Consider the following 72,089-nt stretch of genomic DNA (forward strand, 5'->3'; position numbering starts at 1 on the left):
ATTTTTCTTTTCAATTTTGCAGATTTTTTTATTTAATTCAAGTACATGCCTAGGATACGAAGTTCCAAGGAAAAGCTTGAAACATTTATTCCAGAGATTGAAAATTTTTATGAACAGAAACAAAAAACAAAAAATTTGAAAGACAAGATGGGAAATCTACCCGAGCAAAGACTTATGGATTATGCCATTCCAGCAATGAATGGGGCGCAGCAAGGAGTGGTTCGTCCACCGGTTAATGCAAATCAATTTGAAATAAAACCAGCTTTGCTTCAAATGATGCAAAATTGTATCCAATTTTATGGTTTGCCAAATGAAAATCCAAACTCTCATTTAGCAAATTTTTTGGAGATTTGTGATACATTTAAAATTAATAATGTTCCTACCGAAGCAATTAAGCTTCGGCTTTTTCCATTTACTTTGAAGGATAAAGCCAAAGCGTGGTTAAATTCATTACCACCATGATCCATTACAACTTGGGATCAATTGGCACAATCATTTTTATCCAAGTATTTTCCTTTGGAAAAGACAGCCAAGTTGATAAAGGAAATTACTACATTTACACAATTTGATTCTGAATCATTATATGAAGCATGTGAACGTTTTAAGGATTTGCAGCGGAGTTGCCCCCATCATAACCTTCCAAGAGAGTTACTTATGCAGACTTTCTACAATGGAGTTAATTCATCCACTAGAGGTACTATTGATTCAACATCCGGAGGTTCACTTATGAGGAAAACTACTACTGATGCCTATGATTTATTGGAAGAAATGGCTACTAACAATTGCATGTGGCCAAGTGAGAGAGCAAAGGAATCATCTTCTCAGCCTATGAAAGGAATTATTACTACTGACCCAATGACTGTTTTGCAGGCACAAATCTCAGGATTAACTAATAAGATTGAGAAAATGAGTATGGGTAATCAACCAACTTGTACAATGTGTAGACAAATTGGACATTATGAACTTGAATGTCCATTGGGACAACCAAGTACAGAGGAGCAAGTTAATTATGTCCAAGGACAAGCACAGGTAAATCCATATCCTAATAATTACAATTCTGGTTGGAGGCCTAATCAAAATTCCTCATGGTCAAATAATCCAAACCGTGGGCAAAATATCCAACAACCACAAGATCGGTTCGGATTACTTGAAATGAAGATAGATAAATTCTTGGAGGGAATTAATAAAAAAATAAATTCCTAAGATGAGATCACTAAAAGCCTTGAATCCAAGTTTGATCAAATTACAAAGAACCATTCATCATCTATTCATAATCTCGAGGTCCAACTTGGGCAACTAGCCAATGCAATGCCATCTCGAAACCAAGGAAATCTCCCAAGCAACACTGAAGGAAATCCAAGGGACTTGAAAGCTGTTACGTTAAGATCCGGTAATCAATATACATTTCACAATAATTCAAATGATATCTTGTCGGATGATTCAAATGAGAAAACAGAAATTCAGTCACCAAGTTCTAGTGAAGATACAGGGAATTCTGAAATTCCCAAAGTGACTACTGAAAAAGGGGCTGAAACTGTTATGTCATCACCACCATCAATTCATCAACCTCATCCACCTTTTCCTCAAAGGCTCAACAAGAAGAATATGGATAAGCAATTTCTAACTTTTCTTGATAAATTGAAAAATTTGAATATTAATTTATCTTTTATTGAGGCTATCACACAAATTCCAAACTACACCAAGTTTTTAAAAGACTTGATTTCAAAGAAGCGTAATTGGGAAGATGTATCTACTATCTCCCTGGCGGAAGATTGTAGTTCCATTATCACAAGTGTTATGCCAACAAAACTTAAAGATTCTGGGAGTTTCACTATCCCGTGCAAATTAGGGAATATAGAATTCCCTAGATGCTTATGTGATCTAGGGGCAAGTATCAACCTGATGCCCCTTTCTATTTTTAAGAAACTTGGTTTGGAAGATGTTAAACCAACTTTTATGGTTCTTTAACTAGCGGACCAGTCAATTAAGAAACCTTATGGCATAGTTGAAGATGTACTTGTGAAAGTGGACAAGTTTATTTTTCCTGCATATTTTGTGATTCTGGATTTTTTTGATGCTAATTGTCCACTGATTTTGGGTAGACCATTTATGAACACTGGAAGAGCATTAATTGATGTCTCTAAAGGAAAATTGATTTTGAGGATTGGTGAGGATACTGTGGAATTTCATATAAACAAAGCTCTAAAATATCCCATGGATGAAAATGTGTGTATGAAAGTAGATGTGGTTGACAACTGTGTGAAAGAGGTATTTGAAATCAGCACACAAGAAAATGTTCCTAATGAAAGTGAAGGCATTGAAGAAGATGGTGAAGTTAGTCTAAAGCCAGAAGTTCTACACCGGAATGAAGCCCCAATTCCACCATCCATTGTAAGTCCACCTGTTGTTGAATTAAAACCATTACCATCCCATCTGAGGTATGCATTTCTTGGTCCTAACGATACTCTTCCTATCATCATTTCTAACAAACTTAGTAAAGATCAAGAGTTGAAACTTTTAAAAGTTGTTAAAAAACGAATAAAGAGTATCGGTTGGCAGATTTCAGATTTAAGAGGAATAAGTCCTAATGTAGTAATGCATAGGATTCATATGGAAGAAAAACACCAACATAAAGTGGATAGGTAAAGAAGACTAAATCCAAACATGAAGGAAGTAGTTAAGAAAGAAATAATTAAACTACTTGATGCTGGCATAATATATCCCATATCAGATAGTGAATGGGTTAGTCCAGTGCAGTGTGTACCAAAAAAGGGTGGGATAACAGTTGTAAAAAATGATAAAGGAGAGTTGATAACTACACGAACCACGATTGGATGGAGGGTTTGTATAGATTATAGAAAATTAAACTCAGCAACTAGGAAAGACCATTTTCCCTTACCATTTATTGACCAAATGCTAGAAAGAATTGCTGGTCATTCATTTTATTGTTTCTTAGATGGATTTTCTGGATACTTCCAAATCTTTATATATCCAACTGACCAAGAAAAAACAACCTTTACATGTCCCTATGGTACCTTTGCCTATAAGAGAATGCTGTTTGGATTATGTAATGCACCAGCAACTTTTCAAAGGTGTATGACTTCAATATTTGGGGACATGATAGAGGAGATTATGGAGGTGTTCATGGATGATTTTCCAATCTATTGTGATTCATTTGACTCATGTTTGTCTAATTTAGATAAAGTATTGGCTAGGTGTGAAGAATCTAATTTGGTCCTTAATTGGGAAAAATGCCATTTTATGGTTGAAGAAGGGATTGTGTTGGGACATAAAATATCAACAAAAGGCATAGAAGTTGATAGGGCTAAAACAGAGATGATAGAAAGATTACCCCCACCTAATTCGGTAAAAGGTATCAGATCATTCCTAGGACATGCCAGATTTTATAGGAGATTCCTTAAAAACTTCTCTTTAATAGCAAACCCATTAACAAATCTCTTGGTGAAAGATGCTAAATTTGATTTTGGAGATGATTGTTTGAAGGCCTTTGAGACTTTAAAAAATGCCTTAGTGAGTGCACCTATAATCACAACCCCGGATTGGAGTTTACCTTTTGAGATAATGTGTGATGCTAGTGATCTAGCCATAGGGTGTGTTTTAGGCCAAAGAAGAGAGAACAGATTGCATGTCATTTCTTATGCAAGTCATACTTTAACAGGTGCTCAATTGAACTACACAACTACACAACTACAAAAAAAGAAATGCTTACTGTAGTATATGCGTGTGAAAAGTTTAGGTCATATTTATTGGGTTCTAAAGTGATAATATTTATTGACCATGCGGCACTTCGTTATTTATTTGCAAAAAAGGATGCAAAACCACGCCTCATTCGGTGCGTTTTGTTATTACAAGAATTTGATATAGTAATTAAAGGACTAAATTGAAAGTATAATTAATTTAAAGGTTAATTTTATTAACTAAAATATTACATAAACCGTTTATGTAATCAACCAATTAAATATATTTAATTGAGTCTTTGCATGTTTGGTGTTATGGACATATTTAGACCCCTCTATAATTGTTATTTGGTCTTTTGGTATTTTTGGAAAATAGGGCATGCGAGTCCTGCCTTATCTACTCTCTATTGTATTTCTCTTCTCACCTATATCCCTTCAAATTAGTTGAAGTATTCTAAAGTATTATCGAAATTAAATATTGTTGTAAATCAAGGCGCCAAGGAAAAGATGGAGGACCTGAAGGATAAATATGTAATAATTAGAATTTACCCTAGGGTGACCTTTATTCCGTTTATGGCTCAACGGAATAATTTAGATGATATGTCCATAACTACCAATGTGAATTGTATGTGTCTGATGTATGCTAAAGCAAATCAAGACTAGGTTAGATTATGAGACTTAATATATATAAAAAAATCCCTCACTAATTAAAAGTTAAGTAAATAAGCAAGTTATTAAAATCGGTTGCCCCTCCCTAATATTATAATTCAGCCGGAAATATCTGGGGACTTTGGGTTGTTCAGCAAACTCAAGCTCGGGTCTTATGGGTAACACCTGAATTATTGAAAATTGTTTTCACGAATATGGGGTAATACTTAAATTAGATTATATTAATTGGATGAGCATGTTATTATAAACTAATGGGCAATATGGTTGAGATTAATATAAATGTATATTAGTTACTAATGTGGTTAGTAACCCAATAACCTAGAAATCACATGGTTGATGTGATTGATTACATGAATCTACCTAACAAGTGAGACTAGCTTGTTGAGCAAACTCAAGGTGAAATTCCAGGAGTTAGGATCCTAGCTCTCACTAAAGGATTTGTGAAATTCTTCGAATTAATATTGAGGGCTATTAATTTGGCAAAATAGTGGGAGCAATTTAAGATAAAATATAAAGTCATACATTTTAAATTGATATACTTTAAAGCAAATGAATAACATACACTACTCTATCTCACTCACAAGTTAAAGTAAATACTCTGACTCATCATATCTAAAATGGATCTAAATAATATTTTAACCGATAACAAATTGAATAGTTCAAAATTCACCAACTATCTTGGCAAACTCAAAATTGTTTTGAAGTTCGAAATGATTGGGTATGTATTAAGATACACTGATACCCATCGTCAAAATTGTTTTGAAGTTTGAAAAGATTGGGTATGTATTAAGATACGCTGATACTCAATGTCCTTATTGATGATGCTCTTGTCAAGAAGATTGATGTTTACCGGAACCACCAATCAGATGACGAACGTACAAGATGTATCACACTTGCAGCTATGGCACTTTGTGTCAAGACGATTGACTACATCACCAAAGTTTTATAGTATTAGATTTGTAATGGATAATGAATTAAGTGTCGACTTAGTTCTACGATCCCTCCTGGAGATTTATTCGTAAGTTCATCATGAACTATCAGATGAATAACTCAGAGACCTCTATAGAAGAGCTCTTGAATATACTCAAGTCAGTTGAGCCCAAGTCTTAAGAAAGTGATGTCAGTATTTGTTATTGAGGAATCTCACGAGAGAAAAGGAAGTTTCCCAATCCTAAAGATTCCAAGAAGAACAAATGCATTAAATCCAAGTTAATAAAAGCAAGTAGGGAATGTCACCAATATAGTAAAGAAGGGAATTGGAAGAGGAATTGTAAGAAGTACTTAGACTCTCTCTAGAAGAAGGGTCAGGATGGTGCTTACATGTATCAGACACTTTAGAACTAGTACATTCAGATGTATGTAGTCATATGTCAACACAAGCAAGAGAAAGGTTTAATCACTTAATTAGCTTCATAATATGATCATCCCAGATATTGATTCATCTGCTTGATGAAGCATAAGTCAGAAGCTTTTGAGAAAGTTCAAATGATTCAAGAATGAAATAGTAAATCAAACAAGAAAGACTATTAAACTACTTCGATTAGATCAAGGCAGAGAATATCTTTCAAATGATTTCCTGAATTATCTAAATGAATATGGATTCACTCACAATGGACTCCTCCGTATACACCACGATGTATCTGAAAGGAGAAATTGTACTCTCTTCCAAAGATGTTCTAGGGTTATACCCTAGAAACTGCCTTATTTACCTTGAACCGAGTATCCACAAAACCGCCAAGTTCTATTCCATTTGAATTATTCATTGGAAAAGAAACCCAGTTTCTCTTTCATGAGAATTTAGGAGTGTTCAACATATGTTAAATACATAGCATCAGATTAAGTTAGACCCTAAATCTGATAAATACTTCTTCATTGGATATCCAGTAGGATATTACTTCTATCATCCGGATGATCAAAAGTAACAGTATCCAAAGACGCTATACTTCTAGAGAAAGAGTTTCTTCTAGAAACAAAAGTAGAAAGCGTGATTGAACTTGATGAAGTTCAAACGGAAGGATTAGTTGAAATTGCAAAAGCGATGGTGGAACCCGAATCTGTCTCACAATATGAGACACTGGTGACATTACTAACTCATAGGTCTGGTCGAGTTCATCAAAATCCCTAAGAGATTTGGATTTCTAATGGGAGCCGATGAAATCCCAAAGAGATTTGGATTTCTAGTGGGAGACAACAAAGAGGTTCACGTATTAGACGATGAACCTACAACTTATGAGGGGGCTCTTATAAACCTATACATGTAAGCTAGTGGGAGCTCGTATCTTTCAGTTGTAACCAAACTCTTGTAGATTCCTCATATCTTTCAGTTGTAACCAAACTCTTGTTAGCAATTTGAATTAGTCAATATTTTGTAGATTCCTCATATCTTTCAGTTGTAACCAAACTCTTGTAAACTCTATTTAAGTGATCATTATCAATACAGAGAAACAATTCATCCCCCAATTGTTTCATGGTATCAAGAGCCACAAAGGATTAAAACTCCAATTCTTTTTTTTTTACGATCCTTTCTCTGCCTTCCTAATGGCCTCCGCTGGAGCTAACTCTTTCGCCTCCATCACCTTAAATCTCTCAGTCCAAATCACTCAAAAACTCACCGCTTCGAATTTCTTATTATGGGAAACTTAGCTTATGCCTTTGCTGAGAGGACAAGGGTTAGCCGAGCATATTGATGCTACCCATGAACCCCAATCGAAAGAGTTGCCCACCGGAGCTATCAATCTGGCACACAAACTATGGGAACAAATCGACCAACAGGTCCTGAGTTTATTGATTTCTTCGCTTGATGCAAGCGTGTTGCCATAAGTGGTCGGCGCTAAGACGGCGGTTGCCGCCTACTCCAAACTAGTGAAAGCTTATGCAACTGGGTCTAAAACTCAGATTAAGGAGTTGAAACAACGAATTCATTCTCTTCAGCAAAATAATGATTCGATTTCAACCTACCTTACCTCAGCCAAACTTTTGTATGATTAGTTGATATCTCTGTAGAGCCCTATGTCGGAGGAGGATTTTGTCATTGCCATCCTCGATGGACTCAGTCTAGCTTTTCGCCCATTCTCTCGGGTTCTTGAAGCTCAGATGAAGGACGTTGCCTTTGAAGACCTGACCGGTCTTTTACTGTCTGAGGAGCGACAGTTAGCCCGCGAGGTCCCTCATCAACACTTTATCCCGTCTGTTCATTATATCGGCAGGACTAATGGCCGTGGCAGATGATGTGGTTGAGGTAATCGGTCCACCTCTTAACGCCCGTAATACACAGTCTCTGCCCCTTTGGATGCAACTTCAATTACCTGCTATAATTACCGAGGAACTGGGCATATTTCTAAGCAATGCCCGTCCCCTAAACTGTCACATAACACTAACAACAGATAGAATTTCTGGCCTTCCTCTAATGTTGCAACAGTGTCTCACTCTACCCCAACTGATTGGCTTGTTGATTCGGGCACGACTCATCATCTCACTGCTGACCTAGGAAACCTTGTTGTTCATTCCGAGTATGACGGACCTGAAGAAGTTACGGTTGACAATGGTAATACAATCCCTATTTCTCATGTTGGTCATTCCAATTTTCAACTTTTCGATTCTTCTGATGTGTGGGATCCTGCACCCGTAATTTCTCATGATAAATGTCGATTCGATGTTTTGTTCTATGACCATTACAGTAAATTCTCCTGGTTATTTTTTGTGAAATACAAATATGAAGTTATGAGTGTTTTTATCCAGTTTAGAACACTTGTCGAAAAACATTTTCAAAGACCCATTAAAACATTTCAATCAGATTGGGGAGGAGAATTTCAGGCTTTAACTACATATTTATCATCCAATGACATTAGTCATAGGGTTTCTTGCCCATACACACCCGAACAAAATGGGTGTGTAGAACGCAAACACAGACACGTGGTAGAAACTAGTCTTGCCTTATCAAATCAAGCAAAAATTCCTAACTCTTTCTGGACTTATGCTTTTGAATGTGCTATGTACATTATTAATAGATTACCTATTTCTTCTCTTGATAATTGTACTCCATTTTAGAAATTATTTGGTGTTGCCCCTGATTATAATCTGTTTCGACCATTTGGTTGTCTCTGTTATCCTTGGTTAAAACCATACACTCATCATAAACTTGAATCTCGTTCCCGTAAATGTGTTTTTCTTGGCTATAGCAGAGTTCACAAAGGATATACGTGTTACGATTTGTTAACTAATAGAATTTACATCCCACGTCATGTTGTATTCAATGAACAGGTGTTTCCTTTTTCACAGTTAGATCTTGAGCTTCGCTCCTCATCAACAAGCCAAGGAATTGATACACCAGTTCATGTGACATTTCCCTCCGTTGAGCACCCGTTTTCTGTAACTCCGCCACAAGAAACTATTACTACGGCTTCCCCGGTTTCAGCAGCTCCCAATTTGACCTCTCCTCCAACTTTACCAACCCAAACAGCCTAAAATCGTGCCCTTATACCCTATGTTGCACCTCCACAGTTATTGCAGCATTCCTCTCAAACCCCACTAGCCCCTACGCCTATTGATTCCACAATTCCCCCTATCATGGACCTCATTACTTACCCAAATATTACTCACCTAGCCACCTCCAACACGCCCAGCCCAATTACAACACAAACAACCCCTATAACCAACCCACACACCACTTCTAATCCCAACAACACATACAATATGATAACCCGTACTCAAATAGGCACCTTACGTCCTAAATCTTACTTAGCCGTTGCTGAAATCACCACCCCCACTTGTTTTACTCAAGCTGTTAGAAGACCAGAATGGCATGAAGCTATGGCAGCCGAATATAATGCTTTGATTGATAACGGTACATGGGAACTTGTACCAAAAATTGCCGGAATGAATGAAATTGGATGTCTTTGGGTGTTTTATACCAAACTTAATCCAGATGGTACCATGGATCGTCACAAGGCTCGCTTGGTAGCCAAAGGATACCATCAAAGGCCGAGCTTGGAATTTGAACAAACTTTCAGTCCAGTTATTAAGCCCACTACAATTCGGGTGATTTTAACTATTGCTGTCACTAAACGTTGGAACATTCGTCAGTTAGATGTCTCCAATGCGTTTTTGCATGGTTCTCTAGACGAGGTAGTCTTTATACAACAACCTCCCGGATTTGTTAATCCCCACTTTTTTGACCATGTTTGCAGGTTGAAAAAGAGCTTGTACGGCTTAAAACAGGCTCCTCGAATGTGGCATAAGTGTCTTACTAATGCTTTGATTGCTCTTGGTTTTGTGTTCTCTAAAGCAGATTCTTCACTTTACTATAATGACACTCAATTGTTGTGTCTTCTATATGTTGATGATATATTAATCACGGGCTCTAGTGATGATGCTATTATGAAATTGATCAAACAATTGCAGTCTCGGTTTGCAATCCATGACCTTGGGCAACTGAGCTATTTTCTTGGACTAGAAGCAACCTGGGCTGATTCCACTCTCCATTTAAATCAACATAAGTACATCACTGATCTAATCAAGCGTTCTCAAATGAGTGATGCGAATTCAATTTCCACTCCTGATTGTACCTCGACAAAGCTTACCATTGGTGGTGGAGAGCCTTTTGACAATCCCGGTTTGTATCGTAGCATTGTCGGTGGACTTCAGTATGCTACATCACACGCCCGGATATTAGCTTTGCTGTAAACAAAGTTAGCCAATTTATGCATTGCCCTACGTCAGAACATTGGCAAGCCATCAAGCGTGTTCTGCGTTATCTTCATGCTACACCGACTCATGGCATTTTAATTCAGCCAGGCCGTTCCCTTAACCTTGTTGGTTTCACCGACGCAGATTGGGGTGGAGACTTAGACGATCGAAAATCCACTTCTGGCTTCACCGTCTTCCTTGGTCCGAACTTTATGTCCTGGCGCTCTCGGAAACAGCAGACTGTTTTATGGTCATCCACCGAAGCTGAGTACCGAGCCCTTGCCTCCCTAGCTTCTGAAATACTTTGGTTAAAAATGCTGCTAAAAGAAATCAGTTTTGCTTCCTCTCAAGTTCCTATGATGTGGTGTGATAATCTGGGAGCGACTTATTTAACGGCCAATCCAATATTTCATGACCGGTCCAAGCATCTTGAAATAGATTTTCATTTTGTTCGTGACAAAGTAGCGAAAAAGGAGCTTCGTGTTGGATACATCTCAACCTTGGACCAAACGGCTGACATTTTCACCAAACCCCTCTCCAAGAGTCGATTTTCTCAACTAAGGGACAATTTGAAGGTTTACAGCCCTTCCAATTGAGGGGGAGTGATGGAGGACGGTTTTGTAATCTCCTATATTGTGCATATTATCTGTATGATAATTAGGATATTGTTAGCAATTTGAATTAGTCAATATTCTGTAGATTCCTCATATCTTTCAGTTGTAACCAAACTCTTGTAAACTCTATTTAAGTGATCATTATCAATACAGAGAAACCATTCATCCCACAATTGTTTCAATGAGAATGTTTTTAGAAACAATTGGCTTTAGTCCAAGTGGGAGTATGTTGGGGTTTAGTGTCCTATAGTCAATTGTTCTAGGATATAAACCAGCTGTAAATGAATTGTTCTTTTATATCATTTGTTTTAATAAGATATGGTTTTCAACTGTATAAAAGCAATTACTTTTAAGAACTAAATAAATCTAATAAAAGGAAATCCTTAAGTTTATTTAAAGTGATTATAAAGTGTTCATACAAGCATGAAGTGAGACAAAACATTATAATAAACTAATAAACTTAAAACCACCCCAAGTCAAGTAATATATTTTGAATAGGGATTGACATAATACTGTAAAGACTTGCATGTAACAATGTTAAATGTCGAGATAGAAAGCTGATCTCACAAGCTTCAGATATATGGATATCTGGACAGTTACATGGATCCAGTGAAGGAGTTCATTAGGACTGGGGACCCGACTTGAGATAACAGGATAGATGGATTTATCCTATGTCACCTGTTCATCACATTGGTATTAATAGGTATAAGTAATCCCCAGACTCAAAGGAATGTTAATTAGTGATTCTGGATTATGGAATGGGATACTTTGACTCTGTTCAAACACGATCCATAACAGAGATGACTCTGGGGTGTGTGTGGGCAGGCGTTGGGTATCACATGAAGTAATTGCAGGATATAGTTAACATTGGATTGAGCATTTGTCACTCCTGATAAATGGGAGATATGTCCAAGGATCGCTTGTGGAAGACTTGACTCTAAATCCTTGCAAGGTGATAGCTTAAGAATTGAAATAAGAGATTTCACTTAACCTATCTATTCGGAGTTAACTAGGCCTATACAAGTAAAACGAATGTCTCGCTATATGTGACTTGACATAATCCATAGTTATAAGATTCAGTTCAAGGATGTAGTTGACAAAGGATCGAATTATACTGTAACTAATACGGAAAGGTCAACGACGGAATCAACTTGTCTTCTTATAGCTCTGGGGGAATGTTTACGGTTCTGCTATTCACAGTCCACACACTCATTCCATTATACAAAGATTTAATGTAATTTTGGAAAATTAATTTAATGGTTGTATACAACTAGTAGCAATAAGAACCTAATGGGTCACACATAAGACTTAGAACTCAAAAGAGGAATGGATAGTAATTAATAGATGGAAGCCCAATATAGTCCATTAAGTCCCAAATAATGAAGGGGGCGAAATACATGTATTATATACATGTGGGAATTAATTTATTTTAGACAATTATGATTAGATTATAATTGTGGTTACATTAATTATGGGATAATTAAGTTAGAAGGTTTAAAGTGGTTAAATTGCTTCTAAATATTATTCTATCAAACAACTTAATGTTATCTTTATATTTAGATATAATTGTAGATAATATTTATGAAATATTTATTTAGAATAAAACTCTAAAGAAGTTATCTAATAACTATAGATAATATTTATTAATTCTATCTAACTAGGGTTTAGATACAAGAGGCTATTTATATCCCCCTTATAGGTGAATTTTGTGGCTAACCCCTAATAGAGAGAGAGAGAATTCCGACCAGTCTACTGTCGAGGAAGAAATTGCTCCGCTTGCTTCCATTCGTTTAATTCTATCTTTTCCCTTTTATCTTTGATCTTGTGTTGATTTATTAGTGGCAATCTTTATTGATTGCTATCCTTTTGGTTGAGATCCTAATCGTTTGATTGTTTGTTTTGTTTGTGTTCGTGGAACTCGAGACTAAGAGTTGTGGGAACTTCGTTTGCAACTGTAGATAGATTGTCAATAAAGGTATTTCGTTCTATCCCTCTTTATATGAAATAACGATTAACGGATCTTGGTTTAAGGAAATAGGTGAAATCTTTTTATATTTTCGCTGCGTCTGTGTTTGCCTATTTTCCTTCATGCCTTACCCCAAAAGGTTCATGATCGTCATGCGAACGCTTATGTGAATGTTTTTAGAAACAAATTGGCTTTAGTCCAAGTGGGAGTATGTTGGGGTTTAATGTCTTATAGTCAATTGTTGTAGGATATAAACCAGCTATAAATGAATTGTTCTTTTATATCATTTGTTTTAATAAGATATAGTTTTCAACTATATGAAGGTAAACACTTTTAAGAACTAAATAAGTCAAATAAAAGAAAATCCTTAAGTTTATTTAAAGTGATTATAAAGTGTTCATACAAGCATGAAGTGAGACAAAACATATAATAATCTAATAAACTTAAAACCACCTCAAGTCAAGTAATATGTTTGAATAGGGATTGACATAATACTGTTGAGACTTGCATGTAATAATGTCTTCTGTTGTGAATAGAGAGCTGATCTCACAAGCTTCAGATATGTGGATATCTGGGCAGTTACATGGATCTGGTGAAGGAGTTCATTAGGACTGGGGACCCGACTTGAGATAACAGGATGGATGGATTTATCCTATGTCACTTGTTCATCACATTGGTATTAATAGGTATAAGTAATCCTCAGACTCAAAGGAATATTAATTAGTGATTCTGGATTATGGAATGTGATACTTTGACTCTGTTCAAACACGATCCATAATAGGGATGACCCTGGGGTGTGTGCGGGCAGACATTGGGAATCACAGGAAGTAATTGCAGAATAGTTAATATTGGATTGAGCATTTATCACTCCTTATAAATGGGAGATATGTCCAGGGATCACTTATGGAAGCATTGTGTCTAAATCCTTGCAATGTGATGGATTAAGGGCTGAAATAAAGATTTCACTTAATCTATCTATTCAGAGTTAACTCGGCCTGTACATATAAAATGAACGTCTCGCTATATGTGACTTGACATAATCCATAGTCATAAGATTCAATCCAAGGATGTAGTTGATGAATGATCGAATTATACTAGACCTAACATGGAAAGGTCAACGACGGAATCAACATGTCTTCTTATAGCTTTGGGGGAATGTTTACGGTTCTGCTATTCATAGTCCGAACACTCATTCCGTTATACAAAAGATTGAATATAATTTTGGGAAATTAATTCAATGGTTGTATACGGCTAGTAGCAATAAGAACCTAATGAGTCACACATAAGACTTGGAACCAAAAGAGGACATAATAGTAATTAATGAATGGAAGATTAAAATTGTTTTAATTATATATATATATATATATATATATGAGGTCGAAATTATATATATATATTAATTAATTTATTTAGACAATTATAATTAGATTATAGTTGTGGTTAAATTAATTATAGGATAAATAAGTCAGGAGATTTAATGTGATTATATATCTCTAATTATTATCCTAACAAATAAATAAACATTATCTATTATATTTAGATATAATTATAAATAATAATAATAATAGAGTATTATTTAGAATAAAACTCTAATTAAGTAACCTAATTCTATCTAACTAGGGTTTAGATACAAGAGGCTATTTATACCCCTTATATGTAAATTTCGGCTAACCCTAATATTCCTACAGTAGGAATTTCGGCCAACACAAAAAAGAGGAAGAAAAGCTCATCCCATCTCCATTCGATTAATTTCTATCTCTGTTTCTCTTTCCTTGATCTTGTGTTGATTTATTAGAGGTCATCTTTATTGGTTGCTATTCTTTGGTTGAGATTCTAATCGTTTGATTGTTTGTTTTGTTTATGTTCGTGGAACCCAAGATTAAGAGTTGTGGGCACTTCGTTTGCAACTGTAGATAGATCGTCAATAAATGTATTTCATTCTATCCCTCTTTATATGAAATAATGTTTAACGAATATTGGTTTAAGGAAATAGGTAAAAATTTTTTTTATGTCCGATGCCCTATGTTTTGCCTATTTTCCTTCACATCCATGATTAAATTAACCGAGATCAAGGCAGTTACAAAGAACCCGAGGTTAAAGATACAGTTATGGGTAGATCAAAGGGAAGTTCATCCACGAAGCGCAATCCGAGTGCATTGGAGTATAGTCAGAGTGGACGTGGTCGTGCTCGGTCTTCTACTTCGAGGAGTAGTCATAGTCGAGACCGAAGCTCATCGCCCTCTGTATATAACAATGAGATGCTGGGTATTTATTATTTTTGTAATAAATAAGTTAATGTTAAAGTAAATATATTATCACTGACAAAATTCATATATTCATATTTGCAGCCAAATTTAATGCGGATATCAGTGGATACTATCATTTACATAGTGTCCAGGGACTCATCGTACCATTTATTATTGGATATCTAGATGTTGTATCAAATGGTAACTGTGGATTTCGTGTTTTAGCCGACGCTATAACAAATAATCAAGAGGAGTGGAAGCTAATAAGAACACTTATAGAAAATGAGGTGCAGACCCACCGTGATTTGTATGAGGCAGTGTTTTAGAACCGAGTAGATGTTGCACTAACGCGTATCAGATGGGCAGGAGCGGGGTGTGGTGAGTCCCACTAGATGGCGAGTCCGGATGACTTATATGCTGCTGTATCTGTTTTGAATGCGGCGATATTCCTTTTTTACTGAGCCACGGTTATGATGTTGTACTATACTGCCGATGCGTTCAGATGATGGAAGACCACCGGAGCGAGAGATTGTCAATTGTCATTTGAGGAGTTATCAACACTATATACGTCTTTATTTAAGTCCTAGTTTTCCAGTTCCACCCATTCCCGTCCATTGGTATAGATACTGTGATCCGAGTGTTCAACACTTGGGCAATATTTATGCTGACAGGAGAGTGGCTTGGAATAGATTACATTGATGTGTATGAATCTTTCTAGAGTAGTTAATTTATTTATCAACTTATATTATTGTTACGTGTTTTAATTTAAATTATACTGTTAAAAAAAATACGAGGGGCGTGAGGCTATTACGCCTCACCACAAGGTGAGGCGTATGTAAATTACGCTTCACCTTGTGGTGAGGCGTATGGCTATTACGCCTCACCACAAAGTGAAGCGTAATTTACGTGAGGCGTAATAGCTTCACGTCCACGTGTCGGGAGAGAAAAAAATAACATCTTTTCCCACCCCAACACCTGAAAGGGTATTTTCGTCATTTCAGATGGCTAATGGTGGAAAAATGGGGCTATGTTAAAAAAAACACCTAACTCTCGAGCAACAAAGGTTAAGAGTCTGTTTGGCTACCTGCTTTTTGGTGTTCCTGTTTGTTCGTTGCTACTCTTTCAAAAAAGCCGAGATTCTCTGCTTTTGTTAAAAGCTGCTCTTCAACAGTAAAAGCAAACAGAAAGAGTCTAACCAAACACCTAAAATTTTCCATTTCAAAGTGAAAAGACAAACGCGAGTTGAAAAAGTAGGTAAACAAACATATCTCAATCATTTTCAGTACGGCCACTGTCTAGACATTAACCACGAACTCTGTTTTGGCGCCGAATTCTCATATACATGATCGCCATCATATCAATCCACAATGCTTCCTCTATTACTGTAATCAGCTCTTCAAAATCACCTAATTTTTAAACAGAATCATCTCTCAATCCTCCATGAAACCGCCCCAAACCCTAGACTCTCTCCATCTTTACCGCACCTCCCTCGCTTCCCTTTCCCTTCCTATCCCTGCAGACAACCGCCCTTTGTCCCCTCATCTTCCTTCCTGTCTACCTCCCTCGAAGCTCATTCCTAACACCCGCTTTCTCATCGACGCTTTTCGCTTTTCTACCGCTTCTTCCTTCACTTACTTCCTCACTCATTTCCACTCTGATCATTATACTGGCCTTTCCCCCGACTGGTCTCAAGGAATCATCTTCTGTTCCCCTATCACCGCCAATTTCCTAATCCAAGTCCTCAAGGTTGCCTCGCAGTTCGTCTTCGCATTGCCTCTGCGGGAATCTGCGATTATTGATGGGTCTGAAGTTACACTTGTTGATGCCAATCACTGCCCTGGGGCTGTCCAGTTTTTGTTTAAGGTTCCTGGTAAGAATCCATCGACCATCAGAATGTATGTTCATACTGGTGATTTTAGATACTGCCGTTCGATGAAAGAGGATGCGATTTTGAGCCAATTTGTTGGTTGTGATGCTGTGTTTTTGGACACTACTTATTGTAATCCAAAATTCGTTTTTCCATGTCAAGATGAATCCATTGATTACATTGTTGGGGTCATAGAGAGAATTGGAGGGGATTTTTTGGGTCAAGCAAAGAGTGTCTTGTTTCTTGTTGCGACTTATGTAGTGGGGAAAGAGAGAATTTTGCTAGAGATTGCGCGGAGGTGTAGAAGAAAGATACACGTGGATGGGAGGAAAATGGAGGTTTTGCGAGTTTTGGGGCATGGCGATTGTGGGGTGTTTACAGAGAATGGGAGTGAGAGTGATGTTCATGTCGTTGGATGGAATGTGTTGGGGGAGACTTGGCCTTACTTTCGGCCAAACTTTGTTAAAATGAAAGAGCTTATGACAGAAAGAGGGTATTCTCGGGTTGTGGGGTTTGTGCCAACTGGGTGGACTTATGAAGTGAAGCATAATAAGTTTTCAGTAAGGTCAAAGGAATCATTTGAGATTCATCTCGTGCCATATAGTGAGCATTCAAATTATGATGAACTTAGGGAGTATGTGAAGTTCTTAAGACCTAAGCGAGTTATTCCTACAGTTGGTGTAGATACGGACAAACTTGATAATAAACATGTCATTAAAATGCAGAAACATTTTGCTGGTTTAGTTGATGAAATGGCTAACAGAAAAGATTTTTTAGTGGGTTTTTGTCGTGTATCCCCTGAGAAGTTTGAAAAGGTTGAATTGGAAGCTGCCTCTGGATCGAATAAGGACCTAGACCAGGAGAAAGATGTGAAGCCATCTGAAGTGAAAACCCTTGAATTGTATGGTTCACAAAATTCAACCATACTAAATGATGGGGGAACAGAGAAAATCATACAAGAACTTACTGAATCTTTGCCCCCATGGGTTACTCGAGACCTGATGTTAAATTTGATTAGCAGTTCAGGAAATAATTTTGTTGACGCAGTTTCTTATTTTTATGATAATGAAACAGAATTTCATCAACAAATAGTTGCTTCAGAGGCACCTGTTCCTTCTCCTCTGACTGCTTCGTTCAGTGAATCAGAATCACTTATAAAACCACATACTGCTATAAGCAGTCAAGAGAGTTTGGGCACTCCTTTAAGTCAAAACTATAGGTCATTAAGCACAAAGCTTGCCATCAAGAGTGGTATTACTCCTGCAAAAAAGAAGAGGAATGCTGTCAATAAGCCTGGAAAAAAACTAAAAACAAATCGAAAACTGGAATCTGATGGAGCCAAGCAGTCCACCATCACAAGATTTTTCGGTAAAGTTGTGCCTGAAGTTTCTAAGGTTAATGAGAAACCTGTAGACGAAAATTCAATTTTAAGCAATGATACAAAGGCATACCGAGAAGAGTTAAATCAATTTATTCAGGTAATTGATGGCAATGAATCATCAAGAGTCTATGCTGCTGCCATTTTGGAGAGGACCAAGGGAGATATTAATAAAGCACTAGATATGCATTATGGTAATCCTGAGGGCAACTTTGGTGAGAGTATAGAAAGATTAGTAGCATCAGGTGATTTGGTTCCACCCCAGTACCCTACTAATGAGTGCTCTTCTGCCCAGGATAAAACTTTGTCAGAGGAGAAAGAATATACAGTTGATCTGTCTCTGCAAGAATCATTGACAGTGCCAACTGCCGTGGCATTACCAACAGACGAATACAAGCCTATACAACATGGTTTGTCTTTTGCTTTTTGAAGTTAACAAACTTATATTTGTACTTGCACTGTATATGGTGCTTAGCTTTGAAGTTAACCTCTGCGTTGCTTTTGCAGCATGCTGGAGGATTGGTGAGCATGCTCCATATATCCATCTTGCACGGACTTTTGACCTGGTTGAGGCTGAAAAAGGAAAGATCAAAGCCACTTCTATGCTATGTAACATGTTTAGAAGGTCTGTTGCTGAGGCTTGCCCACTTTATCTGATCCCTTCGCCGAAGTTGTTTTCAAAGAAGGAACTTGAGTGCTTAACTAATAATTGACGAAGATATCGTACCTGCCTTGTTTTGCATTGTGCAGTTTACTAGCCTTGTCTCCTGAGGATGTTCTACCTGCTGTGTATCTCTGCACGAATAAGATTGCTGCTGATCATCAAAATATAGTCAGTGATTTTGTTTTCGCTAACTATTTTCTTTTGTTTGGTATATTGTGTGGCTGTGTGCTGTGGCGGAGCCAGGAGTTAAGTTTTTGGGGGGTAACCTTGACTGTGACCGGTGGCGGAGACAGCCCTAAGAGGCTGAGGGGCAAGTTTTTAAGGCGCAACCAGCCGATCCTTCGAGATTGGGGGCAAGTTTCTAAGGCCCAGCCCTTACGGGCTGACCAAATTTTAGAATTTTTTTAGAAAAAGAAACGGCCTACCAAGAAAAAGTTGTAAAGAGGAAAAAGTAAAAAAGAATATATAGGTTGTAATAATAAATATTTTAATAAATGGAGTTTTATTTATTTTTTAGGGTAATTAATTTATTAGTCCCTATATTTTGACAAAACACACTGTTTAGTCCCTGTATTTTTAAAAACACACGGTAAAGTCCCTAACGTTTTTCTCGGTGAGCTGTTTAGTCCCTAACGTTTTTCTTGGTGAACTGTTTAGTCCCTGCCGTTAGACTCTCATGAAGATTTTGTTGGTCAATTTGGATTTGCATTCTTCTTTTCCTTTATTTTCCTTTCCTTTAAACTCTAATGCATTTGAAATCAACTTTGAGCGTTCTTTTTCTTAATTTTCTTCTTAATCGTTCAAATTCGTAAGCATTGTGTCTGTTCTTTTTCTTGTTTTCCATACAAATAGCTTCTTCTTCTAAATTGGATTTCCTCTTCTGAAGTTTGAAGGTAAATTGTAAAGGGTAACTAACAAATAGACGGAAGGACTAAACAGTTCACTGAGAAAAAGGTTAGAGACCTTACCATGTGTTTTTGAAAATACAGGGACTAAACAGTGTGTTTTGTCAAAATATAGGGACTAATAAATTAATTACCCTATTTTTTATAACCTTGGGACTGGGTAGACCTGCCCTTACCTAAACTTTTTACCAAAAAGAATTCTAGGGTATCTAATAAGCTTAGATCTAACGTTGCCTGACATTTGGTCAGTCAGGGTCCATGTGAACACTATTGAGCTACCAACTCACACGCTAACCAACACCTTAGGGGTGGGGGGGTGGGGGGGAGGGGGTGGTGTGTGTGTGTGTCTACCAGGGGGAAGCACCACCCCTCCTTAGGGATGGTGCCACCCCCTGGCCCTATGTGGCGCCCCTGGCTGTGTGGACATTTGTTGTAATCCTCTGACCTTCAAAGTCTTCTAATGGAAACTATACTGTGATAGTTGTAATAATATTCAATTATCTTCTGAGGCATATTCATTTGGTTATTGGGTATATGCTATATATTTCCCGTGTTAAATATTGAAAGCATGGGCATGTATTATATGTCAATATGATGATATATTAAGCTGACTTGGCTCGAATTCGCATATTTCTAAAGAAAAATCTTATTTACATGCTGTGATGACTTCAACATTAAGGAGTTAAAGTTACGCTTTAGAACAGATGAAAGTAATATGTACCAGTTCTTCCTTGATGATACAGGAGCTAAATATTGGTGGAAGCTGGGGGTGGTGTGTGTGTGTGTCTACCAGGGGGAAGCACCACCCCTCCTTAGGGATGGTGCCACCCCCTGGCCCTATGTGGCACCCCTGGCCGTGTGGACATTTGTTGTAATCCTCTGACCTTCAAAGTCTTCTAATGGAAACTATACTGTGATAGTTGTAATAATATTCAATTATCTTCTGAGGCATATTCATTTGGTTATTGGGTATATGCTATATATTTCCCATGTTAAATATTGAAAGCATGGGCATGTATTATATGTCAATATGATGATATATTAAGCTGACTTGGCTCGAATTCGCATATTTCTAAAGAAAAATCTTATTTACATGCTGTGATGACTTCAACATTAAGGAGTTAAAGTTACGCTTTAGAACAGATGAAAGTAATATGTACCAGTTCTTCCTTGATGATACAGGAGCTAAATATTGGTGGAAGCTTGTTCACCTCAGCGCTGGAAGAGGCTTGCGGGACAAAGCGGTCCAAAATAAGGGATATGTACAATAGCTTAGGGGATCTTGGTAGTCACTGTTGATTTTTTTTTTTTTTTTTTTTTTTTTGGTTTACCCTGCTTGCCAGGTACTTGCTGAATAAGTGTATATGTTTATGGTTTATGGTTGAAAGGTGATGTTGCTCAAGTATGCCGGCAAACACAGACCTTACTTGCCCCTCCTCCTCCTCTTCTTATCAAAGATGTTTTTTCTGTGCTTCGGAAAATAAGGTATAACTACTCAAAATTGATTTATTCTTGACTTGATAAATCTAATGGAATTGTAGTTTCTATGACTTTGGTCACCAAGTGCTTAAGGAACACTGATGTAATTATAGTTCTAGAGCAAATTTCAGGCTTAGGCAGTCACAATTCAGGCCTAGCTTCTTAGCATTTTTTAAGGAGGCCTGCCTTTGTTTTTTGATGTTGGGTTTAGCACTGAAATATATTTGGGGGTTGCCTATTTATGTGTGATATACCTTTTCTGTTTTCCCTTTCCTTTTTGCACTGATGCTAATGTAGTGCAATCATTGAACTATCTTATTATGGTTATAAAGTTGTATTCTCTGGTGACCTATGTTGTGCGGAAACTGAAACAGAAACGATACTGGGAAGCGTAATTTCTAATAAACATAGGAAATGGAAACGTGGGGGACACGTGTAAATATTGCAAATATAGGAGCATAATTATAAATATTAAAAATTATAATAATGCATTAAATAAAAACAAGATTGAAGAACAAGATGAAGAAAGTCAAAGCTCAATTAAGATTCAAGAGACAAGGATTATAGGAGAAAGAAATATGGATAAGATCTTTAAATTGAAGGATACAATGAAGTAATTATCTCAAATAAAAAGTTTCAATTTTACTAATCTTAGATTGAACAAGAACTGCAAAATAAAAAGTTTGAATTTCCAAAATTCTAACCGAAATAGGTAGGGAAAACCGTTTAAAAACTGAGAGACGCGTTTCATATTTTTGGTAATTACGGAAACGTGCCCGGAAACGTTTCGTATCAGTTTCCGAGAGTTTCCGTTTCCCACATCTGCCGGAAACGGGGAAACGCTTGTCATGAAGAGTTTCCGTGCATTATAGCTGGTGACTGTTGCAATCTGCCAAGTCCAGCTTAACAATTAAATTTGTGTGTGCACATCTGATGGTGCTAGGTAAATAATTTATTTCGACATGATGTCATATTCTAAACCATGCTTAGATTTTTTTTTTTAATATAATATGCTGTGTTTTATGACTTCTTTGGCTTAAAGCCTAGAACTGATGGTTGCTTGGCTGTGTAGTAGTTGATCATTTGGAAATAATGCTTGAATTTTGGTCAAATGCACAGATAGTCATCAAATTTATAGAAATATTCACTGCTTCGTGCAGAATGTCAGTTCTTTTATTGCAAGAATTCACCATGGTATATCTGACGATCCATGCATGATATAATGAAAAATGAATACAATTTTTTTTTGACCCTGTCATCATAAACTTCACATTCTTATTTGTCACTATTAAAGAGACCATACAATTCAAAAAAATTGGAGAGTAACTTTTTGGGTTTGGTTTTAGGGATTCTGTTGCAGTAGATAGAACCCGTTTTTATCCTAGAAATGCAATTTGACATGGCTTATTTATAGACATGGTATTCTTGTTAATTTGACATGACTAGTGTGAGAGACAATTTATAAACCCAACCTATCGGCTTTTTATTGTCTGAAATATAAAGCTTATGACTTTAATGACACAGCTGTCAAAGAATTGTGACTTTTCTGCCACAAATGAATCTTTTGTGACCATAGTGAAAAAAACTTCAATAGCTGTATGTATGTGCATTTAAACCCTAGAATTTTCTATAATATGCCTTAAAATGCTAAGAATAATTTTTTGGTATTCTCCATATCATGCATATTATTAACCACATTTTCATTTTGTAATATAATATTCATCAGTGTTCAGACAGGTTCAGGAAGCACTACTCGAAAGAAAAGCCTCATTTTAAATCTCATGCGTTCATGTAGAGAGAAGGAGATGAAGTTTATAGTGAGAACTTTGGTGAGATTTTTTTGTAGTAATTATATTATTTTTATTAACATTTAGATGTTCGGGAATCTGAAAGATAATGATTAAAAAAGGAATTTGTCAAACCTAGTTCACATTGGCATAAAACAAATGTGCAGGAAACCAAGAAATGAATTAATGTTTACCTATTCAAGAGATTGTGGTTTGTTGTTTTTCAATGTGCAACTTGCTACATGTTTTTATATTTTCAACTTCTTTATTTTCTGCAATTCCAACTCGATTTCTGTCATCAAGTTTATCTTTATCAGTTCAATGAAAAAAATATTCAACTTCATTTTTAGTTATAGACAAGGGGAAGATGATAGAAAACTTGTAGGGAATGGTGAAACCATTGCTGATGTGGGGAATAAGGGATTTTATTAGTTCAGTTGTCTTCTTCAGGCTCACCTCTGTTTCTCGTCCCAGATAGTGTTGCCCCCTTCTTCCCTATTGCTAACGCCACATATTGTGCCAGATGCATCACTCTCATGGACCAGATACTCTTCTGGTCCAAGAAACAGAGGTGAGCATGAAGAAGACATCTGGTCTAATAAAATCCTTCTTATTCCCCACATCAGCAATGCTTTCACCATTCTTTACAAGTTTCTATCGTACGATCAAATTGGCTTGGATAGTGGTTATTAAAAATGACTTGCAATTGCTATATGTGTCAAATGGATCACATACTTTAACATGACTGATTGGAAAAGAAGAATTCATAAAGCTGACACCAACTGGTTGAAATTAAGGTTTGGTGGCTGTTGTTGCTGTACTGTACCGATTATTTAACTGAGTCCTACTTAAATTTTGCACCAAATCCTTTCTAGTAAATGAATACCACACCTGTCCTAATTAATTTTCGGCTTCTTGAGATTACATGGAAAATAAATTTTTTAAGTAATTCTCAGCTGCCAGGTCTCTGTTTTTAGATTCCATATATTTTTTTTCTAAATGAATGTCTGTGTAGGTGAGGAATTTGCGGATTGGAGCAATGATGAGAACTGTTCTACCTGCATTAGCCCAAGCTGTTGCTTGGAATTCATTGGTTTCAACTGATGAACGAGAAGTTCAAATTTTGAAGGACAAACTTCAGGTTTGATTTTTATTCTAGCAACTGGTCATGGTTTCCGATTGTCTCAGTTTGTGCATCAAGGGAAATGGCTGTTTCCTGTCAAAGCAATTTCATATTGCTACCAAATAATTGTTTTATGAATTAAAAAAGCTGAGGCTATATCAAACAGCGGCTCTTTTCACTCTGCTAAAAAATTTGTCAACCTGCATGCATTGATTCTTTGTCCAGAATTTTCTCATATCTATGTTAGTGATCCGGTTTTGCTGTTACTCAGTACCTTTCTACAACTACTGTTGAAGCTTATAACATACTACCAGATTTGGTAAGTTCTGTGGATTTGCTCTTTTCATGTTTTTTGTTTTCCAAGGTGGTTCAGAAGTTTTATCTTTGCTATGCCATATTCTTACAGGATTTGGTTGTACCTACACTCATAAGTAAAGGCATAGAATTTTCGTCATCAGCTTTGTCAATGGTGCCTGGTGTACCTATAAAACCCATGCTTGCAAAGTATATACTTATCACTTGTAAACTGCTATTATGCATAATTGATACTTTGGCTTACTATAGATGTTTTTCTATGGTAGAATTACAAATGGAATTCTTCAAGCATTAAAACTCTTCCAGGATAAAGCTTTTGCATGTGAATACAAGTAAGCCTCTATTTTTCTAAGCTTATTCCAACTTTAAAATGCTTTTTGAAGACTCGCTAAATAGCTACTTTAGTTTTATGATAATACATATACAATTGGAGTGCATCAAGGTTCCGCACTAAGCCCATTTCTTTTTGCCCTCGTTATGGATGAACTAACAAGTTCACTTCAAGATGGTATACCATGGTGCATGCTGTTTGTAGATGATATCGTGTTGGTTGAGGAGACGAAAGAAGGAGTGGAGATGAAGTTGGAACTATGGAGGCAAACTCTAGAATCTAGAGGCTTTAAGTTGAGTCGAAGTAAGACAAAATATTTGGAGTGTAAGTTTAGCGGCCGTAGGAGTAGGGAGGCAGGGACAATCATCCTAGATGGGAGAGTTGTTCAGGCCTCGGATTGCTTCCGGTATTTAGGATCTATTATCCAAACGGATGGAGAAGTAGATGGAGATGTTGCTCATAGGATTAAAGCTGGTTGGTCGAAGTGGAAGAGTGCTACGGGTTTCCTTTGTGATCCCGGCATGCCTAATAGATTGAAGGGAAAATTCTACCGGACGGCAATTAGACCAGCATTGTTATATGGTACGGAGTGTTGGGCAGTGAAACACTGCCACATCCATAAGATGTCGGTGGCAGAGATGCGTATGTTGAGATGGATGTGTGGTCACACGAGAAAGGACCGGGTGCGTAATGAAATAATTAGGACAAAAGTAGGGGTCACATCTATTGAGAATAAAATGAGAGAAAACCGACTAAGGTGGTTTGGCCATGTGAGACGTAGAGCGCTTGATGCGCCGGTTAGGAGAACCGAAGAGTGGCAAAGGGATGTAGTGGTGAGGGGTAGGGGAAGACCTAAGCAAACTTGGAGGAGGGTGATCGAGAGTGATATGAGTTTATTGGGAATTGAGGAAAATATGGTAGTGGATAGGACGGAGTGGAGGGAGCGAATCTGTGTCGCTGACACGACTTGATTTTCACGGTTTTATATGATGGTTCATGTTAGCCGACCCCGAATCATTTCGGGACTAAGGCTTTGTTGTTGTTGTTGTTGTTGTTGTGAGATCCCTCTCAAAGTATTTGTAATAAACTATGAGAACATAGAGAAATCCATGAGATACCATGTAGAATAAGAGACTACATGAATATATTTTACTTAGAGCAATACACACACATATATATATATATATATATATATATATACAAGTAGCTCCTGGTATTACTCCTACAATTATGGAGACATATTGACCCTACCAGCAGCCTAAGAAGCCCTTCAGCAGCCTTAGGCATGCTATTCATTAATTACATCGACTTATTATGTAACACTCACACAAGAGGCTGCCAGCAATGTCAATGCACAAAAGGAGATCCACCGGAAAACTAACCGGACAGATAGGTCGGAAACAGAGAGGCGATGGCGGCAGAAGAAGAACTGAGACTTGGAACCCTAGGTCCAAACAATCTGAAGGGCAGAAATTGAAGCCAAACTAGGCTAACCAGAGAACTGCTCTTTCTCGGAAGAAAACAAATTCTGAAATGCCAACCCATAAACCCAAAACAAGGCTCTGATACCATGTATTAGACCATGGAAATAGAGAGAACTCCATGGGATACCATGTAGATTAAGAGCCTACATGAATATATTTTATTTAAGAGCAATAACATATGTATACAAGGTTCTCCTTCAATCAAGGAGACATTGTAGGCTCACAGCAGCCTACAACAGTCCTACAGCAGTCTAAAGCATGCTCTAGTTGATTTAGGCATGCTTACATTTATTACATTGAATTGTTATGTAACAATATTATAGAGCTAGGTAGCATTGCATGATTCAGTACTCTAATTAATAATTCTTGGACATTATTATGTTGTGTATCCTTAAAGAAACATATACAACATCAAAGGTTTGGAAATGTCCTGGTCATGGATGACTATATTGATTTAGGTACAAGATCTTGTGAGTAAAATGTTGTGGCCATGTCATAAGCAAATGTAGAATTTTATTGTTATGCTTATAAATAAGCAATAAGAGATCCATCTCATGTCCAAGAGCGAATCAAGATTTTTTAGACTTGATTTTGTTATAAATATTTGTATTTATTGCATGAGAACATGCCCTAAACTCTTTGTCACACACTTCATTTTGCTATTAGTTATGAAAAGCAACCTTTGGCTGTTTGCTTTTATTTGTCGAACATGGTTAATATATTTCTAGCGAAGCATTGCATAGATTTTTGGTCTTTTGGCATATTGGATTGACCGAAAAATTCATATGCAATTCTTCCTGAATTTGTTTGTTCTTACTACTTTTCTCTTGGATTGCTTAGTTCCGAAGGTTTATGTAATGTGATTACAGATATGATGGTCAGCGTGCTCAAATTCACAAATCATCAAATGGAAATGTGCGTGTCTTTTCACGAAATGGGGATGAAACTACATCAAGATTTCCAGATTTGATCAATATCATTGAGGAATCTTGTAAACATGCAGCTATTTCCTTCATAGTGGATGCAGAGGTTAGATTTTCTTGCAGATGAATATTTCCTTTAGCTGACTACTGTTGGTATTAGTATGTTCAGGCTGCCTGGTCATTGAAATTGTGAATTGTGCATGTTATTTATTTCTATTGTAATTTTGGTTTCAGGTTGTCGCAGTTGATAGAAAAAATGGCTGTAAGCTCATGTCCTTTCAAGAACTATCGTCAAGAGAGAGGGGGAGCAAAGATTCATCAGTTATGGTCAATAATATCAAGGTATTGTTTGATGGAAATTATATTATTGTATTCTTGAGATTGAGTGCATGCTGATGTAATCGTCAGATTGGATGTCAATTGAATATGTGATTACGGATTTAAGATTTCACAAGTGTAGGACAAAGTTCATTGTTCTCTATGGTAAGAGCTAATTTAAGTTCAATACCAAAACATGTAATACTTGCATGCATAGATCAGATGCTGAAATCGGTATAGCGGTAGTGAAGGTGTTTTTATCTTGTGCCAAACCGATGCATATGCAGCAGTGTTCCTGTCACATGGGCACTTCTAGATTTATAATTATCGTTAGGAGAGTTGTATTTATTGTAACTTTGTGGAGAAGAGGGCATGTAAGCTTCTCTTGACAATCTTAGTAAAGGCAACTTTATTGCCCTCATCCCACAAAACTAAATAGATTGTTCTACATGTAAACTTCAGTTAATGTAGACTGTAGAGTGTTTTCTGTTAGCAATGGGTCTAATGTCATGGACCAACCAGCTCAGAAGCCTAGGGGTTGGAGAGTGTACGAGAGGAAGAAGTAGTGAGTCACAGGGTAGTTTGTTTTTTGGGCTGTTGTGTGACTGCATGACTGACCCGACCCATTGAGTTTCCTCCTTTTGCTTTCGATCCCCAACTAACGCTCCTGGAATAAGCGCCGTTTTTTCCAAACGCATGGCGTGCAGGTGAGTTACGATGGGATTATGCATTCTCACCTTCTCGAATATCTCCTCCTTCAAACCTTGAAGGAGATAGCCAACATATTGCAGTTCCGGCTGCCGTGGGATCAATGAACCTACGTGTTCAAACTTGTCGATGTATTCCGCCACCTTTCCCCACTGATGTAACGGTGCCATCTCTTCATATGGGTTTGGGATATCCAGGTTGCCAAAGCGTTGTAATAACTCTTCCTTAAAAATCTCCAAGTGAGCTCGGTTTTTTTATTCCTGAAGGATTGTGAACCAATTGATTGTGGGTCCGTCCATACAGATTTCTGCCATTGGTACTCACTTCCGGTGGTGTTTGATTGATGCGGAAATATTTATCCTCCTTAGTTGTCCAGCCTAACTCCGCCTGTGAGGGTCACTTGGTGACATTTACAGCCGGTCCCAAGCCCGGACAAAGGAGGAGGGTTGCGGTAGGTTTGTGGCGGCCAGCGTAAAACTTAGCCACATCTTATGACATGAACCAAAATATATGGTTCATGTTAGCCGACCCCGAATCATTTCGGGACTAAGGTTTTGTTGTTGTTGTTGTTGTTAGTTGTCCAGCCTTTCGGGTCTGTTCTGTCGAACAGAGGTAACTTCACTCTTCTTCCCGCCATGTGGGAATCATCGGAGAGATTAGTATTGCCACCATGTGGGGTAACATTACCCAGTTCACATTGTCGCCTTGGACCAGGAGTGGTGTTCTGGCCATTCATGGCTGCATTCCTAGTGCTTCCTTCCTTCCTAGTTCACATAGGTTGCTTCTCCAGTTTCTTCAGCAAGGTAGAAAACTGAACCTTGAGTTCTTCCATTGAAATCTGCATACTTCTCATGTTTTGGGACAGCATATTATCTTGTTTGTCCACTCCGATGATCTGCTTCTCCACCCTCACTATCTTCGCATCTGTTGAGTCGAACTTGCTTTGAACCCGAGGATCCTTGTCACTGGCGGTGTTTGCATCCGGCAGGTCGGACCAAATTAGTAGGAAACACAACAATACTAACATAGTAGATATAAAGGTCCAAGCTTGATATCCATTAGAATATGGAAATAAAGATATTATTATAGTACTAATCCAAGAACACATTGGCAGACTATTGTAAGAATCTGCCTATGCTTCTAATGGAATACTACCCAGGGACATGCCCCTCCAGTCTATGTTACATGGACTCGGGAACTCATATCCGATACTGGTACAGATCCGAGTATCCAGTACGGCAAGCTTGAAAATTTTGGAGACGGGGATACCGTCCTAAATTTGGACACGGTAAGGGAATACTGGATTTTTGATTATTGGTGAAGATTTTATACTATAGGAGCAATTAGGTTTTAGGAGGGAAGAGGAAGAGTTAGAGAATTAAATTGACTTACCGTTTGTTTTTGATTCCCAAGATACAAGACACTTCAAATTCTTCAAAGTTACAGGACGCTTCAAATTCTTTAAAGAGAATAACTGCTCTCAAAAAAGAACAACTGCTCTAAAAAAACAACAACCTTATCCTATCTTCTTCAACCATGTCTGACACGGATTTCATACCATTGTCCGTGTCCTGTCGACACTGTTATGGCAGCCAAAATGAAGAGTCTGAGTATCATAGCCTCTTGTCCATCAGCTACAGCTGGAGATACCCAAACCAAACTAATATATATTCCTACTTACCTACAAAACACCCACACCCAACCTTTATTAATTCATCCCCGCACTACTGGACAAACCACCCTTGTGACTCACTTCTTCCTCTCGTACACTCTCCAAACCCTGGGCTTCTGAGCTGGTTGGTCCATGACATTAGGTCCATTGCTAACATTTTCAAAGGGTTGTTTTAATTAATGGTTATTAGTTTTCAATAGTAGATTAGGTAATACATGTTCTTGTTCTATTTTCACCTGGCATGGAATCTGAAGTTTAAAGAATGTCACATTGAGCTTATTTTCTTGTATATTTCCTGAATTGAGGTATGCAGAGTTCGTGAGGACTCGCTAAGTTTTATTTTTGGTTACTTTTAGACAATCATGAGATGCAGTGTTGGAGGACATATGAATATCTTTATTTAGAACTTCATGAAACGAAAATCAGTCCCTATAGGGTGTATAGTTTATGCAAATTTGGAGAAAATTTAGAATAAGAATATTTTACCATATGATTACAAAAAGATTGACAAATTAGTTCTCTTTCCATTAAAAAATGTGTGACAATAATGGATACTTAACTAGGTATATCACTTAGACTTGGCAATTGTTGATTACTTCACTTTTAAAGTCTGATTTATTATGATATATGATGTCAATTAGTTCTTGTGATAATAGTCATTTTGATTCTTTGTGTTTTCTTGGGTCTTTCCCAATGTGCAGGTTGAGATCTGCGTGTTTGTTTTCGATATCATGTTTGCTAATGGAGAACAGTAATTACCTCAAACCTTCTCTTGAAATCTTTTAAGTCTTATTGACATATAAGTACCATACAGAATCTATGGATAGGATAGCTGAAGCAATTAAGTTTCAGAGAGATGGCTTTGATATTATTGATTGTATTTATGTTAACTGGGCTAATCCAATTTTGCTTGGAGCTAATCAATATAACCTTCTATGTTTTCTTTTGGCTCAGTGTTAAACTCAATGTTGTGGCCCTAGATTAACCTTTATTAACAGAAAATGTAAACAGATATTAAACATGTTTTTATTAAATCAGGGCTACTTTGATTAGGTTTTTATGCTGAGGGTAAAATTGCTTAAACAAAATTGTTAGATGTTAACAAGCCTATCCCTAATTACATCGTTCTGGGATAAGGTATGATGTTGCCACTAATGTTTTCAGGTGAAGTAATTTAGCATTTAATGTTGGGAGAGTAGCCAAATGTTGCCCTGAAAGTGTAGACCTTAGAGCGATTGCCCTTATTTATGATGGCCACTTTCATTTTGCAGGCTGTTGGAACTTCCTCTCCGCCAACGGCGGAAATGTATACCCTCACTTCCCTTGTAGTGGCAAATTCTTTTCATTTTTGGCAGGATAAGGACTTGTTTCCTCATCAGTGTTGGAATTTTTATATCTTTTATACTTCTAATTCTCTACATCTGCAACATCACAGACCTGCAAGATTTATTTTGTGATGAGAGGGTAGGCTATTTTGAATATGCCAAGGAACTAACGGTAAATGCTCTAAATTAACTGGTTTGCATGACTGGTTGACTCTTTTCATTAACATCCTTTTGTTCTCTAGGTTGAAGCACATCACGCCTGCTTAACCAATGAAGTAACAAAGACTACAGTAAATTCTTTCCTTGAAGATGCAATAAATTCTTCGTGTGAAGGGATTATGTTTAAACTATTGGATGTAGATGCTGAATATTCTCCATCAAAACGTACAGACGCATGGCTAAAGGTTTTTCATATGACAATAATGTTTGTATGCTACTGAAGTAAGACAATGAAGATAAATAAGTCATACATGGATTAAAATTATGTATTCTTTTGCAGGTAAAGCGAGATTATGTTGAAGAATTGAATGATTCACTTGATCTAGTCCCTATTGGTGCTTGGCATGGGAATGGGAGAAAAGCAGGATGGTAATAAACTGATAACCTGTAACTTTTACCATTTTTGGGGTTGACTGCAAAATGTTCATCTTATAGTGGAATTTACTTTTGTTGCCATTTTCCTTTTTTTTCTTATGAGGCACAATTCTCAACTAAGGTTAGTCCATTTACTGTTATGAAAGTTAACAAAATCTTTCAGTATAATATATGTTAGCTTATGAATGGAATTGGAAAAATGAAGTGAAGCCTTCTACCTTTCAGGGGCAAATGCCAGTACTGAATTTTTTTTTTTTCAAAAAATAATAAAAATAGAAAGTATGGAAGACATTTTGAGTTCATACAGTTTGTAATAGTGACTTATTCAAGTTTTTGAAATTGAATAGAATTGACTTCTACCATACTGCAGGTATAGTCCATTCCTTATGGCATGTTATAATCCTGAGACTGAGGAATTTCAAAGTGTATGCCGTGTCATGTCTGGATTCTCAGATGCATTTTACACCGAGGTAGCTCTCTTTTATAATCTAGAAACTACATGCATGACTGCTTATGGTTGATCTAAATTCTTAAAACCACCATTTTAGGAATTAGAGATGTTGACTCTGGGCCCCTATTAGCAGCATATTTGGTATGTCATATATATATATATATATATGTGTGTGTGTGGGGTAACCTGAGCTTATTTCTTCTGTTATAAGATTGGGTATCCTTCCTGGACAATGTCTTTAAAACAGTGGTTCTTTTCTCAACCATAGAAATGGATTAGTAGTGTGGTTCTGGTTTCCTATTTTCTGGCTCTTGTTGAATCCTATAACTGAAATAAAAAACTGAGTTGCAGATGAAAGATTTCTTTTCTGGAGATAGGATCTTGTCAAAAAAGCCTCCATATTACAGAACTGCAGAGGTTCCAGATATGTGGTTTCGTCCGGAAGTAGTATGGGAAATACGGGGTGCAGACTTTACGGTTTCGCCAGTTCACCAAGCTGCTGTGGGTTTAGTACATCCATCGCGTGGCATCTCAATCAGATTTCCAAGATTCATCCACACTGTTTCAGATAGAAATTCGGAGGATTGTAGCACAGCTGCAGATATTGCTGAGCTGTTTAATTCTCAAACACGAAAGATGGATTTAACGGCTTCAAATTGAAGTGATAGCATAGGAGATGGCTGATCGTGAATTTGTGTATAAGAAACTTTTTGTCCACTCAAGTGTTGGCTATCTCTTATAGGTCTTTTTTTTTTTTTTTTTTTTTTTTTTTTTTTTTTTTATAAATTTTTTGTGCATAATATTACATTAAACAATCTTGATCACATGCACCTTAATGAGCATGTAGAATTTGCTCATTCACCGTTAGATCTAGACTTATTAGAATTCTAAGGTGGAGATTCAAAACATCCCGAGAGGCTTAAATTTAATAAGCATATATCTAATGGTAAATGAACAAATTCACTTGCTCATTAAGGTGCATGTGAAAATTCCTGTACATTAAATAAGAAAGGAAAATCTTCAGGTCCCACCTTATGTGATTCGAACCCATGACCTTCCAAGTCATAGGTATGCTCTTAACCACTAGGTCTTCTCGGCTTAACTTGAACGATGCTGATTAACAGATTTGGGTGGAGTATTGAAGAATAATAGCAGTACCATTTAGTTAATATTTCAGTTTCAATTATTAAATATAATTCAAATTCGTTAATTGCGCTTGAAGAAATTAACTAGGAGGTCTCTTTCTGAAATTCCATGCTAACATATTTTCATAGTTATGATGATTGCGACTTAATTGAGTTGTACGTATGAAGATCACTACCTAAAAAAAGATACGAATTAGAGCAATTTCTTCAGTTTTATTAAGTGTTTTTTAATTACAGATTAATGAGTTAAAAGGAATAAGTGTTTTCTAATTACAGATTAATGAGTTAAAAGGAATATTTGCAGAATATAACACAGGCAGTTAATATAAAGAAGAAAAGAATAAAGGAGGGACTTTGAAAAAGTAAAAATGGAAATGTTATTTCATTTCATTGTCGAGATTTGTATTTGATCCTGACTTGACCGTGAGAATGAGCAGATCTACCTAAACCTTTTCTGTTAATTAAAGAAAAAAAGATTGGAGAGGTTTGATGTTTTAATTAGCCAAGCATTATGCATAAGTTTAGCTGCAAAGTACACTATCAAATAAAGAAAAACTGCAATTTTCTTTTTTCTTTTTCATTAAGAACTTCTATTATTTTCGTAGTCTGTAACTCTGCTAACTTGAGATTTTTGTAGTGTATATTGTAAAAACACACATTAAATTTTAAAGCTTAAATCAAACACATGTTATCTTTTGAAGTTGGAAACATGTTTATGGTGATTGAAGCAGAAGAACGAACTTTGGTTCTGTATCACTGGTCACAGATCAATTACACCAAAACACACCGAGAAGAGAGACAATGAACTAAGAACAAGAGACTTAGACTGTGAAAGAGAGGGAGCATCGACGATACAAAGGGAGGTGAGGGAGAGAACCTTTCTCTTTTTCTCAGATAGATTTTCTAATTAGGTTATGCTTATTTAGGGTTGACTATAAATATGTTTATATAGTAAGCATATGTGTTAATCTAAATTTAACCCTAACAAACTCTTTATTAGTCATGGATGAATTATTTAGGATATGTCAACTTTCCAACATCTCACACTCACACGTGACAGAATATATTACATCTTCCTTCTCTCATTCTCATTCATATTTACCAATAGTTCATTCGATCGACATACAAACAAGAGCTTTAGTGTTATACACTCGTTAGAGATATATAACGTCTTGATAGACATGTATCAAACCAAACACTATACACTCGTTGGAGATATATAATCTTTTGATCAAAACATGGATCGTAACAGATTCTATGCTTTATCACAGATTCCACACCACATCCACTGTAATTACTCTAGTCTCTACAATTTTCTATTTTTACGATTACACACAAACACATAAATTTCCGGACAGTGAAACATAGAACTCAAATATGTGAACATATGGAATCTTTCCCCCTACTCTATTTTATCTATCATAATCTTACTCGCTTGTATGGTCAGTATCCTACATGCCGAATTATCACATGGTCCTTTAGAGTATCATTCCAAGATAATAACATAAGATCATATTTTGAGAACAAGTTAAAGGGTCCTAAGGATAAACAAAACTAAAAAAACCATAGTTTTACGACGTGAGTCTCCCAGTATGCAAATGTGAGATTGTACCATTTCCATCTCATGGTCGCTAAGCACACATGATATATAATCATATGTTATAGTACACCACGCGTCCCTCATTAACACCATATAAAAGCATCAATTTCAATGTGCCTAAACATCCAACCTTACCCCACTTCAGTTTAGAGACTACTTCCGACTATCAAGACAAACAACTTTATCTTTAACTTTGCCATTTAGATTACACGTAATCTTTATATACAAGTGTTATAAAGCATGTATATTAATTGTCTTGCTCCTTAATGAAATCGTTTTCACAGTTCATGCAAAGAAACTTATATTGTTGAACAAGCTTTCAATTGGTTCAAGAACAACCTCATCCCCCATTTATCATAATTTGACAAATTAAGGGAACTCGTGTGAGTGAGCACTACTCTATCTGGCGGACCAACGACAAGAGTTATACTGCCCCTTCGACAACCTCCTCCAAAAGCTAGAGCAACTAATCAAACCAATTGGGAAAACGCCATCATCAGACTGCCTTTTAGGCTCCAATCGTCGTTCCTAGCGCAGCCAGGAAATACAATGGATGCAATGATCAACCATACGGCGCCAGGCCAAAACCAACAATCGAATAGGAGATTGTTTGACGATCTGCCAGAAGGGAGATGAAGGAACGGGAAAATACCTCCTACCAATGTACAACAAATTCCTGAAGTCACAGCAGGAGTAGGAGGACAAGGGCAAACTCATATTGCAGCGGCTGGACAAGCACAGCCACCAGGTGCAGCAGTCGTTCAAGGACACCAAGGTGATGGAGCTGCAGACCCTAGACATAGAAGACGCTCTCATTCCAGAAGAAGTCATTCTCGTTCCAGGTAAAGACGGTCACATTTTCATGGTAGACGTACACCCGGTTGTCCTCGGAGATGTGGCGGATGATCCCCATCTAATCCTTCATCTAGTTCCTCTGGATCCAAACGTAGTAGATCAAGAAGTAGGGATCGCCCAGTAGCGGAACGTGATTATATTAATGATGAGATTGCTAGGGGTATGCGAGAGGCTCTGTTAAGGCAGAATGAGGAGAATGAAAGACATAATCAACATGCTAATAGGGATTCGCCATTCACAAGGCGTATCTTAGGATTTGCGTCAGACAGACGCTCTAAAGTTCCTAATCTTCCAAGCTACAAAGGAGACGATAATCCAGAAGCCCATGCTAGACAATATAGAGAACTCATGGAAATTTATAGTGCTAGCGAGGGTATTTTTTGCTAGATGTTCTTAACCACATTGAAGGGATCAGCATATGACTAGTTTCAATCACTTCCAGCAGGTTCTATAGATAGTTGGGAATAATTAAGTAGCGAATTTTGTGCAAAGTTTAATGGGAGCATCCCTCCGGCCGTATCATCTTGCAAGCTTTTTAAGCTTAAACAAAAAGAGGGCGATTCCCTTTGAGATTACATTAATAAGTTCAATAAATTGTGTATTCAGGTCATCGATGTAGACGTCACCACGGCCGTTGAAGCGGTGATAAAAAACACAAAATGTAAAAGCTTGCAAGCAAAGTTAGTGAGGCACAAACCTCAAAATATCGCAGAGTTGATGGAACGATGCAAAGGGTTTATGGAGATTGATGACATCCGGAGAGAATCCAAATCTCCACTAAAGCGTGGAAAGGGCGAGTCTAAAAGAAAAGATAAAGAAAAGGACCAAGAAAAAGCTGTTGATTCATCCTCCAGAAACAGACGGAGGAATTCAAGCAACAGGCCAACATACACTCCCTTGAATGCCCCTAAAAGCGAGTTATTGATATGGCTTGAGAACAGCCAACACAAGCGGCACATTGCATACCCCGAACCAAAAGCGGGGGAGTATACCAATGTTGGAAAGATTTTCAAAAATTATTGCAGGTACCACAAGAGAAATGGTCATAATACTGACGCCTGCTGGGAATTGGCAAAAGAAATCGAGAGATTAATTGAAAAGGACAAGTTGGATAGGTTGTTCCAAGATGACGATAAACAAAAGACTGACCTAAAAAATAAGGCGAATGGCGTCATAAACGTCATCGCTGGCGGACCTGGCTATCAGCCTCCAGTTAAAAACGCAAAGACATCCGCCCTTGATAGGTCAGCCCTTAATCGTCCTTTTGTAGAAATTGGCCATGTGATTCCCCCACAGCAGACACCCTAGTCATCACTATGATAGCAGAAGGCTGGGAGATGAAAAGAGTAATGGTTGATACAGGCAGTTCATACAACGTAATCACCAGAGGAGCATTCGCAAAGTTGAAAGTTGATCCAATCCAAGTAGAAATGACCATTGTTGACATCCTGGGAGTAACAGGCCATACCATTCAAACCAAATGCCAAGTAACCCTGGAGTGTGAGTTGGCGGATGATGATCAAGCTTGGACAAGTGATTTAGAATTCTCCATTATGGATGGACAGCTCGCTTACAACATCATCCTCAAACGGCCCTTTATTTTTGAAGTTGCGGCTCTGATCTCCATTCTCCATTTGGCGATGTATATCCCCACCAGCAAAGGAGGGGTTATGATCAGCGGGAACCAAAAAGTGGCTCAAGAAACTTATTCGGCATCCTTATCCATCTGCCCATAAATAAAGGATGATGAAGGCGAAGCAGAAGAACTCATTACCACCACCTTGGGCGATACAGAGATGTTCCTCATTACAGACGGAAAAAGAGTAAGATTTGCCAAAGGGTTGAAGTCTGAAATCAAAGAGGACATTACCAAAGTCCTTGTTGAATGTGAAAGCGTGTTTGCATGAGAGAACGAAATTCTTACAGGAGTGAGTCTAGATGTAATCACTCACAAATTAAATATAGCCGAAGATGCTACCCCAGTGGCATAGAAAAGACGAAACCATGGCCCCGAAAGGCAAAAATCTATTGAAGAAGAAATAGTAAAATTGAAAAAGGCTGATGTAATTGAAGAAGTCATATACACATAGTGGCTGGCGAACGCTGTGTTAGTCAAGAAGGCGGGCAGAACCTACAGAATGTGCATAGATTTCACAGATCTCAACAACGTGTGTATAGATATTCTAGTCGATGGAACCGCTGGCTATGGAGTATATTCATTCACAGATGTTAAGTATAGCTACCATCAGATCCCGATGGAACCTTCTGATCGAATCGAAACTTCTTTTGTCACACATCAAGCCACCTATTGCTTCAAGGTTATGCCTTTTGGGCTAAAAAATGCTGGAGCAACGTAACAGCGCATGATGAACAAAGTCTTTGAGGGAAAAGATGGGAACAATTTCTCAGTCTATGTTGATGATATGATCATCAAAAGCACAACTATGGAGAATCATGACGCTGATACCAAGGAAGTCCTGGAAGTTCTCCGCAAATACAACATTAAACTTAACCTAGAGAAGTGCACCTTCGAAGCCACTTCAGGTAAATTCCTTGGTTCTATGATCAGTAAAAAAGGAGTAGGTGCCAATCCTAACAAGCTGAAGGCTGTATTAGATATGAAAGCTCCTCAAAACATCAGAGAAGTGCAACGCCTCAATGAGAGGATCATCGCTCTTGGGAGATTTATCTCTTGTTCCGCCCGAATATGTCTTCCATTTTACGAAGTGATAAAAAAACAGAAGACATTCGAGTGGACAGAAGATTGTCAGCAAGCCTTTCAAGGCATCAAACACTTCTCCCTTCCTCTTCTGGACCTAGTTCTGATGCTGGCAAAAAGGGGGAGAAAGAAAAGGGAAAGGGAAAGGCTACGGAAGATGAAATGGGTCGTCCTACTGAACAAGGAACTCAAAAGCAACAACCTCACTCCTCTTCCACTGCCCCACAAACTCAGCAACAAGGAACCTCACATCAACCTCGAAAACCTATTCAAGTCCAATACAACACAAAATAGATAAACCATTTTAGTTTAGCGACTTAGATCTTCTTGTTTTTGTGTTGAAACATATTATTGTTGTTCTTCCTTACTTGCTTGCTGTGTTATTTATACGAGAATGCATCTTACACATACCATGTGTTGATTAAATACTTTGTCTATATTTCAATTGCTTAAGTTGTTGGTCCCGTATAACGTGACAAGGTTAGTTCCAGGGGGGGATAGGAACTATTTAAAATTTTGTCCGTTAAGGCTGACTTCTTTTCTTTGAGAAAAGGTTTACACAGCGGCGCTAAGTAGATTTAAGACACAAGCTTAGTCAACTGGTGACTAAGTCTGGTTCTTTCCTTGAGTCAGGAGATAGCACTTAAGTCTATTCCTGAACTCAGCTTCTTAGTGCACTCAACTCAGCGTGAGTTCGTTACTTAGTCAGTTTTATAGCAAGCAATATATAAAGGAGTTTAAAGGTTAAAAATATGTTACTCAACATACGTATCCTGGTTCGCCCTCTCTGCCTACGTCCAGTCCCTAGAACTCATTCCGAGCTTTTTGAATCCTCTACTGAGCTCTTTAAAGTTAGAGCACGAAACCTTTTACAATAGAAGCTGAGTATACAAGAGTACCTTCCTCTATTTCTCTACTCACTCCTATACCTACCGCTGAGTACTATAACCGAGTACTCAGCTTCTCCTTTCTATTCTTCTAGAAATGATAAATGTTTGTCCTAAACAACAATTGCTAAGACACTTTAGATGAATGAAATCACTCTAGACTTTTACACAATGATTGGAATTGGTGTAAGATTTGCTTTGCTTTTCTCACAGAACTTCAAGTATGAATTTGGTCAGCGTTTCGACTTGATTGAAGATCTGCATCGAATGAAGCATTTGAAAGGCCTATTTATAGTGACACTTCGAACACCGGTGATTTCGAATTTCAAAATAACCGTTGGAGGCTAACGGCTTCCTGTCGCTATCATTCTGGACTTGCTCAGTGTCGTTGGCCAATGAGATTCTTGTATCTTCTGTCTACGGCAGTGCTCATCAGCTTTTCGTCAGATGAACAGAATGTTTCGCCATTTATAGTAAAGTCCTCCAGACAGCTTACTGCGTCTTCTGAGCTTTACCCAAAGTAGAAATACTTTGTCTACAAGTTGGTTCTGTTCTCCCGCTGACTTGTGTTGAAACACCTTTCCACAAGATTTTGATTTGACAAAATCATCCATGATTAAGAGACAATTAAATTTAAGTGCTTTATTTTAATTGTACTAATCCGTTTGTTCAATGTTGAGTATAAATATAAATAAAGATAAATATAAAAAGTAAGACAGGAAGCAGTCAGCATGAGATGAACAGAACAAGCTAAGTAGAATGAAGGTCAGCATAGAAGCCTAAAGTATCAAGCTGAGTGGAATCAACCTTAGCATCAAAAGACTAAGACATAAAAGTCCAACAAAGAAAAGCGAAATGAAACTCAGCATAAGAAACCGCAACAACAATTGTCTTACGAAGCTGAGCTGACTAAAAATATACTCAGATTAGAAATTGTCGAAGACAATGATTTACGCAGTAGAAGCTGAGTGATCCTTCAGGACAGCATGAAAAAAGTCGTTTGCTAAAAGACAATGATTACCGCCCCTCTGTACCAATAATTGAATCCTTGGAAATACGCAGAAGACACATTCCGAGATGTATGGGTCAATGGATGATTGGTAAAGGACAACTGGCACAAAAAGACAAGCCAGACGCAAGAAGACAAGCCTGACGTCTGAAGAAAAACAGAGGAAGGGAATGGCCGGAACAGTCTGAAGCTGACCAGAATCTGTCCCCTAAAAGAGCCGTTTTAACATCAATGGCTAAATCATTTCAAAATGATCCAACACAGATTTTCCCTATATAAGGACAATCAAACTTCTTGGATCATTGCCGATTTACAAAAAGAAAAGTACAAGAGAGAAAAGATACAAAAGCACTTAAATACAAAAAGAGATCTTGCACCCATCTTCCATTCTTTGTGTAAATGCTAGAGTGATTACTTGTAATCTTCTAAAGTGTTCTTTATTTGAAAAGGAACAAGTGTTTATCAATTGTAACATTGAGAGTGTTTGTGCTGAGTGTTTGGTTGTAAACATTCAGTGGTAGAGAAATCTAGGTGCTGGGCTGTAGCACTTAGTAGGAGTTGAGTAGACGAATAGAGGAAGGTACTCTTGCATATTCAACTACCTTGTAATCGGTTTGTGCTCTACCTTTAAAGAGCCCAGTATTGGATTCTAAAAGCCCGGAGGACTCCGGGGACTGGACATAGGCGGAGAGGCCGAACCAGGATAAGTGATACTGAGTAATCTCTAAACTCTCTCTCAATATATATATTTGCATGTGTTGTGTGTGAAGTTTACTCAGCATATAAAATTGTTTAAAGTTGACTCTGAGTAATTTCAAGTGCTGAGTTAGAAGCTGACCTCCAAGAGTGTCAATATCTAACTTACAAATAAAACAACCTTACTCAATATCCGGCCAAAGCTGTCTTGTAACATATCTGGCCGAGCTGACCAAAAGCTGAGTTGACAAACTCACCAAATAACTAAGTCAGCATATTAATTAAACAAAAAAAAATTATATTAGTTCCTAACCCCCCCCTTGGAACTAATCACACGGGACCAACAACTTGTACTTCTTGTCGTTCAACTCAGCAGCTTCATCTTGAAGCAATTGATAGAAGGCTTCTCGATCCTTCTTCACGCTGAGCTAGTGCTTTGCTTAGAACGACTGTGTTTTGTCTTCCTGGGCCGTGAGGTCTTGATCTGTTGACTTGGGCTTGACTTCCACTTATGGGCCTTTAGGCTTAGTATCTTAATGTCTTATAAATCAAGTTAACTCAACATTGAACAAACACATTAGTGTGAATAAATCAAAGCATTTAAATTTAATGTGTTAGAATATTTTTATCATTCACATAAATAATTTTGTCAAATCAAAATCATGTGGAAAGGTGTTTCAACAAACTCCCCCATTTTGATGTTGGCAAAAATATTCAGTAAGGAACTCAGTGTTGAGCTCCCCCATGATAGTTGACCTTGTTTAACTCAAGATACTCCCCCGTAAGGGTTGAGCTACTGACTTAGTTTTACTTTAAACATTTCAAGGTTTAATCAAGTAAGTCTAAGGTCAGTTTTCAGAAATAGGTCAGCTCATGGAACATATTCTATTTAACTCAGTTAAGATGAGCGGAAGATTTAGATAACAGAGTACGCTGAGTATATCTTTGTTCAATGAGTTTTAGTTAAGAAGACATATAAAAGAGGTCAACTTATCGATCAACACAGCAGACAATCATGAAGCAATGTAAGCACATAACACAATTGATTCAATGAAGATACGTTAACTATTCAGCACAAAACATAAGTAAGCATCACATAAGTTTAGTCAATTTGAAAAAAGTAGATGCATTGCCTAGTTTTGGATTAATGGTCAGCACAAAAAAATACATAAGGAAAAGACTACAAGTTTTTAAAGAGCTAAATCTAGCAATCCTAGCCAAGCTATTTTTGCTTGTAGTTAATTTGGACATCATGCTCTTTAGCTTTTCCCTTTCCCTTGGATTTCTGCTGACTTCCAGATGCTTCTCATGATTGTTGAGTTCTTTGAGCTTGTTCTTTCTCTCCCGTTTTGTCAGCATCGGGAGGAGGAGGAATGAAGGTGTCGTTGAGGGCAGCACGAGTTAATCAGACAGAGAATGCCTTAAGCTTGCGTGTGCTTTCATTTATGCCATAAAAAACAGGAACACCATCATCCAAGACAGAACGTGGAACCTTGATAGCCGAGGCACTGAGCATACTCAGGATGTATTCTTGAGACTTCCCAACCCAGGTTATAGAATCAGTTAGCATGGCATAGGCTTGATGAAACATCTTTAGCAAAGCCGAGTCATAATACTGACGTTGAACATTTGAGTGGCGCACATGGTTGAAAGTGACTTGAGAGTACCTCAGAATTTCATTCGTCTTGAGTTGCTCAGTTTCCATCTCTTCCTTACTCAAGTTGAGTAGACGGACAGCCTCACTAATTTGCTCAATGGAGCATTGGGAGGAGGAAGAGAGTTGCTTGTTGGTTCTGGCTTGCTCAGATTGAAGCTGGGTGAAGAGTTGATGAACTTCAGCAGAAGTTGCATACATTGAGTTCGCAGCTGACAGGTTATGAAGTTGACCCTGAAGAGAGTTCATGTGATTGACCATTGTCAGCTGGAGTTCGGCCAGCTTTGTTATTGATTCATGTCTGGGCTGTTGAGACTGAAGTGAAGTCATGACACTCAGAAGATCCTTAAGACCTTTGATTTCTGTGAGAAGCTGAGTGACAGACGAAAGTTGAGTTGGCTCAACAGGAACTGACCCAGCGGCGTCGGCATTGGTTTGATGGAGGTCCTGGAGTAGAGCTTGAGCTGAGTCAATGATTCTTCGACCAGACTCAGTGGCATTCAGATAAGCATAGGATCCATCATTGTTTGACCCAGTTGCCGGAATATGAATAAAACCGGATGGAGGAGGTGTTTGGTTCAATTCATTATTTGAAGTACCAGCGTGATCAGCGGCTGGTCTTGAGTTTAGATTGCCAGCAGGAGCTGACTGGTTGATATTCTGCACTTGTGGTTGTGGAAAAGGATGATCGGCAGAATTATCTACTTGCTCAGAGTCAGGCTGAAGCTGACTGGTTTGAGGAGGTTGAGGAGTTTCAGCACTGACCTGAGCAGGTATTTCCTTAGCTAGCTCAACATGTTGAGGAGCAGGAACTTCGAGCACTTGCTCGGTATCACCTTGGCTTAGAGGAGCAATTGAGTCGGCATGTTCCTTAGGCTGAGAAACAGAGGCTTGCTTTTCCTGTTGCTCTGGTGGAGACTCAGTAGGATTTGAGAAGAACTTAAACTGCATATCTGAAAGGTCAGTGATTGGATCCCGCAGTGGTGAATCGTGCATAAGATCAATGACAGGGGATTTATGTGCCTTCTTCTTAAGTCTCTTTAATCTCTTAGTCTTTTGAGGAGAGGGGTCAGCAGGAATGGACTCAATTGAGTCAGTAGGTGAAGTTGCCCCTTGATCAGTGTGATCCTTTGTTGTTGGCTCAGCTTCTTCTTCAACCTGCTCAGTGTAGGTTGTTTCATGTTGTTCAACATCTGATGGCTCATGTTGCTCAACATTTGCTGTCTCCTCAGCATCAAACTGACCACCCAATTCTTCTTGATCTTGGTCAGTGGGATTTTTCTCAAGAACAATGCCCTGACTTCTCACAAAATGAGAGTCTTCAGAGATAACTACTCCAAGCAGGGGTACATCGATGAGACTTAACCCAGAAGAGATTTTCTTCTTCTTCCTAAGTGGTTGCTCATCAGGAGTGTCCTCTTTTTCTTCTTCTTCCTCAGGCTCAGCTTGCCTTTTGAGGTTTTCTGCTGACTTAGGCTCAGCCTGTCCTTGTGCCACTTGAGGCTTTGTTCCTCTGGATACAAACCGAACCTTCTTCGGTGGAGAAACAACATCTTTTGAAGAGGTCTGAACAGCTTTTCTCTTTCTGTCCTGTTTGTCAGCTTGAGTTTTCCTCTTTTTCTTTCCTTCTCTGGTCTGCATCCCTTCGGTTTCCTGAACAACGGCCCCTTTTCCTTTCTTGGGCATAATTGGTTGATCATAGAATAAACCAAACAATGCAGCTGTAGTAATTTCTGTACCCCAGGTGTGGATTTCCTCAACCAAGCTCACCCGGTGATCTTTGAGGATTCTGGTAATAATGGAGCCTAACCTAAGGGTTCCAGTACTTCTTTGAAAACCACCGATTATAAAGACTGGCATGTTGATCGGCTTGTAGGTCAGCATGTGTGATAAGTCTCCAATTCAACGTTCAAATGTCCACTTTAGTGCTAGGTTATTTAATTAATTTGGTGTTATTTTGGGTATTATTGCTTGTTTTGGTTTAATTTGCCTCCACAGGACTCAAATGATTAAAAGGAGCAGAATTGGGCTTAATTGGAGAAACTTTGGACCAGAAAGGAATTTGGTGCTGAATTAAAGGAGTTGAAGCGAAAATGGAGTTAGTCTTGCCCAAGACTAAGGACCTCCGAATCTTCTGATGTTCAAATTGACCAGGACCTTTTCCAACTCGAAATAAAAGGCAGAAAATCAGGGATTTGAAATTTGTAAAAGAGGTTGATGATTTAGATAGATATTATTTTGTTACCCAACTTTTAGGAGGGGGTTTTCTCTATAAATAGATGAGAATTTACACCTTGGGGGATAAGTTCTTTTTAGGTTTTTTTCTCTTTTTGGTTTCTTAGTTAGCTTCATTTATTATCGTCTTTAATGGCTATCATAGTCGATTTCATGACTATGTGTAGCTAAACACTTTATTCGGTTAAGGGATTAATCAAAGGCGAGCATTATTTTCTATCGTGAGATTGTTACTCTTTAATTTAGAAATCTGAATTTATATGAGCTGTTTGCATGTTTGTTAATCTATAAAATCAGACCATCATTGGAGGTTCAGGTGAAGGTTTGGCCAGACTTTTGCTTTTTCATTCATTGAACAACTTTAGGAAATAGGATTTGTAATCATCTGAATATCTTAACAACGAATAAGCGCATTAACATGTGATTTGGTTTGAATCGAAATCGCTAAGAATTCGGTTAACTTAGATTGGGTCCTTCTAATTCCTAATGCTTTCGACGGATTAAATTCTAAGCGCTAAGCTAGAACTGTCTGATTGAATAGGAGCTTATCTTTAGGCGCTCTAGGATTTGCTTTACAATTAAGGAAGGATTAGGTCGGGAATGAATAAGGAACGGCTATAACCAATCCAGATCATGTTAATTAAGATAATGTCTCACCGTCAATGATCGATGGGAAATAATTGTTTGGCCTGCGGAATCCCCCTTAACTGAAATTCCAACATTTAATTTTACATTCAATTTCAATTTGATTCTGCAATTTTTATTTATTCATTAATCAACAATTTCAATCCCCCTCTATTTACTTTTTGGTAATTGCTTGGTTATATTTGTGATTAGATCAGTATTAATCCTTTGGGTACGACCTTTACTTGCTCTTTTACAATTTATTTTCGGCTAAGTGAAGTTATAATTATCTTTGGTGGATTCGACACCCATAAAATTTTGGCGCCGTTGCCGGGGATTAATTTAACTTGATTTAATTCCATATATGACCAGGTCTGAAACTTCCAGTTCTAGTGAAGAAGAGGAAATTTCCAGCGAGGAAAGCGAGTCATCAGAAGCAGAAACGATGGCAGGCAGAACCTTAAGACAGCTTCATGCGCCTCAGGCTGATCAGCAGCCCTTATGCGTCACTTACCCAGTCCTAGATGTAGCTTTTGAACTTAAATCGGGACTGATTCATTATTTGCCTAAGTTTCATGGAATGGAAAGCGAAAATCCACATAATCATCTCAAAGAATTTCATGCGGTGTGCTCAGGTATGAGTCCACAAGGGATAACCGAGGAACAAGTGAAATTAAGAGCTTTTCCCTTTTCTTTGCAGGATGCAGCTAAAGACTGGTTTCTCAATCTGCCCTCTGGATCCATCACAACATGGATGGGTATGGCACAAGCATTCCTAGAAACGTATTTTCCAGCTTCTCGAGCAGCAATGATTCGAAGGGAGATTAGTGGAATAAGACAAAAAGATATTGAGACACTCCATGATTATTGGGAGAGATTCAAAAGGCTATGTGCAAGCTGTCCCCAACATGGGATAACTGAACATTCTCTTATTCAATATTTTTATGAGGGAATGTTAGGAATGGAAAGAAAAATGGTAGATGCTGCAAGTGGGGGAAGCCTCATTGATAAAACGCCATCTGCTGCTAAAGAATTGATCCAAAGCATGGCAGCAACTTCCCAACAATTTGGGAAACAACAAGATGTTCCACGAAAAGTGTATGAGGTAGGTACTTCTTCCATTGAAGAAAAATTAAATACTTTGACATCTCTTGTACAAAATTTGGTTGTAGGAAAGATAGCTCAAGTGAAAACATGCGGGATATGCTCGGTTATTGGACATGCTACAGAAAAATGTCCCACATTGCATGAAGGAACACCGGAACAGATTAATGCCGTCCTCGGATATCAGGGGCAACCTCCACATAAATATGATCCATACTCCAACACGTATAATCCAGGATTGCGTGATCACCCATATCTCAGCTACAATCAGTAAAATAATGTGCTTCAACCAAATGCAACCCAACAATATCAGCAAAGACCTCAACAATATAGACATGTTCAAACAGATCCAAATTCAGGTATGCTGCCAAATCCTAATGACCAATCTGTTCTTTCTAACTTGTTGAAATTTCAGGAAGAACAAAGCAAGATCAATGTAAATCTTCAAGCAAATGTCCAAAATTTAGAGAAGCAAATGAGTCAGATAGCGACCATTCTGAGTGCAATACAATCCCAGGGGAAGTTGCCTTCACAGACCGAGGTGAATCCGAGACAGAATATGAGTGCAATCTCACTTTGTAGTGGAAAAGCTTTAGTCTTGCCCAAGACTAAGTCCTTTTCCGAATCAGGACAGACTGTGTCAGAGAAATCTGCAAGCAAAAAGGAGGTATTCGAAAAAGAAACGGAGGGTTTAGCTACAGAAGATTCAGCTGGTAAGTCATCCGAAGAGCAAGACATGCCTTTTGTAATTAAGGTCCCTTTCCCTCAATGTTTAGCCAAATTAAAGAAGGAAAAAGAAGAGAAAGACATCTTTGAGGTATTTCGTAAGGTTGAGGTGAATATTCCATTGCTTAATGTTATTAGACAAATCCCTCGATATGCTAAATTCCTTAAAGAATTGTGTGCTAACAAGATTAAAAAAATTGGGTATGAAAAGATTACCATGGGTGAGAATGTGTCTGCTATACTCCAAAAGAAAATGCCCCAAAAATGTAAGGATAGGGGTATGTTTGCTATTTCTTGTCAAATTGGGAATACTAGTATTAAGAGAGCAATGTGTGATCTAGGAGCGTCAATTAATGTCATGCCTAAATCAATTTATTCATCTTTAAATGCTGGTCCTTTAGAGGAAACAGGAGTAGTAATCCAACTCGCTAACCGATCTATAGTTTATCCTGAAGGTTTGTTGGAAGATGTTCTTGTGCAGGTTAATGGTTTAATTTTCCCAGCTGATTTCTATGTCGTAGACATGGAAGATGAAGATCACTCTTCAGATTCATCGGAAATCCTGTTAGGTAGACCATTCCTAACAACTGCTCGGACAAAAATCGATGTTCACAAAGGAACAATGACTATGGAGTTTGATGGTAAAATTGTTCAATTTGATGTTTATAAGGCCATGAATATTCCTAGTGAAGTGTCTTCTGTTTGTGGCATAGATGTTATTGAACCAATAACTCATCAAGTTTTTGAAGCATATAGGGAAGACATGATGCAAGTAGTAATAGAAAAAAGCTTAGATGTGAGCAGCAAAATAGAGAAGAAAGAAGTGGAGATTGGAGAAGATGTGCAGGAAGTAATGCAACAGTTGGCAACTCTGAAATCAGAACCTGGGCGTTCTAATGCTGAAACAATTTCACACACCACTCAACATCTTTTAGCTTCCGTTTTGCAGGAACCAAAATCAGAACACAGAGCCTTATGGGCAATTGAGCAGTGTAACATGAATATTGATGAAGCAGTAAAACTTAGGAAGCTGAAAGTAGAAGAGCTTGAGGAACTAAGGAATGAAGCTGTGGAAATTCAGCGCTTGGAGAACGGGAAAGTGCAAAAAGTAAATGGCCATACGCCATTTTATGAGAATATCCCGATTGAAAGTGGTGAAGCTATGAAGATACAAGTTCCTGGAGACTAGCCTTGAAGCTCGATTTTATCTAGCCAAAGACGTTAACTAGCGGAGCTAATGGGAGGCAACCCAGTGTTGGTCCTGCCCAGGACTAGCATTTGTCATTTATATTCAGCAGTGTTGGTCCTGCCCAGGACCAGCATCTATCATTTATATTCAGTCTTTGTTTATTTATTTCTTTATTCAATTCATATGGAATAACCAATTTTACCATCATCTTCTCCAATTAAATTGTGGTTCTGGGTTTTGGTTTGCAGGTGTGAAGGAAAGGAAAAGAATTGAGAAGTAGGTCCAAGGGAGGGAAATAAGAGAGTTAGTGAAATAATAGAGGCCCAATATGCTGAGAAGAATGAAAAAGAAGGGCTAATTATAACTATTGGTTTTAACCCTTTCTTTTTACTTTTAATTCCCTTCATTTACCCTCACCTCTCCTCTCTCAAATTCGACCAGCATCATTCCCTTTCTTCAATTTCAATTTCTTACAACTTCCACCCACCATCACCAACTTCCACTTCCTTTAATTTTTTATTTTTTTTCTTTTCCTTTCCTTCAATTTCTCACTTCAATTTTTTCCCTTCCAATTCGCACATCATTGCTGCTCCCTTACGCCCAAAAATCACAGCCGTCTTTTTTATATCGCAACTAGTGATGGCTGTGACTTCAACAAACACAGCAAACCCAACACATGAACCACCAAACAAAGGACAGTAAGCATAATCTTTTCTTCTCAATTTATTCATTTTTCTCATGTTTGCTGCCCTTTGCCCCTAATTTTTGTGAATTCCGCACTGAGACAGTGCGAGGAGAAAGTGGGGGAGGGACCTTTGCTATAGAAGTGTTTGATTTCATAGTTAATTGGCTGATTGTGATGGTTAATTCGTTGAAAGGCTGCTGATTGTTTTGAAAATTTAATGCTGCTGAAATTTTCTTATTTTACTGCTGCAATTTTTTGGGTTTAATTTCATGGAATATGTGCTAAATTAGTGTGAGGTGTCCACCTCAAGTGAAAAAAACCCCAGAAAATATGCTTGAGTCTAGTGTGGGGTGTTCACCCTTTGTTTTGTCCCTAAAAATAACAATGCTAGCTCTCAGTTTTGCACTTGGTTGAAAATAGGTTGCCAACTCAGTATTGAAACCCCTAAGTTTTGTTTTGAATAAAGTTGTCGATTTCAAAAGGTCGGGATTGCACAATTGTTTCGAGCATGCATATGAACCACTTGATTAATTTCCCATTATATGACAGACGTTTTGAATGAAACAACACCAATTTACCCCAATTTTTGGAAAGTTTTTGAGCCTAAATGCAAGAACAAAAACATTACACTTTGTTCTATCTTTCTGAGTGTTATCCAATTCTAGTTTGGAATTCTAGAACTTGCCATGTTATGCATTTCGAGACCACACTGATGTATTCAAGCATTAAAAATGATAAGGGCAGTAGGTTTTTTTTCTTCGCCATTTCAAATAAAATTCGAACCCTTAGTCTTGCTCAAGACTAACAAAAATAACAGTACCAGCCCTTAGTTAGCCACATTTGAGCCTTTTCCCATTCTTGACACACCTTTGTTTGAGTCCCTTGGCCAGGGACGTTCTAGCCATCAGAGTCTGTACATTCTTTCATTTATTTCTATGTTTAGTTGTTGCTTTGAGCAATTTCCATATTCAAATTAACCACAAGTTCATCAAAGTACGAGGATCCAACTGAATGATCCTTTGGTTATACGTGGTTGTACTTCCAAAGGTGTCTCAATGGATATTAGATTACAAAACAGTAACTATTCTTTGTTAATAGCAATTTTAGTGCAGAGAAAAAAAAATAATGAAAAAGAAAAAAAAAGAAGAAAACAAAAAAAAAAGGGAAAAAGAAGTAGAAAAGAAACGAAGTTTTTCTGCTCAATGTTTCACGAGCATTGTTTATAAGTCTGTTTGATTTTTATTTTGGCCATTTCCATTCTCATCAATCCTGGTTCTCTCTCCTTTCCTTTCCAAACCTTACCCCTAGCCTACATTGCACCCTGTTTTAAGTCCCTTTGATTTATTGACTTGAATTCATACTAAGTGGTGGAGATTTGATATATTGGCAAGCTTATGGTAATTTCATTCTAGGTTGCGACTTTAGTGATTTCTTGAAATTAATTATAGCCCAAACACTTGAGTGCAATGAGTGGCTTCCATGAGGGTGTTGTTGATTTTAATTCATACCTCATGTACATGGTTAAAAGCTCAATTCCTGAGATTCTTCAAGTAGTTACATTGTGTGTTTAAACATGAATAATATCTTGGCTTTGAGAATTGATGGCTGATAATCTTTACATTACAAGAGGGGGTCGAGAAAGGTTGGTAAACATGAAATCATAAGAGTAAAGAGCTGTTGACATGATCTGATATGCTTGGGGACAAGCATTGGGTAAGTGTGGGGTATTTGATAAGTCTCCAATTCAACGTTCAAATGTCCACTTTAGTGCTAGGTTATTTAATTAATTTGGTGTTATTTTGGGTATTATTGCTTGTTTTGGTTTAATTTGCCTCCACAGGACTCAAATGATTAAAAGGAGCAGAATTGGGCTTAATTGGAGAAACTTTGGACCAGAAAGGAATTTGGTGCTGAATTAAAGGAGCTGAAGCGAAAATGGAGTTAGTCTTGCCCAAGACTAAGGACCTCCGAATCTTCTGATGTTCAAATTGACCAGGACCTTTTCCAACTCGAAATAAAAAGCAGAAAATCAGGGATTTGAAATTTGTAAAAGAGGTTGATGATTTAGATAGATATTATTTTGTTACCCAACTTTTAGGAGGGAGTTTTCTCTATAAATAGATGAGAATTTACACCTTGGGGGATAAGTTCTTTTTAGGTTTTTTTTCTCTTTTTGGTTTCTTAGTTAGCTTCATTTATTATCGTCTTTAATGGCTATCATAGTCGATTTCATGACTATGTGTAGCTAAACACTTTATTCGGTTAAGGGATTAATCAAAGGCGAGCATTATTTTCTATCGTGAGATTGTTACTCTTTAATTTAGAAATCTGAATTTATATGAACTGTTTGCATGTTTGTTAATCTATAAAATCAGACCATCATTGGAGGTTCAGGTGAAGGTTTGGCCAGACTTTTGCTTTTTCATTCATTGAACAACGTTAGGAAATAGGATTTGTAATCATCTGAATATCTTAACAACGAATAAGCGTATGAACATGTGATTTGGTTTGAATCGGAATCGCTAAGAATTCGGTTAACTTAGATTGGGTCCTTCTAATTCCTAATGCTTTCGACGGATTAAATTCTAAGCGCTAAGCTAGAATTGTCTGATTGAATAGGAGCTTATCTTTAGGCGCTCTAGGATTTGCTTTACAATTAAGGAAGGATTAGGTCGGGAATGAATAAGGAACGACTATAACCAATCCAGATCATGTTAATTAAGATAATGTCTCACCGTCAATGATCGATGGAAAATAATTGTTTGGCCTGCGGAATCCCCCTTAATTGAAATTCCAACATTTAATTTTACATTCAATTTCAATTTGATTCTGCAATTTTTATTTATTCATTAATCAACAATTTCAATCCCCCTCTATTTACTTTTTGGTAATTGCTTGGTTATATTTGTGATTAGATCAGTATTAATCCTTTGGGTACGACCTTTACTTGCTCTTTTACAATTTATTTTCGGCTAAGTGAAGTTATAATTATCTTTGGTGGATTCGACACCCATCAATGTGCCAGATGAAACACTGCTCGAAATTCGACGCTGAGTTGGTGGAGTTGACCTTTGGAAAGAGGAAATATGTCATTATGTAGTGGGCCATCTTTTAGTGTTGACCCATGGAGGTACTCGAGATTTCCCCGACATGACCTTCAGGTTTACAAAACTCAGCGGGATACTCAATTTTATCTTGGTCACCTGATTTGCGAAGTTTTGCTCCTTCGTTTTTCAGTTTTAGCAGTGAGGCAAGGTAAGAAGGGTTGATGAAGATATCTTTCCCTTTAACCTTGGTGACCATGTAGTCCCGGTCATCATCAGCGGCTCTGAGGTTAGTGTAGAACTCCTTCACTAACTCAGGATAGGTGGCTTCTCGAGTTGAGAACATCTCGGTCCAGCCGTTCTTTGAGATCCACTCACAGAAGGGTTGCTTAGCTTCCACAAATCCCTTCGAAAACCAGCGAGAGTGGTCAACCTTATACCCCCTTATGCTCTCGTAGACTGGGGAGTAGGTGCGTTCCACCGGTTTCTTTGCCTTGTCCTGCTTTTGTTTCCCTTTCGAGGAGGTAGCTTGGTCAGCCTTGATTTTCTTGCTCGGTGTAGTGACCTTAGAGTGGTCACGCTGACTGGTTTCTTGAGACTTGGTGGGAGTCTCGCTATATTCCTACTGAGCAGGAGATGGAGGGTTTTCATCAGAGCGGTTATCGTCATAACCGGCACCGGAGACATTATAAGAATCGTTAGACATGATTCTTAGAGAAGTTTGAGAAGTTTGGGAATTTTTTTAGAGAAGAGAGTATTTGAATACCAGAAATTTCTAAGCGTAAAGAGGTAAAAGTGGGAATTCATCCACTATTTATAGAGATGTCGAGTTGATGTGAAGCGTTGAGGTGGCCGTTTGACCTCGAGATACTCAATCGACAAAGATTCTGGCATTTATGACACATTCGGCGCATGTATTTTCTAATTATTGCACTTACGTCATCCTAGGTGGCTATTTAATTCGCGTGTTTCGCATTAAATTTTGCAACAGATCTTTACTAAGTGTTAAGGATTCCAAACGTTTAAAGTTCTGAGTAGTCAGTGTTACGCAAAGGAATTATTCGTGTGCTTAGTAGCTCAGCTTAAGATAACCACTCAGCGTGTATATCTACTCAGCATGTAATAGTTATTGATTTAGCACAAATCATTTAGTATGGTAATTCACTCAGTATGCGTATATCACATATTATACTTGGAGTTTATTAAAGAGGATTAAACATACCAATGGCTTCTCTAAGTATGTTGAATTGCTCACGAGCCAGTGGCTTTGTGAAGATATCAGTAAGCTGCTCATCCGTTGGGACATAGGTCAGCTTAATCTCTCCCTTGAGTACATGATCTCTGATGAAGTGATGTCTTATGCTGACGTGCTTCATCCTGCTGTGCTGGATTGGGTTCTTTGATAGGTCAATGGCACTCTTATTGTCACATTTGACTTCAATTGTTTTAGTCTGAACGCCATAATCTTCTAGCTGTTGCTTAATCCATAGGACTTGAGCAACACAGCTTCCAGCAGCAATGTACTCAGCTTCAGTGGTTGACAGGGCTACTGACACCTGCTTCTTACTGAACCAGGACACAAGACAGCTTCCAAGGAAGTGGCATCCTCCTGAGGTGCTTTTTCGTTCAAGCTTGTCTCGTCCGTAGTCAGCGTCAGTGTATCCAATGAGTGTGAAATCATGAGTATTGGGATACCATAAACCTGTATTCACTGAGCCTTGCAAATATCTAAGGATTCTTTTTACAGCTATGTAATGAGATTCCTTAGGGTTATATTGATATCTAGCACAATAACATACTGAGAACTGAATGTCTGGCCTACTAGCAGTTAAGTAGAGTAGAGAACCAATCATACATCGGTACAATTTGATGTCTACTGACTTACCATTTTCGTCAGCGCAGAGTACAATGTCAGTGCCCATAGGGGTAGATATTGACTTGCAATTCTCAAGTTCATACTTCTTCAATATCTCCTTAGCATACTTAGTTTGACTGATGAAGATGCCATTTTTCCCTTGTTTGATTTGAAGTCCAAGGAAGAAGTTGAGTTCTCCCATCATTGACATTTCAAACTCAGTCTGCATCTGCTTACTAAATTCCTTGCACATGGACTCATTAGTGGCACCAAAAATAATGTCATCAACATATATCTGAGCCAGTAGGGTATCTTTACCCTTCCTTTTAATGAATAAGGTTGTATCAGCTTTACCTCTGACATAATTTCTAGTCAGCCTCTCATACCAAGCACGTGGTGCTTGCTTGAGACCATACAGAGCCTTTTTGAGCTTATAGATGTGGTTTGGGAACTTGGGATCCTCAAACCCTGGAGGTTGATTAACATAGACTTCCTCGTTTATAACTCCATTAAGGAATGCACTCTTAACATCCATTTGAAACAATTTAAAGTTCATATAACTTGCATATGCACACAAAATTCTTATAGCCTCTAGCCTTGCCACTGGGGCGAAGGTCTCACCGTAGTCAATACCTTCTTGCTGACTGTAGCCCTGAGCTACAAGTCTCGCTTTGTTCCTGACCATGTTCCCTTGTTCATCCAGCTTGTTGCGGAAGACCCATCTTGTTCCTATGGTCTTCTAGCTTCTTGGATTTGGCACTAAGTCCCATACTTCATTTCTTCTGAACTGATCAAGTTCTTCTTGCATTGCACTCATCCAGAACTCATCGTGCTCAGCTTCAGCGAAGTTCTTTGGTTCCTGAACTGAGACGAATGCTACGTTGCTGAGGTATCTCCTGAGTTGATTTCTTGTCATCAGGGTGTTTTCAGCAGCATCAAGAATGGCACTCTCTGAGTGTCCTCTTGGTATTCTGATCTCTTTTGGTAGAGTGATGTCTTGAGCTGGTTGTGTTTCAACAATCTCTGCAGGTATAGATTGGTCAATGAAAACAATTTGAGTTTCGCTTTTACCTTTGGTCAGCCCTTGAGGTAGTGACTCAGCGGCTGTTTCTTGGTCAGCGGGTGCTGAGTATGGATCATCCTCAGTCAGCTGCTTGTCTTTTCCTGCAGGGTTAGTTTCATCGAACTCAACGTGTACTGACTCTTCTAAGACCTGAGTTCGTTTATTGAAAACTCTATATGCTTTGCTGTTTGTTGAGTAGCCTAAAAAGATAGTTTCATCAGCTTTTGAATCAAACTTAGCAAGGCTGTCTTTAGTATTTAGAATAAAACATTTACAGCCGAAGGCACGAAAGTATCCAATGTTGGGCTTTCATCCTTTCCAAAGTTTGTAGGGGGTCTTCTTTAATATGGGTCTGACTAGAGCCCTATTAAGTATGTAGCAAGCTGTGTTGACAGCTTCTCCCCAAAAGTACTTTGGAAGCCTATGCTCACTCAACATTGTCTTGGCTATTTCAACCAAGGTTCTGTTTTTCCTTTCAACAACCCCATTCTGTTGAGGCATTCTAGGAGCAGAAAAATTATGGTCAATGCCACTAGCTTCACAGAATTCAACAAAATGTTGGTTTTTTTTTTTATCATTTTCAAGTTTTCTTACTAAGGTTGAAAACGTCTCAAAGGTTTCATCCTTGCTACTCAGCAAGATGATCCAAGTGTACCGAGAAAAGTCATCTACAATGACCAAGGAAAATCTTCTACCACCCAAGCTCAGCGGCTGGACTGGTCTGAAGAGATCCAAGTGTAGCAACTCTAGTGGACGCTTGGTTGAGACAATGTTTTTACTATGAAAATATGTTTTAGTTTGTTTCCCAGCCTGACAAGCGTTGCATAATTGATCTTTTTCGAACTTAAGTTCTGACAGTCCTTCAACTAATTGCTTTTTTGCTAATTTGGCCAGGAGGTCCATGCTTACATGACCAAGTCTCCTGTGCCATAGCTAGGAATTTTCTTCCTTTGACACTAAGCATACATTTTTTGAAAATTTCTTTTCCAAATTCAGCATAAAGACATTATCAATACGAGGGGCAGTTAAAATCAATTCATTTGTTTTTCCCTCGAGTATTTTACATCCAGTGTTATCAAATATAACTTTTCTCCCGTTATCACATAGCTGAGCTACGCTGAGTAAGTTATATTTAAGTCCACTGACAAGGGAGACTGACTCAATAGTAGGATTACCACCAACGGTTCCTGGCCCTACTATCTTACCCTTTTTGTTGTCTCCGAAACTTACGCTTCCACCTCATTTACGCACAAGTGTGATGAACTGAGTTTCATCACCAGTCATATGCCTCGAGCATGCGCTGTCAATGTACCACATTTTTTACTTCTCAGCACACCTCAGGCTTACCTGCAATATAGCTAGTTATCTTTAGGTACCCAAGTCTTTTTGGTTCCTTGTTTGTTAGGCTCAGCAGGTAAAGCATCATATTTGATCTTATGACGACACACTTGGACAGGGTGTCCATTTTTCCCACAGAAGTCACAGCTGACCTTCCGTTTGGGATATCTCACTGACTGGTCAGCACCCCAGTGCTGAGCATGCCAGCACACCTTTGTGGTGTGTCCCTTCTTCCCACAGAAGTCACACAAGACATTCCGCTGAGGATTCCATCTCTGCTGACTAGTACTTTGGTACTGAGTGTTCAGAGGAATATTTCTTTTATTCGGAACCTTGAATTGATTCTGAATAGATGTGACATCCTTTCTCAGTTTCTTAGAATCTGATTGGACCTCAGAGACAAACTTATGCATAGTTTCTACGTTGCTATGCAAAGTTGAGTTGTGTTGGAGAAGATATCGAATGTCACTCAGTTTGGCCTCTTCAATCTCGTCACATCGCCTGCTGAGTGATCTAACCTTCTTGTTACACTTTTTGATAAGTGTGTAGAGGTCACTCAGGGCATTTATCATTTCATTTCTGAGCAGGGGTAGTGATATTACCTCAGTTGAGTGTGCCTCATCGTCAGATGCAATGGAGGGGTCAGCATGCTCAGAAACACAAGGCTCAGTAAGCTCATCTGCCATGAAGCAGATCTTTGCTGACTCAGTGGCATCAGCTCCTGATGATGATGACTCATCACTATCACTCCAGGTTGCCACTATTGCCTTCTTACTGTTCTTCTTTTCCTTCCTCAAGGTAGGACAGCTTGATTTGATATGGCCAGTTTGATGACATTCAAAGCATGTGATGGGCTTTGAGCTGTCCTTCTTGTACTTGCTATCGCTAGACTCAGCTTTGTACTTGTCAAACTTCTTGTAAGGCTTCTTGGAATATTTATCATTCTTTCTGAATAGCCTTTTCATTTTTCTAGTGAATATGGCCATCTCTTCATCGTCTGTTGAGCTCCCATCAGTGGAGTCAGCTTTCATGACAAGAGACTTTTGCTTCTTGTCCTCAGACTTCTCCTTCACCTCAAAATTATTCATTGAGATCTCATGGGTCAGCAAAGATCCAATGAGTTCATCATACTTGTAGGTGGTCAAGTCTTGAGCTTCCTCAACAGTAGTTTTCTTGGCTTGCCAACTTTTGGGAAGGCTCCTCAGTATCTTCTTGACTTGCTCTTCCTCAGTAAAGATCTTTCCAAGTCTTTTGAGCTCGTTGATAATGTTTGTGAATCTTGAGTTCATTTCAGAGATTCCTTCATCATCATTCATTTCAAACAGCTCGTACAACCTCATGTGCTGGTTCAACTTGGACTCCTTAACTTTGTTGGTTTCTTCATAGGTGACCTCCAGTTTCTTCCAGATCTCATGCGCTGACTCACAACCTGAAATCTTGTTGTACTCTGCAGCATCTAACGCACAGTGAAGCATGTTTATAGCCGAAGCATGATTTTGTAGCTTCTTGAGGTCGTCTTCTGACCACTTAGCCTTAGCTTTGACAACCGTTTGGACGTCAATAGTTTCAACAGGAACAAATGGGCCTTGGACTATAGAAAGCCATGCACTCATATTTGTTGCCTGAATGAAATTTTTCATTCTGTTCTTCCAAAAGGTATAGTTAGACCCGAAGAACAGAGGAGGCTGAGTAATGGACAGTCCCTCAGGAAGAATCTGAGTTGTCTAATTTCCTGGGAGGAAACGAGTGCTATTCTCAGCCATTGTGGGGATCATCTCAAGATAGTTATATCTTGCTCAGTGAGCTTTTAAGCTCTGATACCACTTGTTGGTCCCGTATAACGTGACAAGGTTAGTTCCAAGGGGGGGGGGATAGGAACTATTTAAAATTTTGTCCGTTAAGGCTGACTTCTTTTCTTTGAGAAAAGGTTTACACAGCGGCACTAAGTAGATTTAAGACACAAGCTTAGTCAACTGGTGACTAAGTCTGCTTCTTTCCTTGAGTCAGGAGATAGCACTTAAGTCTATTCCTGAACTCAGCTTCTTAGTGCACTCAACTCAGCGTGAGTTCGTTACTTAGTCAGTTTTATAGCAAGCAATATATAAAGGAGTTTAAAGGTTAGAAATATGTTACTCAGCAGACGTATCCTGGTTCGTCCTCTCCGCCTACGTCCAGTCCCCGGAACTCGTTTCGAGCTTTTTGAATCCTCTACTGAGCTCTTTAAAGGTAGAGCACGAAACCTTTTACAATAGAAGCTGAGTATACAAGAGTACCTTCCTCTATTCCTCTACTCACTCCTATACCTACCGCTGAGTACTATAACCGAGTACTCAGCTTCTCCTTTCTATTCTTCTAGAAATGATAAGTGTTTGTCCTAAACAACAATTGCTAAGACACTTTAGATGAATGAAATCACTCTAGACTTTTACACAATGATTGGAATTGGTGTAAGATTTGCTTTGCTTTTCTCACAGAACTTCAAGTATGAATTTGGTCAGCGTTTCGACTTGATTGAAGATCTACATCGAATGAAGCATTTGAAAGGCCTATTTATAGTGACACTTCGAACACCGGTGATTTCGAATTTTGAAATAACCGTTGGAGGCTAACGGCTTCCTGTCGCTATCATTCTGGATGTGCTCAGTGTCGTTGGCCAATGAGATTCTTGTATCTTCTGTCTACGGCAGTGCTCAGCAGATTTTCGTCAGATGAACAAAATGTTTCGCCATTTATAGTAAAGTCCTCCAGACAGCTTACTGCGTCTTTTGAGCTTTACCCAAACTAGAAATACTTTGTCTACAAGTTGGTTCTGTTCTCCCGCTGACTTGTACTTCTTGTCGTTCAACTCAGCAGCTTCATCTTGAAGCAATTGATAGAAGGCTTCTCGATCCTTCTTCACACTGAGCTAGTGCTTTGCTTAGAACGACTGCGTTTTGTCTTCCTGGGCCGTGAGGTCTTGATCTGTTGACTTAGGCTTGACTTCCACTTATGGGCCTTTAGGCTTAGTATCTTAATGTCTTATAAATCAAGTTAACTCAACATTGAACAAACACATTAGTGTGAATAAATCAAAGCATTTAAATTAATGTGTTAGAATATTTTTATCATTCACATAAATAATTTTTCCAAATCAAAATCATGTGGAAAGGTGTTTCAACATAAGTCTCTAACTGCCATGTTGAACTTATCTTGATCATTCTCATAATGTCTATCACTTTAAAAATCATTGAACAAATAACTCAACTTAAGAACAAAAAATTTATACAAGTATAAGCTACTGAGTAACTCCACTCATCAACGTTTGATTAACTCAGTACATCTTCAACTCTGATAATTGAACTCTTCTAAAAGAATCCATTCAATAAGTATCAGAACTGAGTAAAGTAAATATGTTCTCAATATTGACCTACTTCTGACCTTGAACTCAGCCTTACTTGATTAAACCTTGAAATGTTTAAAGTAAAGCTAAGTGAGTAGTCCAACCTTTATGGGGGAGAATTCAGAAGTTAAGGAAAGGTCAACAATCATGGGGGAGCTCAACACTGAGTTCCTAATTTAATATTTTTGCCAACATCAAAATGGGGGAGTTTGTTGAAACACATTTCCACAATGATTTTGATTTGACAATTATTTAAATTAGATTTAAATCCCTATGATAAAATATTCCAACACATTAAATTTAAATGCTTTGATTTATTTATTACTAATGTGTTTGTTCAATGTTGAGTGTTTAATTAATAAGTATTAAAAGACATTAAAGACCAAGGCCCAAAAGCCCACAAGAGAATGTCAAAGTCCAACTCAATAGATCCAAGCTACTTGAAGAACACGGCCCAGCATGAAGAAGGATCCAAAAGCCTTCCTAACTGCTTCACGCCGAAGCTGCTGAGTCGAACGGATAGAAGACAGGTCAACAGTTGACCTGAACAACTTGGAGACAAAGCTATTCCATTTTGGGAAATATTCAGACGTCGCAGAAAGCTGTTGAGAAGACTTTATCATAAGTAGAGAGATAATCTGACGCTTACTGACCAAAAGCATCTGATCCCTAATTCAGACAGAAAAGGCAACGTTCTCATTGACCGATGACACTGAGCACTGACGAGTGAAAGCGACAACAAGCAGTTTCCCTCCAACGGTTATTTTGAATTTCGAAATAACTGGAGCCTCAGATGTCATTATAAATAGGTCTCTCATTTGCTTCATTCGATGCAGATCTTCACCAAGTCGAAACGCTGAGCAAATTGCTACTTGAAGTTCTGTGCCAAAGCAAAGCAAAGAAATCTTACACTCACTCTCATTTTGTGTAAAAGTCTAGATTGTAAAATCATCTAAAGTGTTCTTTGTATTTAGAACAAATCTTTATCATTTCTAAAGATTAGAAGGAGATACTGAGTTGCTCGGTTATAGCACTCAGTGGTAGAATAGTAGTGGGTATAGGATATAGAGGAAGGTACTCTGTATACTCACTAACTAGTGTAAGAGGTTTGTACTCTACCTGAAAGAGCTCAGTAGTGGATTAAATCTCGGAAGGATTCCGAGGACTGGACATAGGCAGGAGGCCGAAACAGGATAAATCTACCGAGTAACATTTTCTAACTCTTAACTCCTTATCTTCTTGCTTTGAACTGTGCCTAGTAAAACGCTAAAATATATATACTGAGTTGTGTGGCTTGAGTACTGAGTTCAGGAATAGACTTCAGTGTTATCTCCCGACTCAATGTTAGAAGCAGTCTTAGTTACCAATTAACTAAAGTTGCCTCTGATTTTACTTAGCACCACTGTGCTAAACGACTAAGTGAAAAACCTTAGGTTGTAAAAGAAATTTAGCTTAATTTTTTTTAAATAGTTCCTTAACCCTCCCCCCATTGGAACTAATTCTCACATTACACGGGACCAACGCTCTTCTCTTCTTCTTTTTTGTTGCGATGAATTCATTCTCTGGTCCTTCATCAATCAATGGAACTTTGTGTTGTGTTTACGCTTGTTATTTCAATACTGAAGATAAGATAGATCAGATTCCACTCATTACCCAAATGGAAAACTAAAATGAGATTGTTTCAGGCTAAGTTTTGGTCCTATCAATTTCGGCTATTTTGGTTCAAATTTTACAAGAATCAAGCTAACATATTGACATTGTTTACTTCCTCACCAATGACCCTGAAAGAAATTAATCACCAATCACCTATTGATATTGTTTTCTTCCTCACCAATGTACATGACTTTATTTGGCTCAAATGTTAGGTAAGAATGTTGACTTTTTTTATTTTAATCCAAATCTAATTGCACAATAATTGTTAGAAAGCGAGGAGGAGAAAGAGAGAGAAATTAATTATGGAGATATAAAGTTAAAGAAAACGTGGCAGGTTGACTGATCATTTTTGACTCTCCTACATTTTAGTATGTAAAAGTGAAGGTGGTACATGAAAGCATAAAATTATGTAAACGTTGTATACCATGTATGTAATTTACCCTCTTTTGCTTAATTGCTTTAACCAAACAAAGACAAAATAATTAATCGGAAGTTTAAAACTAATAAATTGAGACCTTAGTATTAGTTTAACAGGAAAAAATCATCATCTCAAGTAGGATAAAAGAACTTAGAAATGGTTAAGGGTTATTATTAAATAAAATATTAAGTGAAACTAAAAGATTTAGTTTCCCATCTCATAGTATTTTTCCTCTTCATCATTTGTGTAATTCTTATTGCATATTGTTAAATTGAATTTATTTTGGTTACCCACAAAATAGAATAGGGTAAATTTCATTAATGGTGTACAACCTTTGACCTATTTCACATTTTGATGTACAATCTTCATTTTGTCTCACTAATATGTACACCTGTTCATAGACCCGTTGGCCCGCACAAGCCCGTCTATCATGGGTTGGACTTGGACATATATATTCATCATTTCATCCGGCCCGGCCCGAGCCCGCATATAAAATGGGTTGGGCTTGGGATTTATTTTGAAAACCCGAATTGGCCCGGCCCGCTCCACCTTTATATATTTGATTTTTTATTTTAGAATAAGAATTACTGTTGAAGATTTCTTTTGATCAATTATCTTATAATCAATTGAAATTTAATACTATACATATACATTATTATATGTATAATGGTTTACAAAAATTTATAGTATCGTTAACAGAATGTATATTATAATTAACTAGTAACTGTTTGATCATTAATCAATTACATTTTATTTGCAATCTTATTTGTTAGAATTATAATTTATTTTTATTTTTTAATATATATATATTAGTTGGACGGGCCGGTCTGGGCTTGGAAATTCATTTTTTAATCGAACCCAGCCCGGCCCGAGCCCGATGTGAATATAAACGGGCTAGGATGGGCTTGGACAATATAAATATATGACAAACCCGATTAGGCCCGGCCCGAACCCGATCCGGCCCAGCCCATGAACATGTCTACTAATATGTACGACCTTATAGGTGACCTCCCACTTTGGTGTACAGCAGGTAAAAATGACCGGTCAACGCCTGGTCAACGCGCCACCTCATCATTTTTCATTTAAGTCATTAGTAAAAGTGGGACCCACAAATTATAAAAAAAATTGATTTTTACTCTTTCTCTCTTTTACCCTTATCACTATATGTCTTCATCTTCTTCACTCTATCTCTTTCTCTCTCTTCAAATTTCTCTCTCTAACTCATCTCTCTCTAACCCCTCTTTCTTTACATTTGTTTCTCTCTCTAACTCACCTCTCTCTAACCTTCTATATTTCTATTTCTAGCATTACAAAATAAATATTAAGAATTAAAAACAATAAATAAAACTAATCCTAAAATGGAATGTTTTTTTATCAGGTAAAATGGAATGTTTATCAGATAGGTAAGTCTTAGTGTTTTTCATAATTGGTTTGCTTTAGTGGAATATAAATTGTGATGCTAAGCAGCGGATTTTTGACTGATCCTCAGTGGATGATGACGAGTTACGGGCTTGAACTTGATTTGATCTATTAAATGGCTCAAATCTGCTGGAATTAATATGAAATTAACAAATCTGCTGTAAGGTATGCAAGTGATAATAGAAGCTAAAAATAAGTAATCTTTTGTGTTAGGCTTAATAAATCTTCCACTAATTGTAAGACAATTGAAGAGAGATAACTAGAAGAGGGGAAAAAATCAAACTTGCGGGTGATCTTTGTAAAAATCTGCAAGCCGTGAATGGAAGATCTTCCTCAATTGAAGATACTTACTAATAGATTTAAGATTTTGAGATCTAGGATTTTAATTTACTGATTTATGAGATTTTAAGATTTTAAGATCTGGGATTTTGATTTTAATACATTCAGAACATTAAACCTTGGGCAAATCCGTTTTTCAATTGATTTTGGTTTTCAACTACATATAGTGGCTGCAAATTCAAACGCTTCAGATTCTCGCTTTGATCTATAATAGTGGTAGGATTGGAGAGAGAGTTAGAGAGAGAACATTAGAGAGAGAAAGGAGGAGTTGTAGAATTGGAGAGACAAATTTAGAGAATAGGATGAAGAAGAGGGTATGATGGTAATTATATATAAAGTGGGTCCCATATTTTTAAGGAATGAGTTAAAAAAAAGTGATATGGCAGGTTTGACCGGTCATTTTAACCGGCTATACACCATAGTGTGCAGTCACCTATAAGTTCGTACATATTAGTGAGACAAATTGAAGGTTGTACACCAAAGTGTGAAATAGGGTAAATGTTGTACACCATTGATGAAATTTACCCAATAGAATATTGATAAAAAGATTAATAATTATGACCACTGTCCTCTTAGGAACGATACTCTACTTTCACTTTATTACTTGATATGCAATAAAGGTGCACATGCTTTCACAAATACAAACATAAAATACACATTAATTTACAAAACACATGCCCTCAATTTGAATTACATCTATATAAAATGAACATAAACATCAATTTACTTCCTAAACTTCCAAATTAATAAAAAGTGTAAAATGAAGATGAACATAAACATTTTTTATATATATTTTTTTCCTAATTTTAAATATGTCTCAGTTTTTAAGTTAGGTCAACCCTAACCAAACTCAAGAATTTGTGAGTCAAATACCTGTCAATCAAAAACCACCCATTTCCTAAATTCAATTATGTATCGATTCCGTATAGTATAATCAGGTCGTGTGAAATTTTACCACCATTTATAAGCACTTATCTGCTTAACACCTTGATAGGAACGTTTTGTCCCTATCTTTTGGGATAATTTACGGTTTATTTTCAAGCTAAATTATTAGGTTTAGTGCTAGTTTTATGCATATTTCAATAAATTAGCAACAAGTAATAAATTATGTACCTTTAGTTAATTTTTGTCATTTTGAATAAATAAAATAAATAAATAAATCAAGTAATCTCGGTGTTCATAACTGTGCTTTGCAGGATAAACGTATGAGACGGAAAAGGTGATGAAAAAATGTCCACGCGGAGCGTAACATGTACCACGCGGAGCTTAAATCAGTGAGAAGTGTTTGATAAACGTCAGCAACTCATTCACGCGGAGCGTGACCCTTTCCACGCGGAGCTTGGACCTTTTAGAGGACAAAAATATGACTTCAGAAGCTCATCCACGCGGGGCTTGGGGTATTCCACGTGGAGCTTGAGGTGTCAGATCACCTTGTTCACATTGAGGACAGATTTGACACATTTTCATATTTTCATCGTATCTCCCTCATACAAACTCGGATTGAGGCGATTCAAAATGCGTTGGAAAGCTAAGAGAAAGCTGTACAAGTGTCTAACAATGTCATCTCCAAATTCTCAGCATAATAGGCTCAAATAATTAATCTAAGTTGCTGGACGTGTTGAAGCTTAGGAAATCTTTCATGGGTGTGAAATATGCAAGAGAGAAAATAAGCAAATACCACTTTTACACACAGTCAAAGTCTCCCTTCACATTCAATGTCTTCCTTCAAAGTCTTCTCTCCACATTCAAAATCTTCTCACTTAATGCAATTACAATTATAACCCAAGCTTGATTTATGTATAAATAGGAGTGCTTGGCACTCATTTAGATATGTAGATTTAGATGGAGATTTTTGTGTAAGAAAACTCTATCAAATTCAGATTTTGTATACTAAAACTCTACCACCTCGAGAGTTTGTACATTTATTCCATCACTCCGTCGAAGTTCCGTCCATCCTCTTCCACCAAGCTCGAGAGTTCCACCTCCAAGACCTACGAGACGGCCTTGATTCTGGTTAGCTAGTTCCAAGGGCCGATTCTTCTTCCCTTCTTACTTGCTAATTAGCTTGCACTCTTCCTATGTACTAGGCTTGGTTCTATTCCGCATTTACGCGTTCCGCATTTATAATACATGATTTGCAATTTTTGTTTCTCTATACGTGTTGATATTTATTGCTTTTTTTATAATCGTAACTGATTATTATGTAGGGGGGTGCGATTCCCGACACCTTTTGGGAGCCATATAAGAGTTGCCTTACCGGAATTGACACACTGGAAACCGTAGGAATTGACAAGCCACGGAACTTACGGGCCCTAGTTTTTTATCCCTCGCATTAGACACGCCTTTAGGAGGAACCACGTAGTCTAAGTACCTCACGAGTCGGTCGGTCTACATATAGTCGTCTTTGCAAGAGTACATTATCGTCATCCGTATCACTTCTTTAGAGTTTGAATTGTACGAGTCTGTTTCACCATAGTTTAAGAGTAGTTTGTAGTTGTCACCCAAACCAAACTAAAGTATTCACCGCTTAGATAGCGAATAGAACCGAGTAGTTTAATACTTGTGGTTATAAATTCCGTGGATTCGATACCCGGTATTAACCGGATTATTACTTGATATGACGGGGTACACTTGCCCCTACGTAGTAGCGTCTAGTAGAGTTAGAGCACTTAGAAAGATCTTGATAATAGCATACATAATAATCCACATATTTACCACTCTACTGGATCATCCTATCACACCTCTGTCGGAACTTGTCACATTTTGTCACTTAGCCCTTTCTACTTAGTGGCCACTGGTCCACCCATGGACTAACGCTCTGATGGGCTCACTTAGGGGTAAGTGTACCCCGTCGCTACCAAGTAATAATCTGGACAAGTTCAGGTACCGAATCCACATGATTTATTCCACAAGTACCAAACTACTAAGTTTCTAGTGGTATCTAGGATATGTGGGGTTTGAGATTGAGTTTGTTTAAGTTAAACTACTTCTTATTAGATTAAAGCTACTCCTAGTTAAGTTATTCTACTCCTAAGTGATCCTTAAATAATGTAATTAACCTGAGATGAAGCGTGGTGATACGATAATACCAAATTCAAATCTATTTGATCAACTAATTGTTAACCTAATCTGAGTCACTTGTGCCTAAGGCGATTAACCCTACTTATCCTTCTATGGTTCCTAGCGCGTGATTCCCTTGTAAGGTCGAAACTAGCTCTAAGGCTCGGAAATTTTGGCTTAATCTTCTATAAGGTCGTCAATCTTATAGGGTTTGACTAGGTCAGATTCAACTCGCAATATGTGCCAAGTAATTGTTTAGACTTATGAATGAGTTAAACCAGAAAGGCAAAGCATAAGACAAAGATTAAATAAAGCAATCAATTTGAACAAAATAAGAACTTGAATTAATATTAAGGATGAAGAAAGTGTTTGTCACGATGATACAATTAGCCTAGGTTTCATAAAAGAGAAGAAAGCCCTTTTAGGGAACCTGTCGACCAATGCAGACGTCTTCCTAGGACTTGAAGGATGGAGCCTTGAACAATCCTCGGGGAACCCAGAGCTTGAAGGTTCTTCAATGGCCGACGGAAGGGCGAAGAGGATTCTTCAAGGATGGAGGCTAGGGTTTCTTTACAAAATTCAAGGATATCAAATTTACAATTACAATGTTCTATTTATAGCTGTAGTTTGAAGCCTAAACCTAATCTAATTTATTTCCCGATGCAGGTGGAAGAGTGGGGATGCAATCATGGAGTCGTAGGGTCGGGAATTAGTCAAAAGACTAATTCTCGCAGGCCAACTCGTCGAGCTGGGTAAGCTGGCCCCTGGCCGCCAACTCGGTGAGCTGAGCATGTCCAGCTCGTCGAGTTGGCCCCTGAGGGCCAGCTCACCGAGCGACTGCCGAGGGTCCCTTAGATGCGATTTTTGCCCGAAATTGATCCAGTTTTGACCTGCACACTCATATAAACTCCAAACGACGTTAGTCCAAAGGCTAAATTGACCCACCAGTCGTCAGATTTGAGTAAAAACTCCATTTGGTGCGACCTTTGGTGGATCAATTAGCCAAAATAAATAAGTGGCACTTCACATATGTGCTATTTTGGCAATATTTGCCTGAAAACAATCAGAAATCAGCTAGAAACTACATAAGTAAATAAAACATATACTAAAACTAACTAACACTCACACATGCATAAAAGTTTGAGAATTACTCGTTTATTGAATGAAAACTAAACAAAACCATCCTAAAAATCGTACCTAAAGATAGGGGTTTTCGACCCCTATCAAACCTCCTCACACTTAAAACTTTACTTGTCCCCAAGTAAACTAAAAACTAGACCCGTAATCACTGGCCAAGCTAGAAAAACCTCCTAGTTTTACTAGGTGTCTGCCACAATTTCGAGCATCTGTAATTACATGTATTCGGAAGTACAAAATAGAGACAAGATATCCAAAAGTCGCAGTTCAATTATCACAGGTTATATGCTTAAGAAAAGGATACATGTTCAATTAGACGAGCTTCAGGGGATAGCTAAGTAAAACACCTCACCGTTGGTAGTTCACTCAATTCACACAATATTTAGTGGCTTAAGTGTTTACTCTTGGCTTATGTTCTTGCTTAGGATTATGGTGAATTTTCACGTTCATCCAAGTACCTTTACTTTGCTACATGACTCCGACAATATCAAAAATAGCCTCGAAATGGGGTTGTAATATGGTTAGATTGGATTATAAGCACAACAAAAGGTTAGGAATTTCAGCACTGGAAAAATAAGGCTATATGGCTTTTAGCAAATATGAAGGGAACGAGCTTTTTATTTCTCTTTTTTCTGAGACGTTTGATTTTAAGAACCGTGGAATGATGTTTTTTCCCTTTTGTTTGTCCCTTTTCTTTCTTTTCTCTTTTTTTTTCTAGTGTGGACCATTTGATTGGTCCTTTTCAAGCAATTGTGATCGTTCACCTCTTAGCCTTTCGGCTTGCTCTTATAATGCCATAAACAAACACGTGCTGAAATGAAACAAAAACTCGAGTATAGTTTTGCAAAGATTTGGGTTACGGAACAAACTAAGTGATAGTTTGCAAAAATAAGGGTTAGGAAAGAAAGAAAAACTATAAACTACAAAAATTAAGGCTTAAAGGGGCTTTCTAAAGTGGATGAAAAAGATAAAAATAAGGTAAAGAAAAAGGGTTAATTCTAATGAGGCTAATTCTGTTGGGGTTTAATGTCCTATAGACAATTGTTCTAGGATATAAACCAGCTGTAAATGAATTGTTCTTTATGTCATTTGTTTTAATAAGATATGGTTTCATAACCGTATAAAGGCAGCCTCTTTTAAAGAACTAAATAAGTCTAATAAAAGGAAATCCCTAAGTTTATTTAAAGTGATTAGAAAGTGTTCATACAAGCATGAAGTGAGACGAAACATTATAATAAACTAGTAAACTTAAAACCACCCCAAGTCAAGTGATATGTTTTGAATAGGGATTGACATAACACTGTTGAGACTTGCATGTAATAATGTTTTCTGTCGAGACAGAGAGCTGATCTCACAAGCTTCAGATATGCAGATATCTGGACAGTTACATGGATCCAATGAAAGGGGGTTCATTAGGATTGGGGACCCGACTTGAGATAACAGGATGGGTAGATTTATCTGTGTCACTTGTTCATCTCATTGGTATTAATAGGTATAAGTAATCATAAGACTCAAAGGAATGTTAATTAGTGATTCTGGATTATGGAATGTGATGCTTTGATCCTGCTGTAACACGATCCATAACAGGGATGACTCTGGGGTGTGTACGGCAGACGTTGGGTATCACATGAAGTAATTGCAGGATAGTTATACATTGGATTGAGCATTTGTCACTCCTAATAAATGGGAGATACGTCCAAGGATCGCTTGTGGAAGACTTAACTCTAAATCCTTGCAAGGTGATAGCTTAAGACTTGAAATGCAGATTTCACTTAACCTATCTAATTAGAGTTAACTCGGCCTGTACAAGTAAAACGAACGTCTCGCTATATGTGACTTGACATTGCCCATAGTCATAAGATTCTGTTCAAGGATGTAGTTAACAAAGGATCGAATTATACTGTAACTAATACGGAAAGGTCAACGACAGAATCAACCTGTCTTCTTATAGCTCTGGGGGAATGTTTCGGATCTGCCAATCACAGTTCGCGTACTCATTCCGTTATACAAAGACTAAATATAATTCTGAGAAAATTAATTTAATAGTTTTATACGGCTAGAAGCAATAAGAACCTAATGGGTCACACATAAGACTGGGAACCCAAAAGAGAAGCAGATGTTAATTAATTGACGGAAGCCCAACTGAGTCCACTAAGGCCCAGTAGTATAGGGGGGCGATTTATGTATAATAAATACATAAAAGAATTAATTTAATTTAAACAATTATAATTAGATTATGATTATGAATTAAATTAATTATAGGATAAATAAGTTAGGAGGTTTAATGAGATTAAATTGCTTCTATTATTATCCTATCAATAAGTTATTATTATCTTTATATTTAATATAATTATAAATAATAACAAATAAGAATTTTATTCCGAATTAAATTCTTATTCAGTAACCTGATTCTATCTAACTAGGGTTTAGATGGAAGAGGCTATATATACCCCCTTAACTGTAAATTTCGGTCAACCCTAGTCTCTCCCGCAGACTGAGAATTTCGACCCCTACAGTAGAGGACGGAATTCCACCGATTGCTTCCGAATCAATTGATTTCATCTCTTTCTTTTTCTCATTGATCTTGTGTTGATTAATTAGAGGCAATCTATCTTGATTGCTATTACTTGGTTGAGTTCTAATCGTTTACTTATATGTTTTATTATGTTCAAGAATGTAGAAAAGACATACAAAAGGAGAAATTCGTTTTGCTTCTCCTACATCAGGTCAGTTCACGATTTCGCAGATTCCCGAAGATTGAACCGTCGGATCGTCGCGATTTTTGGATAGGAGCTTCTAGACATATTCTTCCACGTTTCCACCGTTGGGATTGTCGTTCAGAGGTCTGAAAGGTCTGTTTGGGTAGGGGCAGATTGGTAGACAGTTTCCTTCTCTTTTGAAGTTGTGGGCACTTCGTTTGCAACGGTAGATTGATCGTCATAAAGGTATTTATGTTCAATCCCTCCTTATATGAAATAACGATTAACGGATCTTGGAAAAAGGAAATAGGTAAAATTTTTATATTTCCGCTGCCATACATTTGCCTATTTTCCTTCAAATTCAGCGTCTACTATCTCAAATCAGTGCGTGCAGACTTAACTCAGTATTATGTGCAAAATCTGTAATCCTTCACAAGTCAAAGCATACACATAAAAATATCAAGAAAAATAGTTTTTGATGTTCGCTCTTGGGCTCAAGTTCAGCTCACAATTCTTTTGGGTTTCAATTTTTGCGTTCATTAGTTCTCCCCAAGCTCAAATTCAATATTACATGTCTTCAGTTCTTACGTTATCTACCTAAGTAATGATTTTAGCATTTCTTCAAAAGTAGGGTTTAGACGCAATCTTAGCTTATGCGTTTACAAATACAAGGATTTTGTCCTACACCTAAACTAGTTAGCATGCAATTTTAGATTCGGATCTCAATTCCTAGAGACAAATGACGAAGTTTAGCTTCGAAGGAAGTTGGTTTTTAGGCCATAAAACATGCAAAACACACAGAAATAAAACTCAAAACACCAAAAACTAAACTAGACATGACGCAACAAAAATTTAAAATTTGTACAATTTTTGTAAGTTTGTCTACCCTCCTCCTCATACTTAAAACTTGCAATAAGTTCCAACATTGCAAACCAAACAATAAAGCTCATGTGTAAAGAGTTAGTGTGGAGAAGACAACTTACTGATCGGCCGGGGGGTATGGCCACGTCATGCCATAGAGGGTGCAGTAATCCCCCGCCACATACTCAAGTCCAGATAATCTCCGGTCCATGCTATGCTCGAATGTCGTGATGCACTGGTCCGTCTGTTGAACAGTAGCATAGGTCTGGAGATTGAGATTTTGTATCTCATTCAGCATAGTGCTCATTGATTGCAGTTGAGCCTGAACCCCCGGCTCTTGATAGTGTTCTTGGTACCCTTCTGCTGCAGATGTAACTCCAACTTCTTCTTCCTCTTGCTCCTCCTCTACAACCCTCTGGCGTTGTAGTCTCCTTGCTCGTTTTCTTGGCTGGCTACTTAGACCTGCTTCGGGAACTTGGTCCCGAGTTAGTACC

General features: G+C 37.8%; 1 protein-coding gene and 1 non-coding gene across 3 annotated transcripts; one reads left to right on the top strand and one right to left on the bottom strand.

Moving 5' to 3' along the window:
• Window positions 1–531: 531 nt before the first annotated feature.
• Window positions 532–638, bottom strand: LOC136215846 (small nucleolar RNA R71). Its single transcript, XR_010682849.1, has one exon. It is a non-coding gene; the product is annotated as a small nucleolar RNA R71 (small nucleolar RNA).
• A 15,540-nt stretch (window positions 639–16,178) lies between these two features.
• LOC136202047 (DNA ligase 6) lies at window positions 16,179–32,959 on the top strand. 2 transcript variants are annotated; one of them, XM_065992504.1, is made up of 20 exons: window positions 16,179–18,533; window positions 18,631–18,748; window positions 18,874–18,955; window positions 20,875–20,977; window positions 21,081–21,177; window positions 22,898–23,000; window positions 23,974–24,099; window positions 24,353–24,400; window positions 24,488–24,585; window positions 24,663–24,728; window positions 27,081–27,240; window positions 27,369–27,476; window positions 30,534–30,583; window positions 31,104–31,138; window positions 31,268–31,329; window positions 31,400–31,561; window positions 31,657–31,745; window positions 32,122–32,221; window positions 32,300–32,343; window positions 32,554–32,673. In XM_065992504.1, exons 1-19 carry the CDS (start codon window positions 16,319–16,321, stop codon window positions 32,330–32,332), a joined length of 3,855 nt encoding a protein of 1,284 aa, XP_065848576.1. In that variant the 5' UTR covers window positions 16,179–16,318; the 3' UTR covers window positions 32,333–32,343; window positions 32,554–32,673. The 2 variants fall into 2 exon arrangements, with proteins under 2 accessions (XP_065848576.1, XP_065848571.1); XM_065992499.1 differs by lacking the exon at window positions 32,300–32,343 and having other exon boundaries at window positions 32,554–32,959.
• The last annotated feature ends 39,130 nt before the right edge of the window (window positions 32,960–72,089 follow it).

The sequence above is a fragment of the Euphorbia lathyris genome, chromosome 1 (assembly GCF_963576675.1).
Source record: "Euphorbia lathyris chromosome 1, ddEupLath1.1, whole genome shotgun sequence".
NCBI classification, from domain to species: Eukaryota; Viridiplantae; Streptophyta; class Magnoliopsida; order Malpighiales; family Euphorbiaceae; genus Euphorbia; species Euphorbia lathyris.

Coding starts and splice junctions, on each gene's coding strand:
- LOC136202047 (XM_065992499.1), top strand. CDS start 16,319: ATGAAACCGCCCCAAACCCTAGACTCTCTCCATCTTTACCGCACCTCC. Junction 27,477..30,533: donor TTATGGTCAATAATATCAAG/GTATTGTTTGAT, acceptor CCCAATGTGCAG/GTTGAGATCTGCGTGTTTGT. Junction 31,562..31,656: donor GTACAGACGCATGGCTAAAG/GTTTTTCATATG, acceptor ATTCTTTTGCAG/GTAAAGCGAGATTATGTTGA.